General features: G+C 44.2%; 1 protein-coding gene across 1 annotated transcript; it reads right to left on the bottom strand.

The window, feature by feature from the left end:
• Positions 1-38,654: 38,654 nt before the first annotated feature.
• LYZL4 (lysozyme like 4) lies at positions 38,655-49,073 on the bottom strand (the record flags this gene model as incomplete). The annotated part of the gene is made up of 4 exons (XM_080808978.1): positions 38,655-38,724; positions 45,100-45,178; positions 48,672-48,821; positions 48,935-49,073. 4 exons carry the CDS (start codon positions 49,071-49,073, stop codon positions 38,655-38,657), a joined length of 438 nt encoding a protein of 145 aa, XP_080665104.1.
• Between the last annotated feature and the right edge of the window lie 23,016 nt (positions 49,074-72,089).

The raw sequence follows: 72,089 nt of genomic DNA, 5'->3' as shown, positions 1-72,089 counted from the left end.
TGCTCGTGTGCCTCAGAATGCACTCCCTGCATGCTCTCCTACTACATCTGGAGAAGGATGGCTGGATGGCTTGCAGGATCCTGAGGACTCTTCAGGGATAGCCCACCCATCTCTGGAGACTTCCCAAGAGAAGGGAAGCTGGGATTTCCCAAGTCAGAGACTATGAGCCACCCCAATACTTTAGATCCACCTCAGACTATCCCGCAATATGCCATATGGGATTTCTGGAAGGTAGCCATGGTGTTCTGAGGGAAACATAGCATACTGTATTTTCTCCTTAGAGCTTCATGACCCACACTGGAGATGAAAAGTTCTGAGAAGTCCTGACTTATAGACCAAAACTTCCTCACTTTTAAGCAGACCAGCTTTTCCAGCTCTATCTGAGCACAGAGCACATTTTCCCCCCCAGAACACTGGTTAATCCTCCGCTGAAGATGGTTAGTGTTGTTATAGTCTGGCTGTCAGTCTCCTACGTCTGAGTGGTTCCTGTGAGGTAAGGTTTGTGCTCTCCATCCGCTCTAGTAGGTGGGCAGAAAGGGAAGAGGTTGATAGCCTTGAGTCCCCCAGTTGGGTCCTCTGACAACCCAAACCAGGGAGTCAGACAGCCCATCACTAGGGTGACCACATGGCCTGATTTGCCCACAACAGCCAGGTTTACACAATTACTACTGACTCCTTTTGCTCCCCAAAGTGTCCCAGTTTGGATTGTAAATTATATAGTGCCCACTCTCACTGTGAGCATCGGCCCTTCCTAAGCCTGCTGCCTGGTTGAGACCCTCAGACTGGAAGTGATGGAGCCAGTGGCTGGAAGGTCACACTTTTGTAGGAAAAGGAAACGTCTTCAGAGGGCCTCTGGGAGTTCCAAGAAGGCTGAGATATCATCCAGAAGCCATGGACAGATCTAGGCAGGGAGGAAGAGGGCAGGAAGCCAGGATAATACCTTAGATTGCTCCAAGAAGAAGACCCCAGGATCCTAATGCAGCTTTTTGCTGCTTCTACTGGGTTGTTGCACTTGACTATGTCACTAATCTTTCTCATGTTTGTGCTTTGAGAGCTCACCCTCTGTCCTCCCCCCTACTTTTTTTAGTAAAATTCTTCAAAATGTCAGTCTGCACCAGTTGTGCTCGAGAGAAAAACTGTTTCTGTTGACTACAGTGTTTGAAAGCCAGAAAAGCAGCCCTGGGACCTGAGGGGGAAGGAGTTGGGGATTGTGTTGAGATTCCTGTGGGGTGGTTGACCACTGGGGGCAGAGGCAGGAACAAGGGAAGTTCCATGACACCCAGAAAGTAGAGAGCTTGGTGGGGGCGGGATGGGGTGGAAGATGGGTGGGCGTTTGTGCTAGAGGGAAACAGCATAGAGCAAAGATACTGTGTACTAGTTTCTTTCTTTCTGTCTTTTTAAAAAGATTTTATTTATTTATTTATTTGACAGAGAGATAGCAAGGGAGAGAATACAAGCCAGGGGAGAGGGAGAGGGAGAAACAGACTTCCTGCTGAGCTGGGAGCCTGATGTGGGGCTCAATCCCAGGACCCTGGGATCATGAACTGAGCCGAAGGCAGATGCTTAACAACTGAGCCATCCAGGCACCCTGTGTATTAGTCTCTTACTGCTGCTGTAAACTTAGTAGTTTAAAACAACACAAACTTCCTATCTTACAGTTCCAGCCATCAGAGGTCTGAAATGGATCTCATGGGGCTTAAATCCAGGGATCAGAAGGGCTGCATTCCTTTATGGAAGCTCTAGAATCCAGTTTCTTGCCTTTTCTATCTTCTAGAGACTATGTGCATTCCGTGGCTCATGGTCACTCCACCTGCAAAGCCAGAAATGGCATTATTCTGAGCTCTGCTTCTGCCACCACATCTCTGACTTCCCTGCCCTTTCTCTCTTCTCTGTTCTTGCATTTTTAAGGACTCTTGGGATGACAGGGGCCCATCTGAATAATCCAGGATAATCTCCCCAGCTCAGCATCCTTAGTGCAATCACACCTGTAGAATCTCTTTCGCTGTATATGGGTCCCATAGTCATAGGTTCCCAGAACTGAAGAGTGGGCATCTTTGGGGGCCATGATTTTTGCCTAACACAGACACCAGGTAAGAAAGGGTCCCTCAGGGCTCCTGGGTGGTTCAGTTGGTTAAGAATTTGCTTTCAGCTCAGGTCATGATCTCATGGTCCTGGGATCGAGCCTCACATCAGGCTCCCCGTTCAGCAGGAAGTCTACTTTTCCCTCTCCCTCTGCCTGCTGCTCCCTCTGCTTGTGCTCACTCTCGCTCTCCCTCTCTGTAAAAAAAAAATAATAATAATTTTAAAAAAAGAAAAAGAAAAAAGAAATTGTCCCTGAAAATCAGGAAGAGTGAATGGTCCATTTCACTGGATTGGAAGGAGTTTGTATGAGGGAAGACATGGAAGTGTGGGCTAAAGATACAGGAAAGGAGACATGTTCTAGATTTCTTCAGAGGGCGTCAATGACAATGGATCATATTCTTCACCCAGGCAGCAGGAAGTGAGGACAGCTATGTGATTCCAGGGTGGCAGGCCTGGGGCAAGGCAAACAGACCTCGCTCATGGTGACACCCCATACCCAATGGGCTGGCCAAGGTACAGGCTTATAAACTCGAAATCCTAGAGCCTTTAGTTCATGTTGGGGTGAGCACTGGGCTTGCTCAGTGATTGTCCCCTTTCTTCCTTTAGTGGCAGTAGCAGGAGTCTTTTTGCAGATGAAATCCTTAGGTGTAACAGGTGGCTCAGAGTGAGGGGACCCCAGAATTACCTACTCCCTGTCCGTCAAGGTTCCTGAGGCACCTCCAAGGATGCCAAACACCGTGGAAAACCTGAAGCCAAGTTCAGAAGGCCACATGGGCAGCAAGGACTCAGAGGAGCTGGGCTCAATCAAATGGTCAAATGTGATAGTTTCTGGATGGAGCTGCCCACAGCAGGGTATGCGCAGTGGGTCTTGGCTTGAGCTCCCCTAGAAGCAGATCTTGAATTAAGGATTTGAGTGCAAGTTGTTTACATGGAAGGTGAAGAGAGCACGGGAAGGTGAAGGACAAAGGTGTTTGGACAAGGGAGGGTAGCCAGTAAGCGTGTGCTATTCAGCTAGCTACTGCAGTGGGAAACTAGAGCCAGTCCTAAGAAGGAGCTCTGGGATGGGGAGGCCATAGTGCTGGGGTATTCACATCCATCAGTCATTGCTTAAGGGCTAGCTGAAGGACATGTCAATTCCAGGTTCTTCCCACTCCTTCCCAGATACAGGCCTAATGGGCTCTGGGTCAGTAGCCCTCAACAAAGATGGCTGATTGAGTCAGCCTTTCGCTGTGCCCAGAAATGGCAGGGATTTCCAAGGGTGAACACTGACAGGACTGCCTAGAGATGATCTTGTCAGTGGGTGTGGGGATAGCTGAATTGTCCATTTTGCCTATTTCTCCATCACCACCCCCAAGCAGGCCTCTTACCATGGGTTCCAGAGCATTCCGGGTTCACAATGACTGCACCCTGCATTCTTCTCTGCAGTCCTCTCAGGAGAACCATCTGCCTAGCGCCCATGGTGCCCACCATAGCACCATGTTTTTCTATCACAATATGACTTCTCCTCCATTGGGTAGGGAGAGGGATCCCTGTCTCTGTTTCTTGGTGTTCTGAAATGTCCGTCTCTGTGTGATCAGAAAACATCCAAGGAAATCTGAGCACAGAAAGAAACATTCCTAATTTCAGGAGCTCCTACAGGACTGGGCCAACTTTCTGGCAGAACAAGGATGTGAACTCAGTGTCCTCTGGAAAACCAGCTTCACTTCTATACCAAGAGCCTATAATTACAGCAACTGGGCAGGGAGGGATATTTAAAGTGATGATTAGACATGAAAAAAAATTAAAGACCCTTTGTTTCTATGCCCATTATGCCTCTTTATGATGACTATACAAAAAAGTGCCGTTACTCAGACAATAAGCTTCATTAGCAGATTATATAAATTAATGGTTTTCTAGTTTCGTTCCAGATCCCAAGCCAAGTGCCCAGTATTTGATCACAGCTCACTAAGGACGCCCTTGTCCACCCGCCTTCCTTCCCCCACCCACCTCCTTTACTGGGACCGTGGCACCCAGGGCTGTCCACAGCAGACACAGGATGACAGAGAAGTCTCTGCCTTGGGCCATCCCCCAGGGACCTCTGGGCAGAGCTCATCTCAGGACTATGGGACCAAGGCAACCACTAGCCCCTCTGGGTTGTAGTCTGATTGCTTGGGGGAGGGGAGATGGCAAACAGAGCCAATCCCCTCAGTCTGAAAATTCGAAGTCCAATCTAATCTGTCTCCAGTCTCTGTACCAGGTCCTTCCCAGGAGAGCTCCATACTCCCTGGGGCCACCACCACTTCCCACTTGGATGCCTCTGCCCTGCTCCTTCTCCTTCCCCAGTTCTGTCTTCCAGATCCTACCTATTCCTCGGGGCCCCTGCATCAACAACATGGGGCCTTTCTTATATCCTCCCAGGCTCTTTGCCTGCCTCTCTCCTGTGATCCTTGCCACTTAAAATTATTTTAATTTAAAAAGCAACACATTAATTCATTCTTACTATAAAACATTAAACACAGATAAGCATAATTATATAGCACAAAATGCAGAAGTCCCCAACCACTCCCTCTGTCCCTCTCAACCCCTTTCCAGAGGTAATCACAGGGGACAGCTGGCAACCCTCTGTGCGGTTCCAGGCTCACTTTTCTCCTCTTGGAGATTTTCCATGGCGGGACCTAGGGCTCGACTTTACTCTTTCAGTGGTGGGTGAATACCGAATGCATAATCAGCCCTTTATAGGCCATGGGGGTTGCAGGGAATTTGTGACTGATAGAGTCAAAAGGCAGGTATTTGTGAACGGATTCACTCCTTACCACTCCCCCTCCTGCTCCCCTTCCTCCTTTATACAAATCAGAGAGGTTTTAAGTCCATTCCCAGAATTCATTCTCACTCTTTTGCATTTTGACTTTCTCTTCATTCTAAAATATGTATGTACACAAATATTTCAATTCTGGAATATTTAAACTGTATGAAAAAAAATAGAAAGAATACCATAACAAACATCCAGATACATACTTGCTAATATCTGGACATATTTTTTCTCATATCCTTAGAAAAGAGAAAGAAAAAGTAAGTTATAAGCAAAGCCAAATCTTCTTCCCCGTGAATCCTTTCTCTCCCTGCCTGCCATGTGTGTGTCCCCACCATACTAAACGCTGTGTACCTCTCCGTGTTTGTTGCACACTTCACCTTTGTTGGAGGGGAACACATTATCAAGATATTTCCCCCCGATCACAGAGGTAGCCAGCGGAGACCAGCTGGCTCCCCTAGACTTGCCCCCTGCGTACTGTTTCAGTGCGCCTGTCTCCATGAACAACGTAGACTTAGTTACCTGGGTCTTCAAAAGGTAGTATCACACTCTATTCCCTTTTTTTTTGCAACATGTCCTTTCACTCAACTTTTTGCTTTGAGATTGATTCCTGTAAACGCTGATAAGTCTAGCTCATTCACTGTAACACCATGCTTTCCCCAGGGAGAGTGAAGGGACAGAGTTCCATCCGGAGCCCCTAGGCTCATGCAGACACAGCCTGTCTGAGCAGGACAGTAGCCAGGCCTAGGACCTCACGGAGCTGGAGGAGATGTTTCCATGTGGATTGGGGCAAAATAGCTGTAATTCCAGTTGCTTTATTTCCTTGCAGAATTTGCTTTGGGTTTCCTAAATATGGGTATGCTTATGTGGATGTACATGGTATAACTGCCGGGAGGAAAACAAACACAATTGAAAACAGCTGCACTGGGAAGGCTTCTTTGTACATGGATGGAAATGTCCTGTGCTAGGCGTGGGCAGGGCTAAGGGGAGAAGCGTGGTGACTCGGTTAGGGATGAGCGGGTGAGGGTGGAGATGGGAGGTCACGTGTGCTGTCCTCGTGCCAATTCAACAGTCCAAATAAGCTGAGGGTCCCAAAGGGCAGACGTGGTCATAATGCCTTGGGTCAATGAGGGACGAGGGTCTGGGAGTTGAAAGAGAATGGACTTGGAATTGTAGGGCTGGAGTCTGATAGCTCGTCTGAGTTGGGTATCAGGGCATGAGAAACCCAGGCAGAACCAGGGTGCAGGGGAAGTCTGGACTTAGGTCCTCCCCCAAAGATGTCAAAGCATCTTTTCCTCCCTGCCCCTTGTCCTGCCGTCAAACTGTTATCTAGGGAAAAGCTGAGGGCAGCCGTTTATACTCCCGGGAAATAAATCGCAGTCACTTGTTGTCATTCTCAAGGGTATTTGCATGCCTCCTAGCTACGGTGTGAGATGTTCCATCCCTGCTGGGTCAGGTCCAAGTACCAGGGCACAGAACGAGAAGTCAAACAGCACGATTTCTGCTTCCACAAAGCAGAATCTGTCAATATCTAACAAAAGCTCAGATGCGTTTACTTTCTAACCCAGGAATTCCGCTGCCAGGAATCCGCCTTGAAGATGCACATCCACAAATGTAAAACGAACGTGCAAGTGGGGTGTTATCGTCACATTATTTATAATGGCAAAAAAAGGGAAATTATCCAAATGCCTACCTAGAGAGGACTTGATTGAATGACCAACTTGTCCTAGCTTTCAAACTCAAAAGTCCAATGTCCCGAGAGCTCCCTCAGTCCCAGCCAACAGTGTTCCCTGAAGTCTCTAAGCATTTGCTTGTTCTCTAGACCAATAAGATGTTTCAGACTCTGCTCAGAGTTCCCTGCCCCAGCCCTAACCCTGAGGAGCCCTGGTCCGTTTGCGTGGGAACGGTGTTCAGAACTGAAGATCTAGGTGCTTGGGGTGCTCCCTGTTTACTGGGGTGCTATTGTTTCCAGGCCCTTTCAATGCAGAGAACGATCATATATAAGTAGATATATTTTATATATTATGTATAAGATAGGTCTATATTTTTATTTATTCTATTTAAATATAGACATAGTTTATATATACCTGAGACACTTCCCAGGACACAGGTCTTTTGGTTTTAAAACCGAGACAAGTCACTCTGTCAGGACCTTCATGGACTTTATATATATTTATGTACACATGCATAAATCATAAGTTCATATTTACTCCAGTTCAAACTTAACAAAGCAGATTTCCTATTAAATCTATTTTATTTTGTATTTGGATCTCTTTTCTCTTACCCCCAAAACGTTTGGTCCCTAGTAATATTAGAATATGTTTAATTAATTGTTTTATTCTCTAGTAATACATAATACATAAACAGTTTCCGGTATTTACTTCTTTGCTCTATCTTACAACATACCTGAGATTGTCCCCAAATGAAAACAGCACTGTTCCTAATAAAACTATGAAGTGAAGTCGAATATTTTCTCGCAGTTCTTTCTGCTCTTGGAATACATCTCACAAAGGACATGCTGCCAGAGAACCATGTCAAACATGTCTGAAAAACATTTTTCTTGGCATTGCTGTTACTAATTTGTTATGCAGTTAGGATCCTCTAGCCTGAATTGTTTTCAATTTTAAGATTTGCTTTTTTCTTCCTTATTTAATTTTATTTCGTGAATATGCAAAAATTTTGATGTAGTTAAATCCAAATGACATGAAGAGCTATATTCAGAAAAGCCTCGTTTCCATTCCCATCCCTCCATCACTTTTCCCAGCCCACCTCCAAGAGGCAACCATTTTTATTAGTTTCCAGATTATCTTTCCAGTGTTTTCTTCATGTAAAACTAAGCGAGTAAAAGGGCGCCTGGGTGGCTCAGTCTTTAAGCATCTACTTTGGGTTTAGGTCCTGATCTCAGGGTCCTAGGATCGAGCCCCGCAACAGGCTCTCTACTCAGTGGGAAGCCTGCTTCTCTCTCTCTCCCATTCCCCCTGCTTGTGTTCCCTCTCTCCCTATGTCTCTTTCTGTCAAATAAATAAATAAAATCTTAAAAAGCAAAACAAAACTAAGCTAGTAGATATGGATATGTAATTAATGTACATTCTTTTTTCTCCATCTTTCTTTTGCAGAAGCAAACATCTTGAATACACTATTCTGCACCTTGATTTTTCCCCCCATTAATACTATGTCCTGCAATCACTCCACATTGGCACACAGAGAGCTTTTGCATTCTTTTTTACACTCACATAACACACCATGGGTGCGTGTAGCATAGTCCCCTGTTCCTAGTGATTACCTCCAGGAAGGGGCTGGGAAAGAGATGGAGGAAGGAGGAAAGGACAGAAGCAGGGGTGAAATATTTCCTAGTTCATTCTTTCATTCTCTATAACTATTAATTGCTTGCCATTTCATAATAAAAAATTAAAGTATTTCTTAAAAAAAATACTTTTTTAAAAGCAGTTTTAGATTCACAGACAAATTGAGCAGAAGGTCCAGAGAGTTCCCTTGTCTTTCCTGAAGCTCCTACACATGCCCAGTGTCTCCCACTATCAACATCCCACACTCTGGTTTATTACAACTGATGAATCTATACTGATGTGTCGTTATTGCCCAAGGTCCGTAGTTTAGACTGGGATTCGCTCTCAGGGCATTGCTTGATTAATTACAAGCACTGAAGTGATGGGAGTCATGATGAGGTATGCACTAGGATGGGTTATGGGGGTCCATCCGAAGAGCTTCCCACTGGCCACACTTGAGACCACCAGAGCACCAAAAAAAAGAATAATGACTGCAATTTATTATAAAACATTGAATACACAAAGACACGTGAGTCTGTCTAATAATTCTTAAAAGGGGGGGGGAATTTAATTGTCGTCATTGGAGAGAACCAATATACTAAGTACTTGTTCTGAAAATTGATAAAAGGACAAGAAACATACTTACCCTGCTTTTGTGCACGCATGTGTGTATGGGGGGAACTTAAGTTCATCCCTAGTTGATGAGAGAAAGCTCTTCCTTACAGAAAAAAAAAAGTCAGCTAATAAATAGAGAAGAGCAAAGCATCATATTGCAACCGCCTATATAATTACTGATTCATATGTAGCCTTTATTGGTTTACGTACTTCCTGAGAAAACAATGTTCCTTTGTGACACACAGGGAGGTAGTTACCCTATCCCCTTCTCTGAAGGAGGTGTGACAAGTATAGACTCCATTTCATAGAGCGGGAGACAGAGACTCCAAGATGAGCTGCTGGTAAGAATGTTAGACTCCAGGTCTTTGACTCCCAATGCAGCAGTTCTTTCTTCTAGATGACCCTGTTTCCCAGAGCTCTGGAGGCCAAAAGTTGGATATGAAGGTGTCAGCCGGGCCGTTGCTTCCTCTGAAACCCGTAGAGAGCATCAATCCTCCCTTGCTTCTTGCAGTTGCTGGTGGGGGCTGGCAGCCCTCGATGTCCTTGGCCTATAGATGCCTCCCTACAACATCTCCTTTCCTTGTCATATGGCCTGACCATTATTCTTGGCTGCCCCGCCCAACCAGTGAAAGGCTGTTGGAGAACATACATTCCCACTGTGCCAACAGATCACCCCCAAGGTTACCTACTAATCACAAAGGGGAAACATGCTTTAATAATGGCAAAACCTGATCATCGCTAACCTACACAGTCAACCACTAACCTAAAGAGGCATCGCTAACCTAAATGCAGCACCCCTTACAGTGTGACAACCTTTTCTCCTGAAAATACACAGTATGGTGATTACTCATGGATGCCACAGATATTATTTAAGTTGGACCCAACCAAGCATTTGGAAGTAATCTGGATCTGAAAGAAATCCATGGAAGTGGAAATCACGTGGCCCATAAAGAAGCCAGTGACATTAATCCAGAATTTGAGACATTATACGAGACAACTGGCCTAGCCTCTTAAAAAAAACCAATGCCATTGGAGAAAAAAAAGAGGATTATCTAGACTAAAATAGAGTAAACAGACACAGTCAAAGTAATGCATGACATTTGATTGGATTCTTGTTTTGTTTTGTTTGAAAAAATGATATAAAAGTTATTTGGGGGACAATGAGGGAAATTTAAATTTGAGTGTAAGGTTGGGCTATATATATTATATTACGAATACAATTTTGGAGATCAATGTTAATTTTCTTTGGGGTTTTAAGGACTTTGCATTTATGGAGCAAATATGCTTATTCCAAGGAAATGCTTGTTGAAATAATGAGTGAAATATCATGATGTCTGCAATTTACTTTCAATAAAAATAAAAAATCAAATATATACACACAGAGATAAAGCAAATACAGTAAGTTTTGACAGTTTTTCACTCTGAGTGGTGAGTAGAGGAGTGCTCACAGTACTATTCTTTCAACTTTTGTGTATCTTTGAATTTTTTTAATAATAAAAATTAGAATATGCCATTGTAAAAATAAAGCATCAATCCCCCATTTTCAGTAGGAACTTAATTTCGAGGTGCCGGAGAGCCCCAGGGCAGAAGGAAATCTCACTTCCCAGAAGAATGCCAGCCAACAGATGCAGAAGAAAGGGCAGATCATTGCTTTACCAACACTATCACAATTGGACAAGCTTTGCTCCTTGCTGCTGCCATCCTCAGGCGAAAGGTTGACAGGCAACTGAGCATTCGAGAAGTAGCATAGGATCATCACACAGAGCGTTTTAGTGGGGGATTCAGACCTTCATCACCTTCACTCAACAGGCAACCTTAGGATTGTTCAGGAAGGTGTAGGAAGACAGCTTTGCAGAGAGTCACGGTGACCTTGAATGTACCCACACAAGCAAAGGCTTGAGCGGCAGCCAATCTGGTCTTGGCAGAACGTCCTGTGATTTCAGAACACAGGATGCGAGACTTGTAGGGAGCGGCCATGAGGCTATCTCCCACTGGCCTCCCCATCTCCCCTGGGAGGCTGTCGTGCGAGTCTCTCCTCACCTCCCAGATTCTGCTAAGGAATGGGGGTTCTGGTCCACCCCTGCTGCCCTCTGCCCCCAAACATGGGTGCAGCTTGTTCCCCTGCTCAACTTCAGTCTTCACTTGGCTGGTCCACCTACCACACGGTCACCTGCCCCTGTGATTTCAGCGTCATCCCTTTTGCTATGTGGACAAGGATCACGGCAAACTTGCACCTTCAGCATACTTCCTTTCACTGCCTGGGTGAGCCATCCTGTCTAAATCTAAACGGGCTCGTACCTTTACTGATGCAATCAGTCAGGCCTTAGCCTTGGCTTTGACTTATCTGGTATGTGAGAGTGTGCCAAAAGAGTCGTCCAGGCATTAAGGTCTCCCAAAGCTGTCTGAAGCACATGGCATCACCTATGGTGTTCTCTAGCCAAAATCAACTTCCACATGCCACTGTCATCCCAAAGGGGACTGCGAGAGGTTAAAAGAGATTTACGTACATACCAGATGCAATGTCAGAGCCTTGATTTGAAACTGGTTTGGGTATACCAGCTGTAAAGGGTATTTTCTTTGTCAATTGGAGAAATTGGGGTGTGGTTTGAATGTTAGATAAAATAAACATTTATTGGGACGCCTGGGTGGCTCAGTTGGTTAAGCTGCTGCCTTCGGCTCAGGTCATGATCCCAGCATCCTGAGATCGAGTCCCACATCCTGCTCCTTGCTCAACAGGGAGCCTGCTTCTCCCTCTGCCTTTGCCTGCCATTCTGTCTGCCTGTGCGCGCTCTCTCTCTCTCTCTCTCTAACAAATAAATAAATAAAATCTTTTAAAAAAATAAACATTTATCTAAGTATAAGAATAAAAATAAGTGGCCTACAAAACTGTACAGTATGATCTCATTTTGATTAAAAACTATGTGTAGAAAAAGGTCTTGCAGAGAGTATGGGTCATTAGTTGCCACAATAATGCACGAAATAACCCGAACATCTCAGTGGTGTGCTATAATCCTCATTTATTCCTTATTCTTTCATTTGCAAGTCATCTGGAATTATGTGGGTTGGACTTGGTGGGACTTCGGGCTGAGGCTGGGGCTATGCCATGTGTTTCCTCTCCTCCTCAGACCCACGCTTACTCGAGGCACATGCTTCTCTTGGTGAAAGGCAAGAGTATAAATTGGAAAACCCTGCCCCATGAGCAAACCTCAAGGCACTGACTGCATCAGTCTGCTCTCACCCCACTGGCCAAAGCAAGATCTGAAATCAAAAGGCAGGGTAATTTAGGCCACCTGCTATGAGGCCATGACAAGGTGTGGACATTTAATACTACTACAGGGTAGTGGAGAATTGGGACCAGTAATTTAATCCCCCACAAAGAGTACACACTGTACATCAGTACATCAGTAATCTGTAAGTGGTAGAAATGCAGTGTTTTAATTTTTTCATGTTTATGTGTTGGCATTTTCCTAATTTTTTGTAATAAATATCTATTATATATTGAAATAATGAAAAAGTTAATTTAAAGGTTAAGAAGTACACAAGAGGTACTCCGATTCCTTATCCCCCTAATCTCCGTTCCATACAAACTGGGAAGATTTCATTGTGTATAATTAAACGTAACTACTTTTTTGGAGGCTGCTCTGCTGGGGGCGGTTGTTGTGGGATGGGGAGGAAGGAGCAGTGGGGAAGGCCATTTTTCTTTCTGTGAGACACTTGACAAAGGGTCCTATTTGTCTGTGCTGGGAGGGGGATGGGAAGTAAAGATCCCATGTCCCTGCTAGCCTGTCCCTGGAGGCTCGTCTCAGGACCTCCAGGAAGTGCTTCTGGATTAGGGTCTTCTGGACTGTGTCTCCCATATGTCAACACTTTGCCCTTTCCCTCCCTTTGGAATCTAGCTCACAGGATTCCACTTTTGGAAGCCCCTGCCCATTGCCCAGGATTCAGCAGAGCAGTGAGCACTGAGTAAGCCTGGGGCCATCTTTCTTTCGTGGACACGCCTCCAGAGTAGGGGGTGACATGGGGGAACACCAGGCAGAAGCTGCTCTGTTACTGCACTGGGACCCTCCCTCCTCAACATGCCTCGAACTCCCAACTTTGTTCCTGCTCTTCTCAGACCCCGGGACCCCTTGCCTTCCTCTTCCCCTTCTCTCCCACTCCACGTGGAAGACTGTCTGCTATCTTTCTTACCAAACTAGTCCCCTCCTTCCTCTAGACGCTCCCCCCACCCCCATCACTTGCCATAGTCCCCAGCGGGCTTCGTTCATGCCTCTGTCCCAGCAGCCGTGGCCTGATGTCTTAGAGTTGCTGGTGTGTGTGTCTCCCTGTCAAGATTCACATCCCACCTGCCGATCTTCTAGTTCTTGGTATCAGGCGGTGTCTGCGGTAGATGCCCCATCACCGTTTGCTGAGTGAGCGGTTGGCAATGTGCTGCGCACAGCCCGTGAGTGGACATGAAGCCTCATGTCCCAGCGCTCAGCCCCTTCTAGCTAGCTGGTCACTCTCAGAAATAGTGCTTCTCCAGGCCCACGCTGAAGGCTTGACTGCCACAATGACCCCACAAGGTGCCCCCCACATACATACCCCCAGGGGGCAGTCCGCTCCACACACAACCCGGTAGCAGGACCCATAACCTTCTAATAGAATTTGGGTATACTGAGAGTAAACTTGTTCCCAAGGGATGTGATAATAACAAATGTAAATTCCTCCCCTCTTCCACAAAGGAGATGTTCAAATTCAAGCATTTATGAAACACCCACTGAATGCCAAGCAGATGAAACTCATGCAGCTCTTGCCTCAAGGAAGCAGGCAGTGGTGGGGCAAGGGGAGGGAGGTTGCAGCAAGTGGACCCAGACAAGGAAAATTTCAATAAAGTAGAGGTCATCAGAGGATGGCCTCCTAGCTCACCCAGGACTGAGCAGGAAGAACAAGTCTGGATCGGGATGTGGGAACTAGCCAGGCAAAGAAGGGACGAGGGCACTTCCGAGGGGACAGCTGGAGCAGAAGCAAATGCCAAGACACCTGGGGTTGGGGAGACATCTATGCCGTCTACCATTTTATAGTAAATAAGATTCCCAAGGGGCATTCTTTTTTTTTTTTAATTTTTATTTACTTTTTCCTTTTCCTACATTGTTTTTTTTTAAATTTTCCAAGTTTTCTTATTATGTTCAGTTAGCCAACATATAGTACATCATTATTTTTTGATGTACTGTTCAATGATTCATGAATATTCTTTTCTTTTTTTCACTATTATTAACATAGAATGTATTATTTGTCTCAGGGGCACAGGTCTGTCGTTACTATTCTTTTTTTTTTTTTTAAGATTTTATTTATTTTTTTGACAGACAGAGATCACAAGTAGGCAGAGAGGCAGGCAGAGAAAGAGGAGGAAGCAGGCTCCCTGCTGAGCAGAGAGCCCGATGTGGGGCTCTATCCCAGGACCCTGAGATCATGACCTGAGCCAAAGGCAGAGGCTTTAACCCACTGAGCCACCCAGGCACCCCTGTCATTACTATTCTTGATGCATAATGACCAAGGCACCGCTCGTCTGCAGAAGGGGAAATGTCTTGAATGCCTGCAGCCTTGTGACCTGTCCCACCCTCTTTCCTGCCCATGCCCAGAGCTCAGGGCAGGGCGAGCTGACGACGCTACGTTCTCTGGTTTAAAAATAAAGAAAGAAGTTTATTTATTATGAAAGTAATACATGCTTATTGTGTGACATTTTGGAAATGCAAAAACAATATAAAGAAAGAAGTCCAGGGGGCCTGGGTGGCTCAGTTGGTTAAGCGTCTGCCTTCAGCTCAGGTCATGATCCCAGGGTCCTGGGATCAAGCCCCACATTGGCCTCCCTGCTCAGCCAGGACCTTGCTTCTCCCTCTGCCACTTCCCCTGCTGTGCTCTCCTGCTCGCTCTCTCTCTCTGTCAAATAAATAAATAAAATCTTAAAAGAAAAGAAAAGAAAAAAGTCCAAGTCACCTACCGTCCCCTGTGAGGGTTCAAGGGGCCTGATATTTACTAAGTTCTTGCCAAGAGCCAGGCACCCAGCGTTTCACAGAGCTCGCAAGAACCCTGAGAGGAAGGTACTTGTGTTATCTACACCTAACAGAGGAGGAAACTAAGGCCCAGGAAAGTTGATCTGCACAGGGCCTCTCATTAGCAAGTGGGGGAGCCCATGTTCAAACACAGGCAGCCCGGGTTCCAGGACTTAACCACATGGGTAGCCTTCAACTATAGAGCTGCTTCAGTCCCAAAGTGTGTGCTGAAGAACCCTCAGGGTGCAGAAGGAAACTCACAGGGCTGCCAGCAGGTGTTTTAAGTTTCTGATGGAAACCTAGCAATGTCTGTCATACATCGTATGAACTACCACTGTTCAACTGTTTGAACCCAACTACTTAATTCATCAAACTGTCAGATTTTTATTCGGTGGGGGACAGTGTCCAGGGGCTCCATAAAAGAATTCCTGAGGCACAATGGGGCGCCTGGGTGGCTCAGTCATTGAAGCGTCTGCCTTTGGCTCAGTTCATGATCTCAGGGTCCAGGGATCGGGCTCCTTGCTCAGCAGGGATCCTGTTTCTCCCTCTGCCTGCTGCTCCCCCTGCTTTTGCGCGCATGCTCTCTCTCTGACAAATAAATAAAGTCATAAAAAAAAAAAAATTCCTGAGGCACCAACAGTTCCATGAATCAAGAAAGTTTGGGAACCCCCAGCTACTGGCATTCAAGCATAAACAATTTTTCCTTTTCATCTTACAAAAGGAAACCCAGGAAGCGTATCCAACTTTAGAACTTGCTTTTTTTTCCTTTCACCATCTTGAGAATATGTTTGTGTGTAATTAAATGATTTCTTCTTGCTCTGTTGGATACATATTTTTTCAGATTTCTCCCATTTTCTAACTAATGTGTGAACATCTTCGTGAATAAGGATACCGCATAGCGTGGCCGGAAGTTGCGTCTATGTTTAAGACTTTCAATATGTGGCCAAACTGCTTTCCAGAAAGGTCTTCTTTAACTGCATTTTGACCAATAGTGTGTCAAAATAACACATTTACTGTATATCATCCCGTATAGAACCACTTAAAGAATACTTGTCGTTTAATAGACTAAAAATGCTTTATCATGACTGTTTTAATGTATTTTTGCAGTTGCTATTGAGTTTGGAAATTTTTTCATTTGTTTACTGGCCACTCGTGCTTCTTTGGCAAATTATCTATTCACGTTCTTTGCTCATTTTTCACTTGGAATGCTCATCTGTTCCTTATTGATTTGCAAGAGGCTCCATCCAATTTTAATGAAAAGTTTAAATCCCCGATGCAGCTGTCAGAAATGCTGATGGCTGCAGTTCTCTGCAGATCTAATTGTTTTTATAAGTTCCACTAATGATTCAGAGGCTAATGAAGGTGTAGATCTGATTGATGGAGCTTAGAAAAGCGATGTAATTAGAAGTTTCCTCTCCCAATCAAAAGAGCCAGCTATATTTATCAGTTCAACTTCCTACTTTTCTACCTATTTTGAAAAAATACATTTAAATATATCCCACTGGTCCCGGCAGGGTTGTGGGGAGGACACTAGAACCATGGCTGGTGGTTATATAACCCTCCAATTAAGTTAGGGTCGTATCTCCTCTTTTAGGTTTCATATTCTGTCTTCAAAGTGCAAGCTTCAAATCTCTTCAGTTCATTTCTGCCTCGGCAGCCTCCAGAACTAGGAGCCAGGATGTCACCTAGCAACCAGGGCTCTGCTTATAGAAACAGGGGCCTCAGCCTGGCCAAGAGAGGAAAATCACCAGTTGGAGTGAAAAGTTTTAGCTTTGAACTAGAGACCAGCCAGAGGCACAACACGTACTGAGATGTCATGGCCAGATGTCCCAGAAACCCAGGTTCGAAGAGTTGGGGCGAGGCGTGGTTTCAGGGACAACCTCCAGAAGCTTTGCTCCCAGCCTGAGGGGTGACAAGAAGGTGAGTGCTCCTCTCTCTCTCACCCCCTGAGCTTCTGAGATAAGTAGCTTCATCTTTCGGGATCCCTAAAGGTCAGTACTGGGAGGTCAGTCTTGGGAGGCCACAGAGTTCAGTTCATCACTCAAGAAGAGTCAGTTTCCTGGGGAGTCAGTTTCCTCATCTGAGTCTGAGTAAGAATGTGTAAAAACCTCCCAAGGGGTTCCCACACTGTGAGGTTAAGGGTTACATTAACACCCCCAGGGTGTCCTGCATCCGTCGTCCATTGTCAGAGGGAGACGTGTGGCCAGAAGTGGGAAAATGCTGGATTCACTGAGTTTCTGAGGGAAGCAGAAATTTTGAGCCTCCAGTGTTATTATCCTACTGGCAGACTGCCCCTATTTACTAGTTATATCATCTTGTCCACCCCCCTAAAACACACACACACACACACACACACACTCATTTACACACCCATTATAGATTCCCCTTCTTATTTTTCCTTCTCTTTCTCCATGGGACTTGCTCTGGCCAAGGAAATATTACTCAGCATTGCTGGACGGGAGCAGGGGACCTTAAATGTTCTTCGGTGGTTTGACTTGCTCTTCTACTCCCTGTTATGAAAAGCTAAGCCTCAGGTAGCCACTGGTCCAAGGAGAATGAAGAGACAATGTATTGCACACCTGAACTTTCCTGTAGGCTGAAATAGAGCCAACGCTGCCAACCCTCAGGCCCACGAACAAGACAAACAAAAGGTTTCTGGTTGTAAGTCACTGAGCTTTGAGGACTATTTGTTAAGAACAATTCCACTGTTCATGACTCCTTATCACTATTTCCTTCTAGATTTCCTGGTCCCTGGATTTTCCGAGGTCTGGTTGGTCAGCTTTTCCTTTAATTCTAGGAGCTTTATTGTATTCTTCTAATAAAGTCTTCTCTTTGCTAAAGTTAGTTGGAATTGATTCCTGTGGCTTGTAACTCAGAACCCTAACTGGTAGGGCTCATCTATCAACTCCTTACCAAATCTCCCACTCCTTGGTCTGAATTCAGAAGCTTTCTCATATGATCGAGTAGTCTATTTAAGTCTTCCTTCCCCTTATCCTTTTCTTTTCTGACAGCCTTTGTGGCATCCAACTGAAACAATTTGCACCCTGGATCACGCTGGGGGACTTTGCATACATTTGCTTTGCCTGAAACATCCTCTTCCCATCTCCAGCTGCTGAAGTCCTGCACCCCTTTCAAGGCTCCACTCAAACACAATCTCCTCTATGAAGCCTTTCCTCATTCTCTTGGGAGACCTCCTCCCCTCTGCCATACTAGAAGCAATTGCCCCTGGTCCAGATCGAGTTGACCTTCCTTGACAGCGCTGCTATAGTTGATTCCCCACTAGAGGGGAACTCACTGAGGCCATTTCTCAGGGGAAGCAGAGAGAATCCAGGTTGTTTTCCTTCACACTCATTCCTGCTCGTCGTTTTCCAGTATTTCCTGATCCTTGGGGTTACAGCCTGGTGTTATCTATTTTTGAACCCACGGGGCCAAGCTCGGGACCTAGAACACAGGTGTGCTCTAAAGTACTGTTGGTTATTTGAATGCAGGCATGAAGAGATTTCCATCTTTTCTAGAATTTCAGGCCGGAACAAACACATAGTAGAAATCTATTTTTGGGCAAATGTTTCCTTTGAGCCCCAGATGGGACATGATGATCGTCTTATTTACCTATCCAAAGATGAAGTTGGATCTGGCGTGAGCCATAGGCCAAACTTTGTGGTAAAACATCCAAATGAAGCATCCAACACTTGAAATTCACTCGGTCTGCAGCAGTTGATGGGACTCAGACATCCAATACATGCAACCCAAGAAATGAGGTCCAGTGTGGGGAAGCAAGAAGCCAAAACTCACACAGACAGTTGAGATTTAGAAGCCAGGTCTCCAGATCATTCATCCTTTTTTTCTTATAAGCAGTAGCAGACCAGAAAGGGTCCAAGCTGGGTTTTTCCATTTTCTGTCGGTCTTCCTACACAGCCCGTTGATGGGGAGGGCACCACCATCCCTGTACCAACCTCCACAGACACAAAGGCTGCTCTTCTGTGCCCGGGAGGATTCTTAAAATAATAATGCTGCCTGCCTCTGTGGGCTGAAGCCAGCTGTCTTGGTACACTCAGTTCCTGAATTACAATTTCCTGCTCTTTTACTTGTGGTGATAATTAGTGTCACAGTAACTGGTCAGTCATGCCCACTTCTGTCCTTGTAGCCAAGGCTTGATTAGGCAGGAAAGAGATCCAGGATGAAAGGAACCAGGTGAGCATCATGGGATGGAGCAAGCAGAACTTTGGGAACCAGAAAGATATGAGTTCAAATCCTGGCTTTGCCCCTTGCTGGCCCTGTGGTCTCCATTTTCTTATCTGTCTAGTGGGAGTAAAAATGGCGCCCATTTCAGGAAGCTAAGGTGAAGTAACTCTCATGTCTGACACAATCAGGTGGTTAGTGAGTTTTATCTTACTTTGTAGGATAAGGAAGAAAACTGTCTTAGATTGGGCTACCCTAGAAGCAGACCCTGGGTCAAGCTTATTTGGGAGGCCAGCCTAGAAAACATCAGTATGAGGGCAGGGAATGTGTTGAAAAGGGGATGAGAGCAATACTAGGTGCTCTAACAGGTCGGTTACCCATGTTAGCATTTGGAGTTCAGCCCCACCCAGGACCCCTGGGACATAGGTAGAACACACTTCGGAGTTGTCTCTCCTGCAGGGGGCAAGGAAGTTGGAGTATTTATTCACCCCAACTCCCATCTATCATTGATTGAACGTTGCTGAGGGGTGAGGCTTAACCCCCCAGAACGACTTGCACCTGGTGCCAGCTCAGTGGGCTTAAGTAGCCAGAGAGTCCTTCTTCAGGCAGCAAGTTGCAGCTGCTGGAAACTGGACATCATGGGGTCCATGTGCAAGGGAATGTTCAAGGTGGGGCCCCCACAGCATCTGCTACGAGGGCCCAAAGCTCATCAGGAGAAGTAACATCTGTCACATCAGGTCTAAGCTGGGGCTAGAATCAGGACACCAAACCTGAAAGTCAGAAGCTGGTGCAGGTAGCAGTGGGGAGTGAGTCAGAGATGATGTTAGGAGTCCTGGACATTTGCCATCAACTGTCCTGGAAGCCCAAGCCCCACATTCCTGGGTGTTGGTTACACTGTGAGGCAGGTCAGATTTCTCTGTTAGCATGACCTGGGGCAACTCGGGATTGCATTGAGAGCCTTTCTCACTCATTCAAAACATAATGGTCCCTGTTTCCCACATATACTCTCCCCCACTCCCATAGAGGGTTAAAGCTTAAGCTCTGGTACTGAGTGTTGGGGAAAGGTGTGTGTGTGTGTGTGTGTGCGCACGTGAGCGCATGCAGGTCCTGGGGGAACTATGGAAGGGACAACCACTTGGCTCATGAAGTGCAGTGATTTCAGCCTGGGCTGAGCTGAAGAGCACAGTAAGAGATGGGCAGTGCAGGCAGTGCGGAAGGAGTGGAGAACAGAATGAAGGAGCCTGTGCATGAGAAAGGACCTGAATTCTGTGTGAATCCTACCAATAGACAGCCTCCCTTAATGGCCAGCAGAGAGAAGTATTTGGAGATGCCTTATGCTTTGTAAGTCAAGTGTCAGAAATTCCCACCTCGTTTGGGTTTGATTGGATTATTTGAGTTGCCCAAATGCTTTTCTGATAGAATCACAAAAAGGTGCTAAGCTTTGTGACTTCCTATGTAAACGAAATGAGAAAGAAACATCCAAGTGCCTCGCCAACCTCATGGAAAAATCACCCACGAAAAGAACTTTGAGCAGCCAATTTCCATTAGAGCTTTCTTGGAGGTTTATAAATATACGTACTGACAATAATTATCATGATTATTCGTGATAATCATCACTCTGGCTATTTTAGCAAGTACCGTTTCTTGAGAGCCTCCTATCTGCCGCTTATCTAGATTTTCATATCTTACTACATTGAAGCCTCACAGGAATTCAGATAGGAAATAAAGGCACCAAGAGGTTAATTGAGTTGCTCAAGGTTGCATGTCTGCTAGGTGGTGGGGCTGGGATTCAGCACCAGATTTCTGTCTTCAAAGTCGGCTTTTTAAATGCTTCACGACAGGTACCAGGTGATACATTTGAAACTGATTTCCTTTGGTGGTAAAAGGTTGTTCTTGGAAGCATTGAGATCATTTCTTGACTTCTTCATCATAATCAGAATTTACAGATGCCCACAGCCACATGGAATCCATGGTTTTGACTCAGCTTCCAAGTTTGGTGATGGCTCACCTTCGTGGCTGCAAATTTATAGACCAGATCCAGCCTCCAGATTTGCTCAGACTGCATGGTGTCATACAGTAATTCAAAGTTACACTTACAACTTGGGAGATCTGATATCAAAATCAGGATTTCAAGCTCTTTTGGAAAAATCAAAGGATCTGTAACACTGATGGAAGCTCCCTCTTGGGTTCACTACAATCCCCACCTGTCCCTACTATTAGCACCAAGTGATGGGGCCATGTAGCATCAAACTTTGCACTGTTTTGGGTTGGTTGGTTTGTTTGTTTACAGTAAATTAGATTTTTCTAATTCCTTTATCCTGCCAATTCTTTCCTCACTTTTCCTAGCCTTTTTAAGCATTTGCATTTTTGACACTTGAAAATCAATTCCCACCCAATACAGCTCTTTAGAGACACAGGGAAACCATCTGGGGTTTTATCCTGTCCTCTCTTCTGTGCTCTTGTCCTGCTGAATGGCACAAAGACACCAAATCACCTTCAAAAAGCCCTTATTTTATTTTATTTTTTTAAAGATTTTATTTATTTGACAGAGATCACAAGTAGGCAGAGAGGCAGGCAGAGAGAGAGGAAGGGAAGCAGGCTCCCTGCTGAGCAGAGAGCCCGATGCGGGGCTCGATCCCAGGACCCTCGAACCACGACCTGAGTTGAAGGCAGAGGCTTTAACCCACTGAGCCACCCAGGTGCCCCTAGATTTATGTAATTTTAGAGAAAGGGGAGGGGCAGAGGGAGAGAGAATCTAAGCAGACCCCACACTGAGCTCGGAGCCTAATGCGGGGCTCCATCTCATGATCCTGATATCATGACCTGAGCCAAAATCAAGAGTCAGACTCTTAACTGACTGAGCCACCCAGGTGCCCCCAAACAAGCCTTTTTAAATTGTGGATCTAACCCTTGTTATTGCTTCTCCAGCCTCTGCTTCCTCATTTGGGAAATGCCTCCTGGTCACTTCATCTGGAGAGTTAAACCAAAAGCCAAGCCAAATGACCAGGTCACCCAAAACACTGAGACCCAGTCCATCATCAAATGAGCAATCCGCTATATTGTTAGATCCTTTGAAGTATTCTGTTTTCATTGATCAGTTCATCTTGGTTCCATAACAGGAGTTTATGGAATATTGAACAATAGTTCAACTATTGTTGAACAATAGTTCAAACAACTATTGTTCAATATTCCCCAGCTCTCTGCTGCCACAGCTGGAGACCGAGGTACCAGGACAGAGTGGTGGGGGAGGTTGACAGGGAGAAAGGGGACAGAAGAGAGGCAGGCTCGTCAGGGTGGGAGCATAAAGAGAATGCATTCCTAGGACTGTGTTCTTTATTATAAAGACTTATAAATATGTTATCCTTATGAATAAGAAAACATGAGTAAAGAATATGCTCATAAAAATTCTCCTTATTAAAGAATATATTATACTTCTTTCTCTCCCTCTGTTTCCCTTCTCTCTACCCTTAGGCCCCAGGAGCAGCAGAGGAAGTGGGAGCAAGGACACCGTGAAGTCTCTGTGTAAATGTTGTTATGAGCACAAAATGAAAACTGGTCAATTAAAACTAAATAATGAGACAAGCCAAGTAAATTTATCAAAGTTGCCATTCAGCCAATTGGGAAATATACACATATGTTCATTGTAGGTACTTTGGAAGATTAAATGAGCTAATGATTCTCTCATCTGTAGCCCAGCACTCTGACAAACGGTGACTATCATTACGCGGATCCAGATTGTGCCACCCACCAGCCTGTCACCCAGATTACCGCCTGAGTCAACTTTGAGCCCCGCTTCCTGCCCACTCTCAAGTCCAGTCAAAACCAAGATTCCACCTGCATGGTGACTAACAGAGCCACAAGTGTGGAAAGGAAGACATTAAGGATGTCTTGAGAGTAAGCCAGGAATCAGCTCATGATGGAGTGAGCAGAAGGGTAGAAATCCCAGGACAAGCGCCAGGCCCACAGGAGAATCAACCCTTTGTGGAAGAATGGGTCCCTCGATGAAGGCTGATGAACCACAGAAGTACGAACAGGTAGGAGCAGAGGTGGCCCACTGGCAGGGCCTCCCACCCTCTGCCCAGGAGTGGCTGGTATCACAAGAAGTTCACACTCAGGTTTCACGTTCACTAAGCCACCATCGGATAACTTGGCTTCCGGAAGAGTGATGCCCCCAGGGACAGAATGTGCTCTCCCTACTGATGTGAATGTCCCATCTGCTTGAAATTAACAAATTTTCTTTCTGGTCTGTTCTCATCTCGAGTCCTTCATTGGCAATGTTGATTCAAGCATCCAATAACTTTTGGACTTCAAAGATTGAATTTCTGAGCTTACACAGCTAAGGACCAGACCTCAGGGGTGGACGGTGATTCATCCTCCAAGGTCAATATCCCACGGTGGGGGAGTCTCTGTGTGGCCAGTGCCCAGCCCCCCACTAGGGCAGTGGGGTCTTCCCCTGGGCAGCCTCAGCCACGTCAACAAGACACCAGTCCTGGAGCAGAGGGAAGGATACAGCATGGCTGCCACAGAAAGTCAGGTTTCAAGTTCCTTGCAAGGCAGCAGCAAATTGTGTTTTTGAGCAGGACTTATGGCCCTTCCTAATACTGCTGGAGAGGAAGGGGGAAGTTCCTCCCCACATTAGCCTGAAAATCTAATTGAGGCAAATTCTGTTGCCTAGACAATGGCATATTAAATTGTTCCGCAAAAGCAAGAATTTATAAAAAATCGTCCCTGATCTATAGAACTAAGGAATGTAATAAATCTCCCAGCATTTGTAGCAATGCTTAGGATAGATCATGTTCGGAAATTGCATTAGCATGTAGATGAGATGGGCAGAGGGCTGCAGGCTCCTGAAGCAAGAGGACAGGGAACCAGAGAAGTCTGGCCTCTTGCGGTAATGAATGTGTCTCCGGAGCACATCCAAGAGAAGGAAAGGGCTGAAGGGAGAGCGTCCTGATGGCCTACCTGATGCAGGCACAGAGCTGGTAACCTGGACTGTGTATCATCTCTTTGAATCGTCACCGTGTGCCCATAGAGTGCTTCGTTTGCCGTCTTGCTGGTTTTTTAAATCCCCATTACGTTAAGTTTCTTAGGGAGACAAGCAAGAGAGAAGCTTAAATAAAAAGCAGGTGTTACTAGGTAAATCCTGCTGGATCCTATATTATCCAACTAGATAAATCGCTGACTGCCTCTTTGCTGCCCTGACTCAGCAACTGAAGATCTCGGGCCTTCAGTTCAAGGACAGAGAGTGTGGAGGTTGGAGCAAGATTGGGTTTCCTCCTGGATCTGTCGGGGACAGCCAAGGGGATGGGAACATGCAGGGTAGACAAAACTGATGAGGACTTATCCATGATCCCAGAGGTGCAATGATGGTAAAGTCCCCCCAGGACCCAGCAGAGGGAGCATCCCTGTCCTCTTAGTTTTCCTGGGCATCTCTCTCAGGGGCCCGTGTGTTCATCAGGCCACTTGATTAGGGGCAGTGGAGAATGTAGCCTCTGACATTTAACACGGTGTGATTATTTGACCCCCCGCGGCCTCGGAGCACCAGCAGCAAGTGTCTCTGTTCTGTTGTTATCACTTGGTTTTCAGGTGGTCAGTCCAGCTTGTCTGGAGCTTCTCTTTTTTCTGGAGGCGTGAACTGTAGATGATCTCCAACTGCTGAAATAGTCTGATATTCTGCTGGTCTGCCCCCAAGTGCTTCGCCATGGGCCACATGGTTTGGCCCCAGGTCAACAAAGAGAGGTAGTTTGATGAACAGTGTTTGTCCCTGCCATCCCCAAAACCCATTTCTGTAGCAAAAAGAATGAGAGAGGCCAACTTGTGCAGATTCAAAGCTACACCAAATCCTTTGCGTGCATAATCTCACTGAATGCTCACGGCAACTGGGTGATAAGGGGCTATTTCTCAATTTCTCTTCTCATTTGACAAACGAGAAAATTCAAGTGTAGAGAAATGTCACAGCTAGCCCAAACGTCATGCCTAACAAATGACAAAGCAGGATTGGGACCCAGACAACCTGAGTCCAGATCTAAGTGCTTCATTCTATGCTGCTGCTTCTGAAAAGAAAGAAAGGAAAACAAACAAAGTTGTGGCTATGGTTATGGTTATTCCACTAATTTATGGCTGTATAAGTAGCCAGACAGAGGGACTTACACTTTCAACAATCATTTACTTTCTCACAAATCTGCAGTTTGGGTTCAGCAGGGATGGTTTTTCTTTGTTCTGCATGCAATCAACTGGGACAGCTGGACTGAGGCAGGAAGATCTACTTCCCAAGTGGTTCAGTCATACTGCAGGTAAGGTGGTGCTGGTTGTTGGTTTTTCTCCATATAGGCTTTTCCGTGGGCAGCTTGGGCTTCCCCCTCAACCTGTGGGCTTGGGGAATGTCAAAGAATTTGGGGGCCATATTTTAAACCCATCACATTTGCTTAAGCAGAGGGGAATGTTTATGGAAATCGTCATGGATTCCTGAAGAAGGGCAGGAACCAACAAAAAATGCAAACGCTTCAGCACTAAGAGCGATTGATTTCCTTAGATGTCTCTAGAAATGTGCCATCAGAGTGACTCAGCCCAGCTGTCTTCCAACCACTGTGCTTCTCATTGCAAGATCCCAAACTCCTCAAAAAGGTAATCAAAGTATCACACTGGGGTCGGGGGCCAATCCTGGATTTGTCACCTATGGCTGAAGGCCTAAGCCTACGCTGCAGACAGTCTTTCCAGAGGAGGGAAACATTTAATGCCCTGTTTTATAGCTGAGTAAACTGAAACTCAGTGAGTGTAAGTCATTTACCCAAAGTCACACAACTGGTAAGTTGCGAAGCAGAGTTTGTGCTCAGGATCTTTCTGCTTCCCATACAGAGGCTTGGAGTGAATAAAATTCAGAGCTAGGCAGCTGTGGGATTTGTCAAGTTCCTTTGGTGAAAGTGGTTGGTGGTCAGCTGAGCCATGTTACATAAGATTTCTCTCTGTAATGTAAACTTATTCCAACTGTATTGAAGTCAAAGAATCAGAGTGTTCTCTGTGTGTATGGGTACCCCACCCTCAGAGCATCTGATCTAGCAGGTCGAGGGTGGGGTCTAAGAGTTTACCTTTTAACCAATTCCTAGGTGCTCTTGTTGCTGGGCGAGATACCACACGATGAGAACTTCTAGTCTGAAAGAACAGACATCTGGATTATAGAATTTATTTTTCTCAGAGCTTCAGGGGTACATGGGTCAAGGATGACTGTTTAGCAAATACACTCCTCACCACACCTCCATGGGAGGAGTATATTGCCCTGTCCCACTGATGCTGGACTAGGTCATGTGACTTATTTTGGCTTCAGGGTTGGTGTTCACGTTTCTGCCCTTAAACTTTGTGTTTGACCATATTATTACTTTGGCCAATGGGATGTTGGCAGATGTGACATGAACTGAGTGAAATATGCTTGTGCTGTTGGGCTTGCCTTTCTGTGCTGCTGTCATGGAAAGAGCTCCCAAGAGTAGGTCAGTGGTGGCAGAAAAATGAAGAATTAATGCAGCAGTCTTGAACCCAACTGTGAGCTGTAGTGAAGTCCTGCTGAGCCCTGCTGAGCCCTGCAGAACTTAAATTTGGTGACCCCTGAAGATTTGCAGGCATAAGAAAGAAAGAGAAACACCTGCTGTTGGAGCCCTGTTGACATCTGGATCGTTTTTATACAGCATTATGGTGGCAAGAGGTAACTGATACAGTGATCAATGTTGGACCTTCCCAGTTCTTTAAACTTGACCATCTTTCTAAATGCCTACTTCAAGACCTAGATAAAATCGTGAATTTGTATTTGTCAGATTTCAGTATTTCAATCTACATGAATTCGTTTAAAGAAAGCTTTTTTTTTTAATGAGTTAACTAAACCAAGAGATTATTTAAGAATTTCATTTAATGGCTAACAGACACATGAAAAAATGTTCATCATCACTAGCCATCAGGGAGATTCAAATCAAAACCACATTGAGATACCATCTTACACCAGTTAGAATGGCCAAAATTAACAAGACAGTAAACAATGTGTGTTGGAGAGGATATGGAGAAAGGGGAACCCTCTTACACTGTTGGTGAGAATGCAAGTTGGTGCAGCCACTTTGGAAAACAGTGTGGAGATTCCTTAAGAAATTAAAAACAGAGCTTCCCTATGACCCTGCAATTGCACTACTGGGTATTTACCCCAAAGATACAGAGACAGTGAAAAGAAGGGCCATCTGTACCCCAATATTCATAGCAGCAATGGCCACGGTCGCCAAACTGTGGAAAGAACCAAGATGCCCTTCAGCGGACAAATGGATAAGGAAGATGTGGTCCATAAACACACTATGGAGTATTATGCCTCCATCAGAAAGGATGAATACCCAACTTTTGTATTAACATGGACAGGACTGGAAGAGATTATGCTGAGTGAAATAAGTCAAGCAGAGAGAGTCAAGTATCATATGGTTTCACTTATTTGTGGAGCATAAGGAATAACACGGAGGACATGGGAAGATGTAGAGGAGAAGGGAGTTGGGGGAAATTGGAGGGGGAGATGAACCTTGAGAGACTGTGAACTCTGGGAAACAATCTGAGGGTTTTGAAGGGGTGGGGGTGGGAGGTTGTGTGAGCCTGGTGGTGGGTATTATGGAGGGCACGTATTGCATGGAGCACTGGGTGTGGTGCGTAAACAATGAATACTGGTACACTGAAAAGAAATTAAAAAAATAAATAATAATTTAAAAAAGAATTTCATTTAAAAATAATGAGAAAGGGATGAGCTGAAACTTTTTTTTTTTTTTTTTTTTGCTGGCCATGTAGTGCGATCAAAGCCAACTGGCTTAAAGTTGGCATATGATTCTGAATTTTGAAAGAAGCTGGAAAAAATTAAAGCCAACACTGAAATGACAGTGCATCTGGAATAAGCCAGAATTTATTGCTAGGATAATAAATCAGGAATTTCTAGAAAGAAAATCTATGTGAAATGACAAAAAGTGACCCCAAATCACAAGTACTTCAAAGGCCAGAGCTCACGGGAGAGGTTAGGCAATTTACTGACTTCTTTGCCAGTTCCCATTTCATTTTGCAGAGATCACTGTAATAGATAAAATTCTACAGAAATAAATCTGCCTTTGCCAAAAGAAATAGTCATACAAACTGTTATTTACATTTGTCCTTCAAAACACCTCGGAAGCCTGATTCTGGTCACTGACTTTCATTAGAATCCAAATGGATTATAGGCAGACTTGTGCTTCTTATTCTAAAACACATAAAGCTAGAATTTGGGGCTTTCTTCCAGGGAAAAGAAACATCCTCTGCATCACACTGTAGTCTAACAAGCACTTAAAAAGTTTTAAAAATGTCAATTGTAGCAAAACAGAGCTGGCCAGTTACGTTTCAGGAAGCAGAAGGAACAGGAAAACAGATTAAACTCAGAGAGCACATATGGATCACTCATTCTGTGCCAGGAATTGTGCTCAATGTTGCATTTACAAAGTCTTTTACTAATAGCAATAACCAACATTATTGATTGGGTCTATGGATCAGGCTGTTCAATGGCCCAGTGACTGATCTATTTTTCCATTTCGTTGTTCAACACATTTTAGAAAGGTATTCCTTCATTATTGAATGTACTAAATTAGCCCACAGCAGATAATATAGAAATTGTGGGGGGGGGGGTGTAAACTTTATAGACAATTTTAGTGCCATGGAAGAGATAGTCTTAGACAAATCATCCAGGCTTTCACTCTACTCAAAATTATATGTCATACAGACCCCAATTATGATGTTAATTTCCCAACTTCCCTACAGATTTCCCAGTTTTTTTTGCGGGGGGGGAGGAAACAGAGGCTTGGAAAGGTGGTCACTGTTTAGGAGTTCCATGGCTAGTAAGTCAGGGGGCCAGAACTAGAATGCAGATCTAATGAACTCCCAGGTCCCTACTCTAAACCATCATCTCCCTAAACTGCCCCGATTTTAGCTGAAGGGAATTTTTTTTAATACATAAACTGCTCAGGCCAAGCAGAAGAGATAACTTGACAGGATATTAGAAGCGAGAAAGCAGATGGTTATGTGGCAACTGACTTCCAGTGTTCCCAGAAAGCTGACCTTCAGGCATCAGTCAAGCAAATGCAGGCTGGTTGACCCTCAGAATCCTTGAGGCCAGGAATGCCAGCCACTGATTGCTCTGGGAATGTGGAGGAAAGGAGAGCTACATGGCCCAAAGTCTGCTTAAGAATCAGTGAAAGCCCATATCTCCTTTTCTACTCCTTGCAGCTGATACCAGCCCCTACCTCTTCTGGAAAACCGTCATTCTGTTATCTGGGAAGGGCAAGGCGTGGTTTTTCGACTGAGGACATCAGGCACAGTTCAGGGTGGGAGTACCATACTGCTATCAGGGGGTTTCAATAAACACTTATATACTTGACAACTAGGCCATAGCCCACTCCTTGGCTTTCTTCCCAGACTAGCTCCAAGAATGGGCAGTCAGGTCTATCTACCTGATAGGAGGTTCTGTCAGCCTTCTCCGGGAACTATGATCAGCCTAAGAAGGCAGACTCTAAAGAAGGCAGACTTTAAGACCTGACACCAGTATTGCCCATGAAACAGCCCAGCCAGACCATCCTGTGGTGAAGCCCACCTTCTCCAAGAACAGTCTACCCATAGCCTTCAAGCTCCCAATCAGCTCTTTGCTTTTCCACTCTTAAACATTAAACAGCAAGCAGGTATCAATAGAGATTTGAGAAAAAAAACTTTAAATAAATAACTAAAAAAAAAATTTATGGAGAAGATAATCTGCTGCAAATAGTAAGAAAATCTGTCATAAAAAAGGACATATATTACATCTTCAAAACAAGAACAGGGCACTAGAAGGAAAGAAAAAGAGGAAGGAAAAGAGAAAGAAAGAAAGAAAGAAAGAGAATGAATATTCAGAGAACAAATAAAGCCCTTAGAAGTTAAAAAGCATGACAATAGAAATGAAAAATCAATAGAAGTTCTGGACAAGAAGGTGAGGAGATTTTCCAGAAAGTAGAGGAAAAATCAAAGAGAAAAAAATGGAGCGAAACTATTAAATGAATGAATGACAAACACAGGATGCGCAGGATCCATATAGTAGGAAAACCAGAAAAAAAGAACAGAGAAATCAGAAAAGAAGAAATGATCTACAAAATAATCCAAGACAATTGCCCAGAACTCAAGAACATAGATTGTCAGAAGGGTTCCATTATATTGGATCTTTAAGTACTTGAGGCATGTCATCATGAAATTTCAGAATACTAGGGACCATCCTACAACCTTCCAGAAAGAAAATACAGGTCATATACAAAGAACCAGAATAATCAAAAGAAATGTAATCAATATTCTAAAGAAAAATTATTTTTGATCTAGATTTGTACACCCAACCAAAATATCAACCAAGTGTCAGAGTGGAACAAAGACATTTTTAGACATACAAAATCTCAAAAAACTTCAGAAAAGTTCTATGTATTCTTTTTAAGAAAGCTTATGGAGGATGCACTCCAATAAAACAAGGGAATAAACCACGAAAGAGGCAGACATGGGCTTTAGGAAACACAGGAGCTAACCCAGAGAGAGGCAAAAGTGATGGTGGTAAAGAAATATTCCAGAACAATAGGTGTGCCAGATACAAAATACCAGTAAAGACTGAAGCAGTCAGAAGGCACCAGGAGAGAGAGTTCTTTAAGAAGACAAATGGAAAGAAAATCTAGTGAATCTGCCCACTCTGAAAGAAGAATTGGACAACTAGGGGAAAGTTGGGGGCTGAATGAGTGAGAAGTAGTTAGGCAACTAAGCCAACAATGAAGGAAACACAGACAATTCACTAAAGAAGAGAGCATGTTGTTTAGGAAAGAGAAATAATCATAGACTTGACATCTTGGCTCAGCTGTGTAAAACATTTTCACAGCCATAATGGAGACCAAATGTTGAAAGAACCCAAATTATAATTGGACCATAGTGGAAGGATGGGGGTCTTGCAAGCTCCATGCGTGTGGTGAGGACAAAGCAGAGAAAGAGAATTGAACCTCCATCTCCCTAGTTGTAAGGAGACCCCTGATTTCACACTAACCAAGGAGCAAGATAAAAGTATATCCCTCAGAGAATTGGATGTAAATACCAAAGCATCAGCTGAAAGAGTTGAACATGTTTGGGACTTTTTTCCCGAGGAAGGTGAGAAAAATGAGAGAGGACTGATTTTCACAGCCAAACCTATTTTGTTCTTTAAATCATGAGCTTATATAACTTGATATAAAAATGAATAATTAAAAGAAGCAATTAAACTTCACTCACTTAAATGTTTTTCACTGCAGTAAGTACTTAACAAATTTACCCAATTAAGTCAGATCTCTCTTAGGATTTGTACAGTCCTTTTTGTCTCTTTTCAAGGAAATGAATGTCTTACCGAGGAAGAGAGAGTGTGACGAGCAAGACACCCACTTCCATGTTCTGCCCTGGGTTGCAGGAGCCAAGGACCTGGGAGGTACCTGTACCAATGGGATGTGAATCAGTGTAGGTTTCACTGCTGAGCTATACTCATAGAGATCTAGAAAGGACAAAACAGACTCTCCCTCAACTGGAATTGTGCATGTTGAGACTTGGCAGGTCAGAGATCCTGCAGCATGCTACACCTTCCCCTGTCAGCCACCTCCCCCAAGGCTGCAGAGCTGCTAGGAAGTTGGCAGCAAGCAGTTTCCTGCAAGTTCCAGACTTGCTAGTGGAAGTCTCAACTTTCTACCTCCTTGTACCCCAACTGCAGTGGTGAACCTGGAGGTGGCTGGCTTTGCTCCATTAGCTCTTCCAGAAACTAATTCACTGGAGCCTCTGGAAAGCCCTGATAGAATCACAGCTCAGTGCCCTAGGGCTTCAAAGCAAAGCTGTTCTCTCTTCCCGAAGTAACTGCTTCCTTTCCCTTTGAGAAGCAGCTCCTCTGTCACTACTAGGGCTGACTATAGGAGACCAAGTGACCATGCGATCTCAGCTGCTCATTGTGAACTAGATGCTCTCTGTCCAAAGCACAAAGGTGCCTCTATGTGCTCAGCAGTACACCATCATCAAGAAAAAGTGACAAACCTAATATTGGGCTTGGTCAGGTCCTGAAGGCCCAAGAACACTGCTTCAACAGGTGCTCACGCCCAGATTCCTATAGCTCCTCTGCTCCCTCCAGCCTCACCTATGGCTCTGTGGGGAGTCCCTTATGCTCAGGTGCTTGAGGAAGACAAACCTAGTCCCTAGTGTTTATGGATGGATCTACACAGGGCGCTTCTGTAATCATTAGATGTAGACTACTATAGCATCATAAAGAGAGGGATTTCCCTGTGGGCAGAACTTTAAGCAATACACTGAGTCGTCTACTGGAAAGAAGGAAGGATGGTCAGAGGTAGAGCTCTCTGGTGATTCATGGGAAGTACTAAGGGTTTGGCTGGATGATCAGAGATTCAGGAGCAACAAAAATGGAAAGCTGGTAACAAAAAGGTCTGAGAAAGAGATTTGCAGATAGACCTCTTGGAATGGGTACAAAGTGTAAAGATATCTGTGTCCTGTTGAATGCTCATCACAGGACACCCATGGTAGAGGAAACTTTCAATAATCTGGTTAACAGAAGGGGTTGTGAAGGTCAGCAACCTCTTTTCTAGCCACACCTGACGAGCAAATGAAGTGGCTATTGTATCAGGGATGGAGTTCATGCACGTCCTCAATGACGTGGATTTCTCCTTACCAAGACTGACCTGCCCAACCTACGCAGACCAGAGCCCACTGCCTACACCTGTGATAGAACACCATTCCCCAGAGGAACCAGCTGGGCACTCAGTGGGAGGTTAACTATACTGGACCTCTTCCATCATGGTGGGGGCAGCAATTTATAGACCCGCTGGAATATTTTCCTGTCCTACCTGCAGTGTTTCTGTCAGCTCCCCCATCCATAGACTTAGAAAACCTTTCCAGTTGTGCAATTTGCATACAGGCTAATCCCAAATGATCCAGATTGTATCCCTGTCTCTAGACAAAGAGCCCTTTGCCCAGTGATACAAGATGTATTAACTAAAGACAAGTGATTCACTCTGAGAGAGGATGAATCGGCCCGTCAGCATTATTTAGTAAAATAATTAGATTGGTGGTTTGTACCTACTTCGGATAGCAAGGCAGATTTGAATGGTTAGGGCTGCCCACATAGCTACAGCGTGCTTACCAGACCAGCTTACTGTAATATACCCCACCATGAGCAGGCTTCCTGGGACTGAGGGGCTCCACACACCCCTGGAGTCATGTATGTCCTATGTGACCCAGAAATATGAGGATAAGTCAGTCTGTGCCTGAGATCTCAGGGTTTCTTTATGTTCATATTTATTTTCTACTACTGCTGTGATGTGCAAATGTCTATTAGGTGGTAAGTGGAGATGTAGAAGAGGTATTTTTATATATGAATTTGAATTTTTGAAGGACACACCAGGAAGAATATACGTATTTGGAAGTCATAAGCATACTGATGAATACTGATGTTATTTAACATGGGAGTAGAGGGAAACAGAGAAAAGGCCGGAAAACCAAGCCTGGGTCCCTCCAACACAAACCAGGAGGAGGAGAGATACCAACATAAGAGGTGAAGAAGTGACTGGTGAGATGGGAGAAGCACCAGCAGTGCATGATGGCCCAATGACAGTGAACTTAGTGTTTTAAGAATGAGAAATCAACAATATCAAGTGCTGCTGAGAGCAAGATGTGGTCTGAGAATTGATCCTACGATTTGGCAATATGGAGATCATCGACAACCACAACAGATGTGTTTCTAAGGAGTTGGATTGAGAAGAGAATGGGCAGTAAGGCAGAGAAGAGAAGGAACTTGGACAATTCTTCTGAGAAGTGTTTGAGGAAATGGCAGGAAATGAGAGGTCATGAGAGGGATTTTTTTTTTTTAATGGGAGAGATTACAGTATGTTTTTATGAGGATGAAAGCAATCAAGTAGGGAAGACAAAAAAACATGATAGTACAGTATCACTTGCCTCTTGTACTGTCGGAGAGTAAGCAAGAGGGGATGGTATCCAGGACCCAAGTGGAGAGGGTGGCCTTAACTGGGAGCATCAGCAGTTCATCCATGAGCACAGACGGGAGGGAGGAGCATGTGGGGGCAGGTGTGGTGGGAGCCTGCAGATGGTCTTATCTGAAGGCTTCTATTTCCTCCATGGAATAGGAAGCAACATCATCCGTTAAGAGGGTGGATTAGGGAGGAGATGTTGGAGATTTAACGAGACAGGAGAAAGTGTGAAATAGATTGGAAATGCAAAGGCCCACTTGATAATGGTTGGCATGAGTTTAAAGTGAGACCAGTCAACATGGTGTTGTGGGTTTTTTTTTCTTTCTTTCCTTCTTCTCCAAATACGTAGAGCTACGTGGGTGCAAACATGGAGCAGGTGGAGAGTCAGGTTTACCCGAGTTTGAGTAGCCAAGTGGGTATGGGAGAGAGAGGAAAGCTGAGCCAGAGAGAAGTGGATTCATGCTGACAGCACAATGGCAGCCCTGGAATCTAAGCCAGGGCAGGAGACAAGTGAGGATGTGGGGAAGGTGAGGGGCAGAGCAAGGTGGAGAGGGTTGAACATTCGAGATTCCAGCGGAATCAAAGAAATATCAGAGTTAGAGACCCATGGGAGGGAAAGCCATGGAAAGTTATGAGGCAGTGTTCAGAGAGTGTGGTGTTAAGATGGAGGCTCTGGGGGTGGTGGAGTGACCAGGGAAGACAAGGCTCAGGCGTGCATGACCGTGGTGGTGGCTGAAGTGAGGTCGAGAACAAGGTCTTTGCAAGCAATGGCCTAGAGAAACTGAGTGTCAGGATGTGCTTGTGGCTTGTCTACAAAAAGACCAAGGCCACTGAGGATGACAATTTCGGCACTGGTGCTGAGGCAAGAGTCAAAAACTTCAGGGCAGGAGACAGAATGGAGGAACAGACTTGCTTCAAAGGAGCTAGAAGTCTGGGAAAGAAGGAAGAAGGATGAGCAGCAGACGCCATCTGGCCTCTAACCCCAGATATAGGTAGAATTTGAGATTCAAAATGAAATCCAGCCACAGCTTTTCCACACTCAGGAAAGCAGTGTCCTGAGAGTGAGCAAGATAAAAGCTTCTCAACTCCAGTAACTGACTTGGTCAAGCCATGCTGTGGGATACCTACAACACCAGATGGCAGGGGACACCCCCCCCCACACACACACACACCACCTCAGATGCTCCTGATGGCAGATCTTCAACAATATCTTTGCTTTTTCTTGGCGCTGGGAAGTGGGCCAAGCACCCAGGAATAGGACGACCCCATCACTTCATTGCCATCCCTCAGCATTGCCACCTGCCACCGTGTGGCCAGCCCAGCCAAGGTCACTCACTCCAGCCTACAGGTTGGAAAAACAAGGCTCAGAGAGTGACGTGACTCAAAAGTCAGTGCAGAGCTGGGAACGACCCTATGTCTTCTGAGTCTTCCCAATCCATGTTCTTGCCACTAACCAGCTTCTCCTGTGTCCCAAAGATCAGATAGATCTGGAGACTTTAAAAATATATATATACACGTTCCAGGATACATGGAGTTAGGGCTCAGTAGATATGGGTCATGGCCCAGGAATCAGCATTTTAACAGAAGCCCCATGTGATTTGCATTATGACAGAAGTTTGGAAACATGGCAGGTAACGGCACTGCCTTCTCTATTGATTTATTTCGTGTAGCTGAGAGAGTTACTTTGTTTCTTAGGACCTGGATTTCCCAGCCTGTGAATTGTGCACTGTGACAATGACCAGTTGTTCTGTGATAATTGTGCCTAAAACCCCTTCAGGGCAAAGTCTTAATTGAAAAGCTGGAGACCAATTTTCCAGCTAAAGGATAGAGTGGAGAATTCACACCAGTACAGAACTAGGGTGTGGAGTCGGGGGGAGCCACAGGTTTTGGGGAGATACCCATTCCATCTCCAACCCTAACCAGGCCAGAGTAAAGTCAAGTTGTTTAGCCCCTCCGAGCCTCAGTTTTTCAACCCATGTTATGGTTATAATTCATACCTACCTTGGAAGGTTTCGTAAGGTTTGAAAATATTGTAAGGCCTATGTATAACATATGTCAGGTTGGGGTTCGTATGGTAGCTGCTGGTGCTAGAAGTAATGGAAGTCACCATTGAGATTTTTAAATGAAGCATTCGTCATTCATTCCGTATACCAGACAGGGAGATCTGGCCCCCGAGTGGGTGCTCTTGACAATGCCCACTGTCAGTGCGTTTGAGAGTGCCAAGCCAGGAATTGATGGTGGGAAAACCCAGAGACCAGTCCAATCGATCCACTAACATTTGCTTTGTCCTCGAGTCTCACGCCCATGTTGACAGAAAGGCCATTAGAGGCCGATGGTGAGCCATGGCCAAGTAATGGGCTGGAAGGAGGCGGCAGCACGCTGGATTTGGCACTTGAGGAGATAGCGTTTTAATCAATTGCACGTTGTCATTAATGTCTGGGGGAAGGCTGGGTTGAGGTTAGGTGCATTATCACACTTGGGCCCACCCACGGAAAGAGCGTGGGGTTCCCAGCTCCATAAGGAAGTGGCTCTCAGGGTCTCAGAAGCTTATCTTTGCCTCAACAGCAGGTGTAGCCAACGGCGGGGATTTTATTGTAGGATTCCCGCCCTGTGCTTGGGAACAGCGGAATACCCTTTTCTCTACACGGGGTGGGGATGGGGGAATGCCGCGCTAAAATAATTCATTATTTAACTTCAGAGTTCCGCCCCTGATTTTCTAACTTACAGCTATTTCCCCTCCCCTCGGAAAGCAACCAAGAAGCAGACAAAAAGAAAGGTTGATTTGCTTTCTGTCCTGCCTGCCTCTTGGTAGCTAGGATTCCCCGAGGTCGATTACTTTGTGTCTGGATAGAACAGAGTAACAAGGAAAGGTTATATTCGCTACACTTTGTCCACATCCAGGAATGCCCGGAGGTGGTTTAAAACAGTGCCGGGTCTCCTCTCATAAGCTTGGAAATATCAGGCCACAGAATGTTACATGAAAAAGGCAGGATACGGGCTGTATATACAGCAGTGGTCCATTTTGTAAGGTAAAACGCTGTGCACATGTGCACACTGAAGTAGGGAAGGGTACACGTACAAAGACTGACACCGTCCCCACAGCAGGGCTCTCAACCGTGGCTGCAAGAGCAACGATGCAAACTTCTGTTTCCAGCGGGGAGTGATGGGTATTTTTAATTTCCTTCTTTAGGACTATCTGTACTCTCCAAGTTTTCTTCATTAAATATATAGGGCTCATGTAATTTTAAAAGTGTAAAAAACGCAAGAGGGGCAGCCATGCGCGGGCACGACCAGCATTCTTTGTCATGGTTAAAAAAATGGCATTATCAAAAAATATAATAGTAGGGGGGAAGTTAAATCCAATATGGTGCATTCATCCAGTAGAATATTAACCAGGACTAAGATTTCATCTGGAAGAACCTCTGACACCCATGGTGAAGCCCGTGTTGCCGACAGGCTCTCTCCGTGCCGCTCCAGTTCTTTGCCTCCTGTGCAAGGCTGGAAGGTTAGGGACTGTGCTCTCCACGTTGGGGTTCTGGCAGGTGACCTGCCTTCCCAGGGACAGGTTCCTCTGCTGCTGCTGCTGCTCCCATGGCTTGTGCAGGGCTGCTGTGGAAGCCCAGGCCGGCCTCTGCTGCTCCACCCCCTGAAAGGATTTTGTAAGCCTCTAAGCTTCAGAAATAAACCCCTTTCTGTTTAAAATCACAATCCATATAAGGGAAGGATTTACTTCCATGCTTTTCTCTTTCTAAAACACAAGCTACCAAACTCTACCTAGAACATTATCAGAGCATTGTTGGTAAAGAAGAGGGGCGCCTGGGTGGCTCAGTCAGTTGAGAATCTGCCTTTGGCTGGGGTCATGATCCCAGGGTCTTGGGATTGAGCCCCAGGTTGGGCTTCCTGCTCAGCAGGGACCCTGTTTCTCTTTCTCCCTCTGCTTGCCTCTTCCGCTGCTTGTGCCCTCTTTCTCAGTCTCAAATAAATAATAAAATCTTTTTTAAAAAGAAAAAAGAAAAATCCCTCTATAGGAAGAAAAACCCAAAGGGAACGCAACCAAAGCATGACAGCAATTGCCTTTGGGAGCTAAGATCATGGGAGGATTTTTTTTTTTAAACATTTATTTTTCAGTTTCTCTAAAGCAAGTATGTGTTATTGGTAATTTTTAAAAACTTAACTTTTTATTACAAAGAAGAGCAACTGCCACTTGATTCTCTCCATAGAAGTACAAGGAGGATTCTGTAGTGTCACTTCCAACCTGCGTGTCCCAGTGGGGGCACCGCCTGGGACTGGTGGCCCTGCTTGCCTTTGACCCCTCTTTTCTTCCACTGCATCTTTTCTTCCCTTCCCTACTTAATATTGGCAATCATGGACACGTCTTGTTTTCCAGGTAGTTCCCTTCCTTCAGATCCTCCATTGTTATGCTAGTAACGATCCCAGCTTAGTAAGACAAGTGAAGACCTTAGGTCCAAGTTGCATAAGTAGCTGGTTTATTCTGCATTTCGCATCCTCGAATGAAGCAAACTTTTGTCCTTTTCCATCTGGAGCTGTCCAGCGGTGAGGTAATCAACAGGGTTGAGTGAAGGCAGCAAACGGGAAAGCATCTTCATTTGGAAGGTGCCCCTGGAGAGTGTGAAGGTCGCCTCTGCAGCTAGAACCTGCACCCATCCAACCACCTCTCCAAATTGTCCGCGAACCGGCAGTTCAGGGACCAGGAGGGCCTGCAGACAGGAAAGCAGGGAGAGTGAACAGGATGTGGCTCCCCGGTGTCTGAGCTCAGGGTCAGCAGGGTTCCACAACTTCTCCCCCAACCACAGCCACCCTGGCCGATCTACATCCCGGGCCTCGAAGCATTTGAACTCACCACCCCGACCACTGCAGGCATGTTTCTGAAGGCTTTTGTGCATCTTGAGTATGACCCTCTTCCTGACTCCAGCACATCCTATCATGAATGTCGGTGCCCCCTAGATCCTCATGCGCCCACCACCCCCCATTTCTTTCCATAAATCCCATACTGGCGTGAACTGGCAGGCTGTCCCTCAGACCGGCAAGACAAGTACTCTTAACTTCTCTGCAGTGAGCACCAGAGAAGTTCCATGACTTGCTCAGGCTCAGATGGTGAGTCCTAGGCAGATCCTTGATCAGAAATGGGAATCCTTGACCTTAAACCCGCACCCCTTTCACCTTTCCATGTATGTGCTTCACTCCTAGCTCCTCAACCCTGCCTAGCCCAGCTAGACTGAGTTTCTCAAACCTTTTCTCTTCCTGCCCCTAAATGTGATCCCTCTATTCCCGGCCCCTGTGCCGGAGCCCAGACTCCAGGTCTTCCTCTCCCAACCTAGAAGCTGTGGGATTCACCAGCTCAGCTGCAGGCCATTAGACATCCTATTGGGGTGCCTGGGTTGCTCAGTGGGTTAAACCTCTGCCTTTGGCTCAGGTCATGATCTCAGGGTCCTGGGATCGAGCCCCCCATCGGGCTCTCTGCTTGGCAGGGAGCCTGCTTCCTCCTCTCTCTTTCTCTCTGCCTGCCTCTCTGCCCACTTGTGATCTCTCTCTCTCTCTCTCTGTCAAATAAATAAATAAATAAATAAATAAATAAATAAATAGAAAACCTGTTTGGGTAAGCCATCCTTCAGCCAGGCAGGCCTCCATGAGTCTTCCAGGGTAAGGGGTCCCACAGTTAAAGATGGGGCTGTGACCCTCTGGCCCCTCACAGCTATAAAGCAGCAGGGAACACACACACATACATATTTTCAGAAACTGCAGGGCTCTCCACAGCCTGGAGCAGGCACTGCAGAAGGGAATCCTGTGGGCATGCAGGCCCTTGGTCTTCTCCTTTCCTGTCTGTCTCAACTCTGCAGAGCTGCTTGATCTAAGCTTTGAAAAGACGTGGGCGCTTATTAGTTTAATAAGAGCTCACTTGGCTGGGAGTCCTGAACAAGTGAGAAGGCTTTAATCAGCCTGGGCCAGCATATCTCTACTTAATGCTATACAATAAAGATGATTTTAGCTCATTAGTGCTCACCCTAGAGAGCCAGCCATGCTTCCAATTAATTGGAGAGTAGAGACTGTATGAAAGCTATTTTAAATGGGAAGACATATTAATAAGGGGACTCCCACTTTAAAATGCAATCTACTAAATGAGTGAGGAAAATGGATGAATGAATAAGTGGTATAAGAACACTGGTTAACCATTTGAGAAATATAAAGCTGAATCCCTACCTCACTTTTTATACTAAAATAAACTCTAGGGAGACTGTAATTTAAGTATAAAAACATAAAATTGTGAATTCCATTTTCTAATTTATTAACAAAAACTTAACATAGGATTTATTTTGTGCCAGGTCCTGTCTTAATATGGAAGAAAACATGGCTTCATTTCTTTGCAAACTTGGAATGTAGTTTCGTATAAATTCAGGAGCCACAAAACAAAATATTGAGGGATCTGATTGTATGAAAATGTAAAATTCCTATATGATGAAAATACTATAAACAAAGTCAAAATACAAATAGCAAACCTGAAAAAAGTAGTTCACATAGATATCATAGACAAAGTTCTAATAACCTTAATTAATAAAGGATGCAACTGAAATCAATAAAACAAAAGAAAACGTTATCATCTGAATAGAAAATGGGCTAAGAATATGAATAATCACTTCAGAGAAAAATGGCCAACAAACACATGAAAAAATGCTTAACTTCTTTCTAGTTTAAAAATGAAAAAGCTGGGGGCACCTGGGTGGCTCAGTGGGTTAAGCGGCTGCCTTCCGCTCAGGTCATGATCCCAGCATCCTGGGATCGAGTCCCACATAGGGCTCCTTGCTCAGCAGGGAGCCTGCTTCTCCCTCTGCCTCTGCCTGCCATTCTGTCTGCCTGTGCTCTCTCGCTCTGTCTCTCTCTCTGACAAATAAATAAATTAAAAATATTTAAAAATGCAAAGCTGGGACACCTGGGTGGCTCAGTTAAGTGTCTGCCTTCAGCACAGATCATGATCTGGGGGTCCTGGGATCAAGCCCTATGTCAGGTTCCAGGCTCACTGGGGACTGCTTCTCCTCTCCCTCTGCCTCTCCCCTCCCAATCATGTCCTCTCACTTCTCTCAAATAAATAAATGGAAAAAAATGCAAAGCAAAATAGACTAGCATCATTATATAAGTCTCAATTTCCAAAAACTGTACAAATTTGATTGTTCTAGACAATCTAGAACACAGACCCCATCATGTAATGTATCTGGAGGTGCTCCCTCTCTGAATGCCAGCTTAGCAATCTCTCTGCCAACATTTAAATGCACCCAATAGTCCCAGCAAATGAAAACAATCTAAATGTTCATCAATAGCAGACAAGCAGATAATTACCTATAGCACCCAGAGAGCAGAGACCTCTGGGTATGATATGCCAAGATTTGCAAACTTTTTAGTAAGTGAAAAAAGGTTAGGTCCAGGTCAGTGTGTATGTTGAGATTTCATATGCATTTTATTTTAAAGATTTTCTTTCTTTATTTGAAAGAAAGAGAGAGTACACAAGCAAGGGGTGGGGCAGAGGGGGAGGGACAAGCTGACCCCCCGCTGAGCAGAGAGCCTGACTTGGGGCTTGATCCAAGGACCCAGAGACCATGACTGGAGCCGAGGGCAGACACTTAACCAACTGAGCCAACCAGGCACCTCTTACATATGTTTTAAAATATTTTTCTCAGGGCGCCTGGGCGGCTCAGTGGGTTAAAGCCTCTGCCTTCGGCTCAGGTCATGATCCCAGGGTCCTGGAATTGAGCCCGAATCAGGCTCTCTGCTCAGCAGGGAGTCTGCTTCCTTTCCTCTCTCTCTGCCTGCCTCTCTGCTTACTTGTGATCTCTGTCTGTCAAATAAATAAATAAAATCTTAAAAAAAAAAAAAAAAGACTTCCACTGGCAAAATGAATCCACCTGCAGGGCTGTGCCTCCTGCACTCAATGATTCTGTTTGGAAGGCCTGCGTTGGCTTCCCACAGAAGAACTGTACAGAGTCCTTTGGTTGCCCTTCCACACCACCAGAGCCCAGATTTCCCAAGCCAACCGTCCTTGTCTCTTCAAGGAAAGAGAGACCCAGCTGAGACCCAGAAGATCAGAGATCTAGAATTAATTCCAACACTATGGCCATGGGTAACTTGTTGTACCCCTCCCCGTGCCTCCACTTCCTCATTTTATACTCATGGCATAAGGATTTGTGGGGATTAAATGATGATGTTTATGTAAACATACAAAGCCTACATACCAAAGTAGTAAAGAAATGATAGCTATTGTTAAAGGATTTCCTCTATTGCAAGATACCTTCTATTTAAAATGTGTTAATGATTTATTAACAACTTTTATGGGAAGATACATCGCCTATAGGATAAACCCTAATTGCAAAAATATTAAGATATACAATCTGAAACTGAGGAAATATGACATTGTTCCTAGATCTAACTGGTAACGACAATATCCTGCAAAATCCAAGCAGTCAGTTACGAAATGTGGGGCAGGGAGGGGGTGGAAGAGGCAAAAGAAGGTGGAAATTGGTGGTGAGACAGTGTCTACTGGATAGTGGAGACCCACGATGATAAATGGTATCAGTGGAGGTGGCAGAAGTGCATTATGGGAATGAAGGGTTTTCATGTACTCCACTGGCTCAGCCTATGAGAGAGAACTAGACACACATACCAGGAAAATCTCCAAAGAAGAAATTGGGCCAGGAGACTTGCACAACAATCTATGCCCAGATGGACCTTTGTGAAGGGAGTCTGACCATTACCAAAGTAACAATGAGCTGAAACAAGAAAATGTTACATAACCTATCTATTTGCAAATACTAAATATGGGCAAATCTGTCCTTATTCAACATGGTACTTATGGGAAAATATTAGTAGAAGAAAATGGGTATCATCATTAAATTCAGAGGAACATTCTTAGGAGAGTAACATACTACAGAATCCAGACGTAAATTTTATAAAATTGACATTGTCAGGGCACCTGGGTGGCTCAGTGGGTTAAAGCCTCTGCCTTTGGCTCAGGTCATGATCCCAGGGTCCTGGGATCGAGCCCCGCATCGGGCTCTCTGCTTGGCAGGGAGCCTGCTTCCTCCTCTCTCTCTCTCTCTGCCTGCCTCTCTGCCTACTTGTGATCTCTGTTTATCAAATAAATAAATAAATAAATAAAATCTTTAAAAAAATTGACGCTGTCAATAAAATGTAACCAGGCATAACCTCTAGAGAAAGCCATGGAAGAGAAGAGAGGTTAAAAAGGCAACAACTTGAATTAAAAAAAAAAAAAAAAAAGATGGATAGGCTAACACAGAACTGCAGAGATACTAAATATGTAATAACCAAAATTCAACACCCATTCATGATTCAAAAAACCTTCAGCAAACTAGAAATGGAAAAGAACACTCAAAACCCAGTGTGATACAACTGCACAGTCACAAGAATAAACTAGAAAACTAGAAATTACCAAGAACTTACAATAATTTGGAGCCACTGAAAACTACAACTGCTGATGGAAGTGCAAATTGAATCTCTTTAAAAAATGGTTTGGTAGAGGGACGCCTGGGTGGCTCAGTTGGTTAAGCAGCTGCCTTCGGCTCAGGTCATGATCCCAGCATCCTGGGATCAAGTCCCACATCGGGTTCCTTGCTTGGCAGGGAGCCTGCTTCTCCCTCTGCCTGCCACTCTGTCTGCTTGTGCTCACTCTCGCTCCTCTCTCTCTCTCTCTCTCTCTCTCTGACAAATAAATAAATAAATAAATAAATCTTTTTAAAAAAATGGTTTGGTAGAATACACCAAATCTGAAAATATGCATTATCTACGACCAGTGATTTTTTTTCCTTGGTGTGATCAATGAATCCATTTTTATATTCACTAAAAGAAAAGTACAGAATATTCATGGCAACACTTAAAAAGTGAAAACTACCCAAATGTCCACCAGAAGAATAATGGATATATAAACTGATACATCCATATAATGGAATATTATGCAGCAATGAGAACAAATTAAACAATATAAACAAATATTGAAAGAAGTCAAAACAGGCCCAAACACTTGTAAATTTTAGATGGCTTAACAAAGCAAATATCTGCTTAAAGAAGAAATCAGAGTTGCAGTTATTTTTGGTAACAAATATATAACTATCGGGGTGCTTGGGTGGCTCAGTCGGTTAAACATCTGCCTTTGGCTCAGGTCAAGAACCCCAGGGCCTGGGATTGAGCCTCAGGTTCCCTGCTCAGCAGAGAGTCTGCTTCTCCCCCTCCCTCTGCTCCTTCCCCTACTTGTGCTCTCTCTCTCTCTCAATCTCTGTCAGATAAATAAATAAAATCTTAAAAAAAAAAAGAACCAAGAGAATGTCTCAATATAGTGCCAAATAAGTGACCAAGAATATGTAAATAAGGTGGATAATCTAGTTGTGTGTTATTTCAACTTACATGAACGTCAATGAAATAAAAAAAATACAAATATATAACTATCTGTTAATACAATTAACATCTAATATATAAAGTGTTCTTTCAAATGAATATGATGATCTGAATTTCAAAAATAAAGAACAAGGGCAGGGGGAAAAATCACAATATAAATATATAACAAACATAATAGGAAAACACCCTAATAGACTATCACAAAATACAAAAGAAGATAAAATTGTTAGATACCTTTCAAATGGCAAAGATTTATAACTGATGAGAGTGCAGTAAATAAGCGTTTTACTAAATTATTACTATTAGTATAAATTGGTACAGACTTGGAGTAGAGTCATTTCACACCATGCATTAAGAACCTAAGTATTTAGAAGAAAGAAGTAATCAGAAAGATATACAGAGATTTATATTAAGGATGCTTATCCTAGCCTCCTGAATAACCCCAAACAATACTTGAGAAAGAAGAAATACATTCAACTTAAGGCAATTTGCCTGATAATTATGTCCTTCCTCCTGAGATCTTGGGGTTGCAGATCTCAATGGTGTTCTACTGCCTAGCTTGGTAAGATCCTTCTAGTTTGACCCTATAGATGTGCAGAAACCAAGATTAGGCCAAGATTAGGATTAAAGACAAAGGGTGAAGGTCATTAACATAGACTATTCAAAAATGTACCACTTACCATGCTCCCATACCTTCTTTTCCTTTTACAATTCTCTTGGCACATTCAATTGTCTTCTTCAAATTTGGATTCAGTAAAGCTGTGGAGAAAATAAAGTGGAAAAATATGACCCCACAACTTGGCAGCTGAGTCAGAGTGACATCAGGGAAGGTACAGGGTGCCCATATTAGAGAGGGTTCCATGTGATTCCAAGAATAAATCTATCCCTAGATTTTTTTTTCAGACAACACTGGGAGATAGTAGCTTGTGGTCATCTTTTACTAAATCTATCTATTTTTTTTCTTCAATTCTTATAATAATAGTTTCATTAAAAACATGTACAGCGACTATTCTGTGCTAGGCAATATAAGCAGTGGCGGTAGAATGGTGAACCCAGTAAACCTGTCCCTGTCCTCCTAGAGCTTGCAGTCTGAAAGGGGGAGATAAAAGTCATAGACAATTACAATATGGAGGATACCTGGAATGATGGGGAAATGCAGCTTGATGTGGGAGCGGTGAGTAGGGGCACCCAATTCAGACTCGAAGGATCGGGGAAGGGTTATTGGGCCACATGACATCTAGAAGAGTAGGGAAGGAGAAAGGGTGGAGGGATCACAGAAGGAAAAGTGTTCTGGGCAGAAGAAACAGCATTGGCAATGTCCCAGAGGTGCCTCTGAGAGCCCAACACTCCATTCTTTCCTTTGAATGCGGAAGCCTGGGTTGCTGCAATACCTTCCTTCTTGACACTTGAGTCTCCCTTTCCCTAATCCAGTCTGATTGCTTTTCCTTAAAACATTACTTCAGTGCCCCTAGTTCCTGTAAAACAGAACCTCCAACACTTGGCTTAGTCCGTCCATCCTTTTCCCAACATTCCTTTCCATTTCTACAACCTTACCTTCCATTGCCTTCCTCCATGACCCCACCATTAGAGACCTACCAAAGGCCAGGAGACAAAGCTTGCACCCGCCCTGAAGGTGGGTGCTCCACTCCTGGTGCCCACAGCTTGGGAATCATATTCTGGACTTTTTCTAGACTTGGTTCTTGCTCATTTCCCAACCTGGATCTGCTCATCTAAATAGGACAGTCCTTAAAACTCTGTCACTGACCATCTAGCTCACTACACCCTCTCCCCTCTTCTGAATAAAATGTCACTTCAATTCAGTTCTAATCAAATACATATATACAAACATACATACGTAGATACACACATGCATACATGTTCACATGCTCACACACACACATCCTAACCCCCGCTACTTAGAAAAATTTCTGAATGAAGCTGTATTCATCACACACCAGGCAGTATACTCAACACCAGGCTCAGGACTTGATATGCACTGTAGTATATAAAAAACTCACAAAAGCCTTGTGAGGCAAGTGCTATTATTACCTCCACTTTACAGATAGGAAAACTAAGGCTCAGATCATATAACCAGTCAGAGGTTGAGCCAAGATTGTGTCTGGCCTCAGTCTGTGTTCTCTCTGTCCCTCACCCTGCTGGACAAGGACAGTATACAATTTTCCTGAACTGTCCTCAGGACTTAGCACAGGGCTTAGCTAGTACTTCTTGATGGTGCCTTACTTCCCTGTGAGTCCTATTGGCTTGTGGTGACAAATTCCCAAAGAGCCTGTTTTTCCCTCTATTTAGAATGTGTTTGCTTTCACAACTTTCTATCTCATCCTTCAACTGACAATGCAGTTCTCTGGGGTCTTGGGTTTCAGGGGAGTCTCCAATTCACCTCCTGATTTTGCTCAGGCCCTGTCTACACAATGACCTCAGAACTGTGCCTTACGCCACAAGGGATCAGCTGATGTCCCCAGGGTCAGCATCAGCTTCAATCTTCAGTTAGTTGTTTAAATTCTTGTTTCTCATTTTAGCCTTTAGGGATTTTACCTTCTTGCCATCTGAACCCAGTACTATGGAATATTTATTTATTTATTTATTTATTTTTTAAAGTAGGCTCTGTGCCCAACATGGGCCTTCAACTCCCAACCTGAGATCAAGAGTTGCATGCTCTACTGACTGAGCCAGGCAGGTGCCCCAGATTTTTTTTTTTCACATTTTATCTAGTGAGAGGGTTTTTTAGGATATCTAACTCACCCTGTTTCATCACAGCACTTGGTACCACTTCCATTACAGGTAATTATTTGTTTCTTCTGGTACAGGTACTGGCAGTCTATCAATCAATCTTCTTATGAGATATAAATTATGGGCCTACTAGGTTTCTTTTTGCCTTGGCTGCCAGGAACTCAGGACAACATTGAATGTTCTGTCATAGTAATTAAATTATGTTCTTAATGTGTAGGTCTCCACTAGACTTTGATTACATGATTCTTATGGGCCCTGCACAGTGTTTCACATATATTAGCCCATTTAATGCTCAAAGCAACCTTAAGAGGTAGCTAATGTCATCCTCACTTGACAGAGGCGGAAGCTCTGGGAAGGGACCTACCCAAACTCATATAGCTCACTTATAAGGACAAGGGCTGTGATTCTCACTGGGTTCCTGTGTTGTTTTTGGCACCTTTCCCTCCTACTTCGAAATCCTGCCTCTCCTTGACTCTGGAAACCATCTTACTCCTCTCTGGAGTCCCCACACTGAGCATGGGGCCCAACACTAAGCAACTTTTTCCTGGATCACATAAGCTTACAAGTTTTACCATGACCTCTCCACTCTGTCTCCTAAAGAACCAGCTCAGAAGCCACAGGTTCTGGAACATTTCTCATTCATCATGGGGGAGGGAGCTTTGCTCATCAGGGAGACCCTGAGAGTGCCAGGCGATCAGACCCTCCTGCAGCAGCTTCTGGGGGTCAGGGAGAGCTCTGGTGTCGTTGTGCAGCCTATCACTTTGGCCCTGATTCAGAAGTCACCCTGCATGGGTTTGCCCCCTCAACAACACCACCTACAGCTGTGTGGCTTTGGGCATGTACTTACCCTCTCTGGGCCTCAGTTTCCCCATTCATAGAATGGGATAATAACAGTGCCCATGTCATGGGAGTCTTTGTGACGATTAGATGCATTCAGACCTATGAAGAGCTTTGAGGAGTACCCTGCACTTAGCAAGTACTAGACTGTCAGCTCCAGGAGCCTGGCACATTGTGGGTGCTCAGTGAGTTCTGGGACGAGGGAAGCCTGGGCCAGTGCATCCTCTTGAACACAGGTACTTGGGACCCCTGAGAGCAGCAGAGAAACCTCCCTTGGAATGGCCTGCTCTTGTCTCTTCCCAGTGACTCCTTGTGCCTGTCCAAGTGGTCACTGTTCTTGAAGAAGTGTGTGTGTGGGTGAAAGGAGACACAGGCAGAGCCCTCTGCTCTAAACCTTCAGACTCAGGTGGGCCCTGATGCTGACAGCCTCCTCTCTGACGCCTCTCAACCTGCCCATCTGGATGGGGGTCTCCATGACTCTGTCCCCAGCGGCCACCCACCGCCTGGACCCTCCCGTGCGAAGCACTCAGCCTCCCCGGTCCCGCACCTGCCAGGCCCTCTGCCTCCCTGCTCCAAACCTGGAAACTCTGGCCACCCAGAAGACTGGCCTCTGCTCTCTGCGCAGCCCCCAGTGCCCCGGTGTGGGACGGAGGGGGGCGGGACCTACCAGAGCAGGACACGTGGCAGCGGTTCTTGCCCCTGTCGCACCAGTCGTGGCTGCGGATCTGAAAGAGGCCGTAGCCAGTGTAGCCACCGGGCAAGTTCTCGTAGACGGCCGTGGGGTTGAACTTGCTCTCAAAATAAGCCAGGCACACCCCTAAGATGGAACAGGAGGTGGGTGGCTTGGAGGAGGGCAGAGTTGGGGATACCAGGGCAGGGGCCAGAGGAAAAGGAGGTGAGGGAAGAGAGGGTTTAGAGGGGCCTACTCACAATTTTCAAGGCTGTAGCCCTCAAAATTATCCAGGCCTCCTTCATAAAGCTTCTTAGCCACCTTGCAGCGTGCCATGATGGCGGCGCCACTCGGAACCACAAGGTAGCCAATGAGAGAGAGAAACATGGGTGCCTTCATCTTCTTAGGCTCCTGGTAGCTCAGGGCAATAATGGCCAGGGGAGCTGGTAGAGTCACAGAGAAGTCCTGCCAGGATCCCAGGGACACGGTTTCTCTGAAGGAAAAGAAGGGCACCGTGGGGTGCGGGTGTGCGGATTCAGTGTGTTCAGAAAAAGGGGAGCTCTGCCCAGCTTGACGGTGGTTCTTCCCACCCTAACCCTCAGCTTCGTGTCACTGCAAACCCAGAACACCTGAAACCCTGCCTCTCCTCTTCTTCTGGGACCCCCTCCCACCATTTTCTAAGAAAACTGCTCCTGTGAAGGTCACTCCCCACCACACACATTCTCTCCCTCCAGCAAAACCCAATGGCTTCTGCTTCATTTTCTTCTCACTCATTTCTCTTTCATGTTAGACACCGAAGCTCAAATCCTCTCTTCCTCTTTATTGTGAAAGTACAACTTGTCATTTAGGTACATGTTGGAAAACACTGAGAAGAAGAAATGTCCCTGTGGTCCCACTAATCAAGCACAAGCACTATTCTTCTGTTGAATTTTTTTCCACCATTGCCTTTTATCCTAGAATATATTTGGAGCTGTGGTCTCACCCGTGCCACGATCTTATCTTCAGACTGTCTACAAACGAAACTCCACTGAGCTTTTCTCTGGCTGTGCACACAAGGAGACAAACCCCAGTCCAGCCCAGACCTGCCACGTAGTAGGGGGTCACCACTGGCAACAGCAGACAAGGCCCTTAGCCTCATGGTGCCTCTGCTTTCTCGTCTGTGAAAAGGGGCGGAGCTATAATATGCTCAGAGAATTCATTCCTGAGTTTCTCCTCCATTTCTGTTGTGACCACCTAAACTCTGCTCATCGCCACTCCAATAAAACTGCCTCACTGTCATCCCTTAAACCCTCATCATCATCATCCTCTAAACTCCCCTCATCTTTATCCTCTAAACCCCCTTCATCACTGCAAGCTGAGTCACAGTCCAGCCTCTTGGTCTCCACTCCTCCAAGCCAACTCCTCCAGGTAGTATTTTCAATGTCCCCAAAGCATGTATACAATGTCACTTTGGGAATGCTGTTAGTTCCCTATTTCTGATAGCAAACCCAGACTTGGCTTTCTGAGCCTTCCATAATCTGGCCTTAACCTGCCCTCCCTCCATTGGGAGGAATCCATTCAGTTAACTGAATTCCCATGTTGTTCCTTCTCTATTCCTCTCTGCGCCTCCCTACTCCACACCCCACTGCCCATGCGCCTGATAATTCTTACTTTAATATCTCCAAACATAGCTTTTTCCAATCCACAGGGCCCAACCATGCCTTTCCCCACCCAAATGTTGTTCCATCTTCAGGTGTCCACTCCAGGTGCCACCTCTTTGAAGGCTGATGCAATCCTGCATGAACCCCTGAGCCCCTACCGACCTCAGAATCACTTCCAGAACACCTAGCAGGTGATCGTCCTATTCTACGCCATGTTATCTCTCAGACTAGAATGTGCAATTGGAAATTATAACATATCTTCTTCCCAGCATGTCCTACAGCCCCTAACACTGCATAAATATATATCAATTAGACAATTGCACCCTTCTCTTTGTCATCACACACAGGCATATGCTTGTCCGCCAGCCTACATTCACCTGTAAAAGGGGCCCTTGACCTTGGCTCTTGGGCTGGAAAATGCTTTGTCCTGGGGGCTCTTCTGTGCACTGGAATTTATTTAGGGACACACCTGACCCCTAGATGCCAGTAGCTTCTCCCTCTCAGTTGTGACAGACAAAAATGTCTCCACATGTTGCCAAACATCTCCTGGCAGGCTAAACTCTCCCCTGTTGAGAACCAATGACCTAAATGTCTAACTTGGGAAAAAGTTAGAAATAAATAAGTATATTCTTGAATTAGAAGAATTTAACTTTTAAACATTTGTCTAAACTCCTAAGTCACATGATTGCTTACAGACATCACCATTATACCAAATACATTGTCAAGAAGTGCCTAGCATTTAAGTGCTCAGACTTGGGAGTCAGATTGACTGGGTCCAAATTCTGACTTTATCCCATAATAGCTGGGATTTTAGGGATCCCAGGAGTGGTCTAAGACAGTTACTCGGTTGAGACCTCTCGGTTTCCTCATCTAAATAATGATTAAAATAATACTCACCTAATCGTGTTGATTTGAAAAGTAAATGAGTTAAATATGCAAAGTATTCAATCCCCAGCAGACATGTCTTTGAGCCATGGTCACACATCCTTGCCCTTAGCTTAATAACTGAATTCCAATGCATATTGGAAGAGAAGTCCATGTTCACATTTTTTTTAAAAGATTTATTTATTTATTTATTTGACAGACAGAGATCACAAATAGGCAGAGAGGCAGGCAGAGAGAGAGAGAGAGAGAGAGAGAGAGAGAGGAGGAAGCAGGCTCCCCGCCGAGCAGAGAGCCCGATGCGGGGCTCGATCCCAGGACCCTGGGATCATGACCTGAGCCGAAGGCAGAGGCTTTAACCCACTGAGCCACCCAGGCGCCCCCCATGTTCACATTTTTCAGCAGAGCAAAGGATATTTTCAGATGACTTCTGTCTTCCAGACATACTCATAAAACACATGCTGAGTCCTCCCTCTTCCCCTGTAATGAATTCACTGGGAGCCCTGTCCCCTGTCCTTCCAAAACCAATCCACCCCTAGCTCTCCTCTGCCGTCATCCCAGTCCAGATCACCATCATCTATGACTTCTGTAGAAATTCCTAGATATACTCTGATATTCCACAATCCTCTCCTGTCCCCCTCCATCCCTATCATCTATACAGTAACTAAAAAGTTCTCTTTAAAAACATATATCCAGTTACATCACCCATCTCCAATAGATCTCCTGGCACTTCAAATAAGATCCCAACTCCTCAACCTAGCTGACAAGACCCTTCCAGCTCTAGCCCCTGAGCACCTCTCTAGTCTGATTTCACGTCTCTCTCTCCCCCTTGTTCACAATCACACCATCACACTCACCTTGCACATTTCTTTTCCTTGAACATTTCTTATTTCCACCACAGGTTCTTTGGACCTGCTGTTTCTTCTGCCTGGAACATGACTCCCCCGACCACCACAGAGGTTGCTCTTTCTGGCCATGGTCTGAGCTCAAAAATGAGCTCAGCATCTCTAAGAGGACTTTCTGATTACTGCTCCATCCCAGAAAATCATTTCTATTCTCTTCATAATATAAGTCAATTTCAGAAGTTACCTTGTTCATTTGTTTGCCTATCTCTCACACCAGAGTGTAAATACCAGGCATGCTGAACCCTAGTCTGTTTTGTTCTCTGCTTTATCCCCAGATCTTAGAACAGAGCCTGGTGTATAGTAGGCACTCGGTGACTCTCTGTTGAATGAATGAATGAATGAATGAATGAATGAATGAGAAGGAAAAAGTAAACTCTTCCCAACAGAATTGTCATTGTATAAGCACTAAATGGATTTGTTGAGTGTCTCTTGCACCTGGGTATCATCATATCTGTCCCGGTTGCTGCCCATTCTATACCAGCTTACCGTTCACAAGTCCCTCCACAGTCCTTGGTGCCTCCTTGGGGGAGGCGAAGAGCAGCCACTGCAGCAGTTTTGACCTTTTGCAGGAAAGTTGCTCTACCTGCACTCAGTTCCCTGGACTTTTCAGATTCCTCTTCCTTGATAACACACTTACCTTCACCCAAGAGCTTCTAAACCACAAGTGCTTCTCCATAACCCGCTCTTCTAGAATCTTTTCTATGACATCAGTTGCTATGGAGCAGAATATTCTGAAGCATAGAGGGGTCTGTCACCAATGCACTGTATTAGTTTTCTATTGCTGCTGTACCAAGTTACATCAAAGTTTGCATCTTAAGCTACACAAAATTGTTATCTTAAAGTTCTATAGATCAGGGGCACCTGGGTAGCTCAGTGGGTTAAGCCTCTGCCTTCGGCTTGGGTCATGATCTCAGAGTCCTGGGATGGACCTCCACATCGGGCTCCCCACTCATCGGGGAGCCTGCTTCCCCCTCTCTCTGTCTCTGTCTCCCTCTCTGCCTACTTGTGATCTCTGTCTGTCAAATAAATAAATAAAATATTTAATTAAAGTTCTATAGATCAGAATTCTGACATGAGTCTCACCAGGCTAAAATCAAGGTGTTGTCAGGGCTGGACTCCTTTCCGGAGGCTCTAGAGGAGAACCCATTCCCTTGCTCATTCAGGCTGTTAGCAGAATGAAGTTCCTTGTAGCTGTAGGACGGAGATCCCGTTTCCTTGCTAGCTATCACCTAAAGGCCATTCCCAGCTTCTAGGGGCTGTCTTCATTTATTGACTCCACCTCCCCTCCCCTACCTTCAAAACAAGAAATGATAGTTCAAAATCCTCTCATGTTTTGACACCCTCCTGCCTCTTCTTACACTGTTGTATCTCTGATTCACTCTTTTGCCTCCTCTCTCACTTATAAAGACTCATGGGAATAGATTGGCTCACCCACACAATCCAGGATAATCTCTGCATTTCAAAGTCCTTTACCTTTAATTATATCTGTAAAGTCCTTCTTGCAATGTAAATGACATGTTCAGAGGTTTCAGGAGTAAGGGCATGCATCTTTATTGGGGGACCATTATTCTGCCTATCGCAGCATTCCTCTGCCCCCCCTACAGAACTGTCTTCTATTAGAGAGGAGTGGGAGGAGCCATTATTATGCTCTTCTACTCATGATGGGGCCATGGTCAGGGACATCCTCTCTGGATCCTGGGCAACGTCATTTGTGACGTGGATTATTTTTATTATTTTTTTAATAAACATATAATGTATTTTTATCCCCAGGGGTACAGGTCTGTGAATCGCCACGTTTACACATTTCACAGCACTCATCATAGCACATACCCTCCCCAATGTCCATATGCCCACCACCCTCTCCCTTCCCCCCTCCCCCCAGCAACCCTCAGTCTGTTTTTTGAGATTGAGTCTTTTATGGTTTGTCTCCCTCCCGATCCCATCTTCTTTCATTTTTTCTTTTCCTACCCTCCAAACCCCCCACATTGCATCTCCACTTCCTCATATCAGGGAGATCATTTAATAGTTGTCTTTCTCTGATTAACTTATTTCACTAAGCATAATACCCTCTAGTTCCATCCACATCGTCGCAAATGGCAAGATTTCATTTCTTTTGATGCCTGCATAGTATTCCATTGTATATATATACCACCTCTTCTTTATCCATTCATCTGTTGATGGACATCTAGGTTCTTTCCATAGTTTGGTTATTGTGGACATTGCTGCTATAAACATTCGGGTACACGTGCCCCTTCGGAGCACCACGTTTGTATCTTTAGGATATATATCCAGTAGTGCAATTGCTGGGTCATAGGGTAGCTCTATTTTCAGTTTTTTGAGGAACCTCCACACTGTTTTTCAGAGTGGTTGCACCAGCTTGCATTCCCACCAGCAGTGTAGGAGGGTTCCCCTCTCTCCGCATCCTCGCCAGCATCTGTCATTTCTTGACTTGTTAATTTTAGCCATTCTGACTGGTGTGAGGTGGTATCTCGTTGTGGTTTTGATTTGTATTTCCCTGATGCTGAGTGATGTGAAGCATTTTTTCATGTGTCTGTTGGCCATCTGGATCACTTCTTTGCAGAAATGTCTATTCATGTCCTCTGCCCATTTCTTGATTGAATTATTGGTTCTTTGGGTGTTGAGTTTGATAAGCTCTTTATAGATTTTGGATACTAGCCCTTTATCTGATATGTCGTTTGCAAATATCTTCTCCCATTCTGTCAGTTGTCTTTTGGTTTTGTTAACTGTTTCCTTTGTTGTGCAAAAGCTTTTGATCTTGATGAAATCCCAATAGTTCATTTTTGCCCTTGCTTCTGTTGCCTTTGGCGATGTTCCTAGGAAGAAGTTGCTGTGGTTGAGGTCAAAGAGGTTGCTGCCTGTGTTCTCCTCAAGGATTTTGGTGGATTCCTTTCTCACATTGAGGTCCTTCATCCATTTTGAGTCTATTTTCGTGTGTGATGTAGGGAAATAGTCCAATTTCATTTTTCTGCATGTGGCTGTCCAATTTTCCCAGCACCATTTGTTGAAGAGGCTGTCTTTTTTCCATTGGACATTCCTTCCTGCTTTGTCAAAGATTAGTTGACCATAGAGTTGAGGGTCTATTTCTGGGCTCTCTATTCTGTTCCATTGATCTATATGTCTGTTTTTGTGCCAGTACCATACTGTCTTGATGATGGCAGCTTTGTAATAGAGCTTGAAGTCTGGAATTGTGATGCCACCAACTTTGGCTTTCTTTTTCAATATTCCTTTGGCTATTCGAGGTCTTTTCTGGTTCCATATAAATTTTAGGATTATTTGTTCTATTTCTTTGAAAAAAAAAAAGGATGGTATTTTGATAGGGATTGCATTAAATGTGTAGATTGTTTTAGGTAGGATAGACATTTTCACAATACTTGTTCTTCCAATCCATGAACATGGAACATTTTTCCATTTCTTTGTGTCTTCCTCAATTTCTTTCATGAGTACTTTATAGTTTTCTGAGTATAGATTCTTTGCCTCTTTGGTTAGGTTTATTCCTAGGTATCTTATGGTTTTGGGTGCAATTGTAAATGGGATTGACTCCGTAATTTCTCTTTCTTCTGTCTTGTTGTTAGTGTAAAGAAATGCAAATGATTTCTGTGCATTGACTTTATAACCTGACACTTTACTGAATTCCTGTACAAGTTCTAGCAGTTTTGGAGTGAAGTCTTTTGGGTTTTCCACATATAGTATCATATCATCTACAAAGAGTGATAGTTTGACTTCTTCTTTGTCTATTTAGATGCCTTTAATTTCTTTTTGTTGTCTGATTGCTGAGGCTAGGACTTCTAGTACTATGTTGAATAGCAGTGGTGACAGTGGAAATCCCTGCCATGTTCCTGACCTAAGCAGAAAAGCTTTCAGTTTTTCTCCATTGAGAATGATATTTGCAGTGGGTTTTTCATAGATGGCTTTGATAATATTGAGGTATGTGCCCTCTATCCCTACACTTTGAAGAGTTTTAATTAGGAAGGGATGCTGCACTTTGTCAAATGCTTTTTCAGCATCTATTGAGAGTATCATATGGTTCTTGTTCTTTCTTTTGTTAATGTATTGTATCGTATTGATTAATTTGTGGATGTTGAACCAACCTTGCAGCCCTGGAATAAATCCCACTTGGTCGTGGTGAATAATCCTTTTAATGTACTGTTGGATCCTACTGGCCAATATTTTGGTGAGAATTTTCGCATCTGTGTTCATCAAGGATATCGGTCTGTAATTCTCTTTTTTGATGGGATCCTTGTCTGGTTTTGGGATCAAGGTGATGCTGGCCTCATAAAACGAGTTTGGAAGTTTTCCTTCCATTTCTGTTTTTTGGAACAGTTTCAGGAGAATAGGAATTAATTCTTCTTTAAATGTTTGGTAGAATTCCCCTGGGAAGCCGTCTGGCCCTGGACTTTTGTTTGTTTGGAGATTTTTGATGACTGTTTCAATCTCCTTACTGGTTATGGGTCTGTTCAGGTTTTCTCTTTCTTCCTGGTTCAGTTGTGGTAGTTTATGTGTCTCTAGAAATGTATCCATTTCTTCCAGATTGTCGAATTTGTTGGCATAGAGTAGCTCATAGTATGTTCTTATAATTGTTTGTATTTTGGGACGCCTGGGTGGCTCAGTTGGTTAAGCAGTTGCCTTCGGCTCAGGTCATGATCCCAGCGTCCTGGGATTGAGTCCCACATCGGGCTCCTTGCTCGGCAGGGAGCCTGCTTCTCCCTCTGCCTCTGCCTGCCACTCTGTCTACTTGTGCTCACTCTCGCTCCTCTCTCTCTCTCTGACAAATAAATAAAATAAAAAAATAAAAAAAACCTTTAAAAAATAATTGTTTGTATTTCTTTGGTGTTGGTTGTGATCTCTCCTCTTTCATTCATGATTTTATTTATTTGGGTCCTTTCTCTTTTCTTTTTGATAAGTCTGGCCAGGGGTTTGTCAATCTTATTAATTCTTTCAAAGAACCAGCTCCTAGTTTCGTTGATTTGTCCTATTGTTTTTTTTTAGTTTCTATTTCATTGATTTCTGCTCTGATCTTTATGATTTCTCTTCTCCTGCTGGGTTTAGGCTTTCTTTGTTGTTCTTTCTCCAGCTCCTTTAGGTGTAGGGTTAGGTTGTGTATTTAAGACCTTTCTGGTTTCTTGAGAAAGGCTTGTACCGCTATATATTTTCCTCTCAGGACTGCCTTTGTTGTGTCCCACAGATTTTGAGCCATTGTGTTTTCATTATCATTTGTTTTCATGAATTTTTTCAATTCTTCTTTAATTTCCTGGTTGACCCATTCATTTTTTAAAAGGATGCTGTTTAGTCTCCATGTATTTGGGTTCTTTCCAAATTTCCTCTTGTGATTGAGTTCTAGCTTCAGAGCATTGTGGTCTGAAAATATGCAGGGAATGATCCCAATCTTTTGATACCGGTTGAGCCCTGATTTATGACCCAGGATGTGGTCTATTCTGGAGAATGTTCCATGTGCACTAGAGAAGAATGTGTAGTCTGTTATTTTGGGATGGAATGTTCTGAATATATCTGTGATGTCCATCTGGTCCAGTGTGTCATTTAAGGCCTTTGTTTCCTTGTTGATCTTTTGCTTAGATGATCTGTCCATTTCAGTGAGGGGGGTGTTAAAGTCCCCTGCTATTATTGTATTACTGTCGATGTATTTCTTTGATTTTGTTATTAATTGGTTTATATAGTTGGCTGCTCCCATGTTAGGGGCATAGATATTTAAGATTGTTAGATCTTCTTGTTGGACAGACCCTTTGAGTATGATATAGTGTCCTTCGTCATCTCTTATTATAGTCTTTGGCTTAAAATCTAATTGATCTGATATAAGGATTGCCACCCCAGCTTTCTTCTGATGTCCATTAGCATGGTACATTGTTTTCCACCCCCTCACTTTAAATCTGGAGGTGTCTTCGGGTCTAAAATGAGTTTCTTGTAGGCAGCATATTGATGGGTTTTGGTTTTTTATCCATTCTGATACCCTGTGTCTTTTGATTGGGGGCATTTAGCCCATTAACATTCAGGGTAACTATCAAGAGATATGAATTTATTGCCATTGTATTGCCTGTAAGGTGACTGTTACTGTATATTGTCTCTGTTCCTTCCTGGTCTATGCTACTTTTAGGGTTTCTCTTTGCTTAGAGGACCCCTTTCAATATTTCCTGTAGAGCTGGCTTGGTGTTTGCAAATTCTTTCAGTTTTTGTTTGTCCTGGAAGCTTTTTATCTCTCCTTCTATTTTCAATGATAGCCTAGCTGGATATAGTATTCTTGGCTGCATGTTTTTCTCGTTTAGTGCTCTGAATATATCATGCCAGTTCTTTCTGGCCTGCCAGGTCTCTGTGGATAGGTCCGCTGCCAATCTAATGTTTTTACCCTTGTATGTTATAGACTTCTTTTCCCGGGCTGCTTTCAGGATTTTCTCTTTGTCGCTAAGACTTGTAAATTTTACTATCAGGTGACGGGGTGTGGACCTATTCTTACTGATTTTGAGGGGCGTTCTTTGCATCTCCTGGATTTTGATGTTTGTTCCCTTTGCCATATTAGGGAAATTCTCTCCAATAATTCTCTCCAATATACCTTCTGCTCCCCTCCCTCTTTCTTCTTCTGGAATCCCAATTATTCTAATGTTGTGTTGTCTTATGGTGTCGCTTATCTCTCGAATTCTCTTCTCGTAGTCCAGTATTTGTTTGTCTCTCTTTTGCTCAGTTTCTTTATTCTCTGTCATTTGGTCTTCTATGTTACTAATTCTTTCTTCTGCCTCATTTATCCTAGCAGTAAGAGCTTCCATTTTTTATTGCACCTCATTAATAGCTTTTTTGATTTCAACTTGGTTAGATTTTAGTTCTTTTATTTCTCCAGAAAGGGCTTTTATCTCTCTGGAAAGGGTTTCTCTAATATCTTCTATGCCTTTTTCGAGCCTGGCTAGAACCTTGAGAATCGTCACTCTGAACTCTAGATCGGTCATATTACCAATGTCCATATTGATTAGGTCCCCAGCATTCAGTACTGCCTCTTGTTCTTTTTTTTTGTGGCGAGTTTTTCCAACTTGTCATTTTGTCCAGATAAGATTTGCTTTCTCCTCCTCTGGAATTCCATTGTTCTCCTTGGTAAGTGAAGTTGGTCTTGGCTGGGTTTCTTGTTGATCTTCTGGGGGAGGGGTCTGTTGTAGTGATTCTCAAGTGTCTTTGCCAGAGGCAGAATTGCCCCACCCTTATCAGGGGCCAGGCTAAGTAATCCGCTCAGGTTTGCTTTCGGGAGCTTTTGTTCCCTGAACGCTTTCCGTAGAGTTCCGGAGGATGGGAATGATAATGGCGGCCTCCCAATCTCCAGCCCGGAGGAGCCGAGAGCTCGGGTCCCGCTCCTCAGTGCGCCTTCAGAGAAAAGTGCCCAATCGCTCCTGTCCCCCTGGCCTCCATCCACGTGCTTGGAGAAAAGTGCTCAGTCACTCTGTCTCCCTGGCCTCTGGCCACGCTCCGAGCTCACCCAGCCTGTGCCCAGTTCAAGGTAACCCCAAGTTGAGAGCTCACTCCTCAGCTTTGTCGCTATAGCCGGCTTCCCTGCCCTAATACCTGTGAACTCTGTGACACTCAGACACCCCCGGTCCTTCTGTGACCCCGTGGGACCTGGGGTTACACTGACCCTGTGTGGGCTTCCCCCCAGTTTGGCCTCTGGAGCAATGTCCCTCAGTGGAGCAGACTTTTAAAAGTCCTGACTTAGTGCTCCGTTGCTCTGCCGCTTGACGGGAGCTGGCCCCTCCCCCTGCGGTCTATCTTCCCGTCGCTTTGGATTCACTTCTCTGCAGGTCCTACCTTTCAGAAAGTGATTGCTTTTCTGTTTCTAGAACTGTTGCTCTTCTTCTCTTTGATATCCTGTTGGATTTGTAGGTGTTTGCAATGGTTAGATAAGCTATCTAGCTGATCTCCTACTACCTGATGTCATCTCAGCCCGCTACTTCTCTGCCATCTTGACTCCTCCCCCATGGATTATTTTTAAAATCCCTTCTAGCTCCAAAGAGTTAAAAGATGTTGACATGACTAAGGATAACACTAGCCTTTGGAAACACTGAAGTCCTTCTGGCTGACTCAATTACGACTGGTAATTAGTTGATTAATTAAAAGTGATAAGATAGAGAATCATAAAAGAAATGGCCATAAACACTGAAACTTAAACCCATAAATCCACATTGGCTCAACAATCTTTAGTGATGGCCTTTTCTTAGATATGAGTTATAGACTGGAGCACTGCTTAACGTTTTTGTGTAAATCACACTGTGCCATATTCCCAAATTCCTTTTCCAGTTTCCATAACTGTAAAGCAAAGCAAGAACTTAAAGACATAAAGCAGAGCAATGTCTCCTAGATTTCCTTTATAGATTTTCAAGGTTTTTCTAAACTTTCTTAGTTAAATTACCCACAATTATTCCTTCAGTAAAATGCTTTTTAATAATTTACCTTTCCCAAGTCTTTCAAAGGGCTCATCTTAAAGTTTTGATTATTAACTTAGCTGGAATGACCACCTTGTCCTGGTTTGGCTGGACAAAGCCTTATACTCACATAGTTGACAAAATAGTACTAATGGCACATATGTACTTCCTGTTAACTCTTCAACTGTATTTGTAAAAGTCACCATTACTACTCATCACTGCAGAGTATTTTGTAACTTTATGTACTTTTAAGTAGTGTTTCAAAGGTAATCCTGAACTCTTATACTTTCCAGAAAACCTCTAATCAAGAAGGACAATGTCTCTTCTCCTAGAGTTGGTCTTTTATAGGAAGTTTGTTTATTAGCCCTCCTCTGTCCACCCACCCCCCCAACACCTCCACTGCTGTTTATTCAGATTTCCTTTCCTGTACAAGACTTCAGTGAGTTCCTACTGGCTATTTACCCCATAGATACAGATGCAGTGAAAAGAAGGGCCATCTGTACCCCAATTGTTCATAGCAGCAATGGCCACGGTCGCCAAACTGTGGAAAGAACCAAGATGCCCTTCAACGGACAAATGGATAAGGAAGATGTGGTCCATATACACACTATGGAGTATTATGCCTCCATCAGAAAGGATGAATACCCAACTTTTGTATCAACATGGACAGGACTGGAAGAGATTATGCTGAGTGAAATAAGTCAAGCAGAGAGAGTCAATTATCATATGGTTTCACTTATTTGTGGAGCATAAGGAATAATACGGAGGACATGGGAAGATGGAGAGGAGAAGGGAGTTGGGGGAAATTAAAGGGGGGAAATGAACATGAAAGACTATGGACTCTGAAAAACAATCTGAGGGTTTTGAAGGGGTGGGGGTGGGAGGTTGTGTGAGCCTGGTGGTGGGTATTATGGAGGGCACGTATTGCATGGAGCACTGGGTGTAGTGCATAAACAATGAATTCTGGTACACTGAAAAGAAATTTTGAAAAATTTAAAAATTAAAAAAAAAAAAGGATGAATACCCAACTTTTGTATCAACATGAACAGGACTGGAGGAGATTATGCTGAGTGAAATAAGTTAAGCAGAGATAGTCAATTATCATATGGTTTCACTTACTGAGGGTTTTGGAAGGGAGGGGGGTGGGGGAATGGGTGAGCCTGGTGGTGGGTATTAAGCAGGGCACGTGCTGCATGGAGCACTGGGTGTGGTGCATAAACAATGAATGTTGGAACACTGAAAAAATTAAATTAAATTAAAAATAAAAGACTTCATTGCATTCACTAGAGTGCCCTGGAAAGCACAAAGCATGCCATTATTATTATTATCATTATTATTATTATTATTAATTATTGGGGCTGAGCAGAGATGTTTTACTGGAACAGAGCCACCCCCTTTCATTCATATATTAGGTTAAAATAGGAAACGATTAGAAACAACTTACATTTCCATCAAAAGAGGTTGATTACATAAGTTATGAAGTTATCTCATTCAGTGGTATTCTTTTTTTTTTGTAGAACATTAAGTAGGTTTTTTAATGCATGAGCCAGAAGAAAGAGAAATAAAGGAATCAATCTCACATATAATTGTACCCCAAACCATAAGATACCTAGGAAAAAACCTAACCAAAGAGGGAAAGGATCTGCACTCTGAAAACTCTAGAACCCTTATGAAAGAAATTGAGGAAGACAAAGAGAAATGGAAAAACATACCATGCTCATGGATTAGAAGAACAAATATTGTTAAACAGTCTATGCCACCCAAAGCAATCTACGCATTCAATGCAATCCCTATCAAAATGCCACTGACATCTTTCACAGAGCTGGAATAAATAATTCTAAAATTTATAGGAACCAGAAAAGACCCTGAATAGACAAAGGAATGCTGAAAAAGAAAACCAAAGCTGGGCAGCAACCTCTTTGACCTTGGCCGCAGCAACTTCTAGCTAGATATGTCTTCAAAGGCAAGAGAAACAAAAGCAAAAATGAACTATTGGGGCTTCATCAAGATAAAAAACTTTTGCACAGGACAGAAACAGTCGACATAACCAAAGATAACCGACAGAATGGAAGAAGATATTTGCAAATCCCTTATCAGATAAAGGGCTAGTATCCAAAATCTAGAAAAAAATATCAAACTTAAACCCCCAAAACAAAAAATCCAGTCAAGAAATGGGCAGAAGGCTTGAACAGATATTTCTCCAAAGAAGACTTACATATAGACATTTTAACGATGTTTATTCTTCCGATCCAAGAGCATGGAATGGTCTTCCATCTTACACTGTTGGTGGGAATGCAAACTGGTGCAGCCACTTTGGAAAACAGTGTGGAGATTCCTCAGGAAATTAAAAATAGAGCTTCCCTATGACCCTGCAATTGTACTGCTGGGTATTTACCCCAAAGATACAGATGTAGTGAAAAGAAGGGCCATCTGTACCCCAATGTTTATAGCAGCAATGGCCACGGTCGCCAAACTGTGGAAAGAACCAAGATGCCCTTCAACGGACAAATGGGTAAGGAAGATGTGGTCCATATACACTATGGAGTATTATGCCTCCATCAGAAAGGACGAATACCCAACTTTTGTAGCAACATGGACAGGACTGGAAGAGATTATGCTGAGTGAAATAAGTCAAACAGAGAGAGTCAAGTATCATATGGTTTCACTTATTTGTGGAGCATAACAAATAATATAGAGGACAAGGGTAGATGGAGAGGAGAAGGGAGTTGAGGGAAATTGGAAGGGGAGGTGAACCATGAGAGACTATGGACTCTGAAAAACAACCTGAGGGCTTTGAAGGGGCGGGGGGTGGGAGGGTGAGGGAACCCGGTGGTGGGTATTGGGGAGGGCACAGATTGCATGGAACACTGGGTGTGGTGAAAAAACAATGAATACTGTTACGCTGAAAATAAATAAAAATTTTAATTTAAAAAAAAGGCAATATATAAATGCAAAAAAAAAAAGAAGAAGACTTACATATGACCAACAGACACATGAAAAAATGATCAACATCACTTGGCATCAGGGAAGTACAAATCGAAACCACAATGAGATACCACCTCACACCAGTCAAAATGGCTAAAGTGAGTAAGTCAGGCAACAACAGATGTTGGCAAGGATACAGAGAAAAGGGAATCCTCTTACACTGTTGGTGGGAATGCAAGCTGGTGCAGCCAGTCTGGAAAACAGTATGGAGGTTCCTCAAAAGGTTAAAAATAGAACTACCCTGTGACCTAGGAATTGCACTACTACTGGTATTTATCCAAAGGATACAAATATAGTGATTCAAAGAGGCATATGCACCCCAATGTTTATAGCAGCAATGTCCACAATAGCCAAACGATGCAAAGAGCCCAGATGTCCATCAAGTGATGAATGGATAGAGAATATGTGGCATACAGTATTTTTAGAGTAAGGTAAAAAGCCAAACAAGGTGTAATAAGCCAAACACAAAGGGTAAGTATTATATGCTTCGTCTTATATGAAATACCTACAATAAGCAAATTCTCAGAGACAGGAAGATGGAAGGTTACCAGTGGCAGGAAGGAGGCAGGAATGGTGAATTATTGTTTACCATAGCCATCAAAAAGAATGAAATCCTTCCATTTGCAGCAACACAGATGGAACTAGAGGGTATTATGTTAAGCACAATAAGTCAGTCAGAGAAAGACAAATACCATCACTCCTATGTGGAATTTAAGAAACAAAAAAGATGAACATAGAGGAAGGGGAGGAAAAATAAAATAAGATAAAAACAAAGAGGGAGGCAAACCATAAGAGACTCTTAACTATAGAGAACAAACTGAGGGTCACTGGAGGGGAGGTGATGGGGAAGGGATAATTGGGTGATGGGCTTCAAAGAGGGCACTGGGTGTCGTATGCAAACAGATGAAACACTAAATTCTCCCCCGAAACTAATAATACAGTATATGTTGTTGAATTTAAATTAAAAATTTAAAAATAAATAAATAAAAATAAAAATGAGAAAAACAACAGCAAAAAAAGCAACTTCACTGAAATATAATTCATTCTATACAATTAACCCATTTAGAATATACAACTGGATCATTTGGGAATATTATATCAATTTTTTAAGCTGTGGTAAAATACATGTAACATAACTTTTGTGATTTTAACCATTTTCCAGTGTACAGTTCAGTAGCATTTATTATATCCACAGTGTTGTGCAACCATCACCACTATTTCCAAAACTTTTTCATCACCGAAACAGAAACTCTGCACCCATTAAACAATAACTCTCCGTTCCTGCCTCCTTCCTACCACTGGTAACCTTTCATCTTCCTGTCTCTGAGAATTTGCTTATTGTAGGTATCTCATATAAGAGGAAGCATACAATATTTACCCTTTGTGTTTGGCTTATTTCACCTTGTTTGGCTTTTTAACTTACTCTAAAAATAGAAAGTAATTGGATCACTATTGACTTACCTGATGCTCCTCACACACAGAAACCACCCCAAGGCCAAATTGACATTTGCGTCCTTCAGAGTTACCCCCAAACAAGCTTCTTCCAGAGCACCTGGATTGGTGAAGTAAGGGTATATTCATTCTTCTTATGGGACACCCACCTTCCTGCTGCTAGGAGGTCTCTAGTTTTCCAGGGCTGTGGCTCTGGTAGGTTCCTGTTATCCTGGGAAGCTCTGATGTCCTATGCCCCTCGCAGGAATGATGCGGTAGCACACATTCCTAATTGGCATGACGTAAACCAAATGTTTATGAGGAGAGAAATTGGTGGCCTTGGGAACTGGCATTCTATGCACTTCTTGTTATCTGGACCTTCTATGTGTCCTGGGATTAGAAGCGAATATGCTGGTTCTGAAGAATGTGCACTGCTGAGAGACCTTCTCCCTGCTATGTCCCATTCCCAGGCTCTCCAATCTCCCAGGCTCCTCTCCCTCAAACTGGCCTTTGAGAGGCCATACTACACACCACTTGTCTTTCCAGCTCCCTGGGCACCCAGAGAAGGTGCTACTGTGGCTCCAGCCTACACCTCCTAGCTAGGCAACTGTTGGTCGATGCTGACACGGTGAGGATCATCTCCTTGGCTTATTGTGAAAAAGTCCTTCCCCCACCCCCTTTTTCAGAAGCCAGCAAGAGCCTGCGCTGAGGCTCATATCTGACAAGATCCAGCACCCCCGGCCTTGGAGAACTTTCAGAGAACTCAGGTGTAAGTGAAATACAAGAGAAGGGACAGCTCAAGGATGGCTCCAGGGCCTGGAGACTGGTTGGCTAAGAACCAAAGTGTTTTTCACAACTATACGCTAATCAATAAATATCTCATCTGCAAAATTTACCATCTCTGAAAAGGCAGATTATCAGAAAAGAAACTACCCCCTCATCTACTGTAGTAGATTATTTGCCAAAAAAATAAGGTCACAACTCTAGTCTGCTCTGTATCCATGCCTCTTTGTTATGTCAGTTTTAGCTCCTCCCATCAAGGAGGGATCTCTTTCGCCTCCCCTCCAGTCTCAGTTGGCTTGTGTCTTGCTTTGACCAACAAAAGGCAGTGGAAGTGATACAGTGCCAGTGTTGATCCCAGGTCTAAAGAAGTTTTGCACCTTCTGCTCACTCTGAACCCTACCACCACCATGTAAACAAGCCTGGCCTCATCTTCTGACAGATGAGTGGCACCCATCACCCCTGTTGCCCCAGTGGACAGTCAGTTAACTGCTAGGAATGTGAGTAAGGTCACCTAGACTAGCCAGCCTCTAGCTGAACAAAGATGCATGAACAAGGATGGCCAAAATCAACCAAGTCCTTTCAAGGTAGGCAGAACAGTCCAGTTGACCCAGAGACTAGTGAGCAATAATGAATGACTCTTGTTTTAAGCCACTAAGTGGGGAGGGGGGTTGTTTCACAGCAATAGATAACTGACCCATCCCCTCCACCCTGTGCTCTTGACCTGGTTCAAGTCTCTAGGCAACCATCTGTCTGAGCCCTTAGCACATTGGCCATCTGCTCCGGCCCCCTATTGACAAGCCACCCTATTGACTGAGCAGGATACTGCAATCACACAACCTCCAGCTAAGGTATAATTTCCACAGGAAAAAGGATTTCCTTTTCTTCTTTATATGACCACATTTACCTTTGCCAGAAAAATTGACCAAGAAGCCCACCTGATGAGGGGCCACCTCAGGTAAGGACACCAGACTTTGCTGTCCCATTATTTGCCCTTATTGAATTATGGGCATAACTGGATGGAATGGGTTTGGTGTTACCAATGGGATTTAATACACTGGGTAAACTGGTGGGATCAACAGCTTATGGTTCTGTGTAATGTTTATTCACTTAAAATATTTATTAGACCCTAATATGAGATAGAAACTGTGCCAAGTGCTGGGGATGCCAAGATGAGCTCATAGCATAGAGGGGTACTTAAGCAGATTAAAAAAAATTACAGCAGCATTTTAATAAATGCCATAACAGAAGTCCATTCATGGTTCTGTGGGAGCAAAGAGAAGAGAGCCCTAACATGCCTGGGGTAGGCAGGATGGGGGCAAGGAAGGCTGTATTGGGGAAGAGATGTGGAAACTGAGTCTCAGACAATAGGCAAGAAGGTCACCAGCAAGATGACAAAGAGTGTGCATGAGCTCTGCCTCTGCTCCTCTTTCGTTGTCTCCATCCCCTACCCACCAGCACCATCAAGCTCAAGTGCCTTTGGAAAGATTGAGACCTCCAGCTCCCCTAAAACAGTAGCTGGCCTTTCTTGGGTCCTACTAATATATTGGGCACTCAGCTAAGGTGATAATATGAATTAGGTCACTTAATCATTACAACCTCCCCAACAGTTCAATATTATTATGATTATTATGCTCATATTATGCCAATGCTTAGGAATGACTTGTCCATGGTCACCAGCAGGTAAGTGACTGGGTAAGAGCTCCATTCTAGAGTGATGTCCTGCCACTCCATGCAGTACTCTGAGCATGCTACTTCTCTCTCTTTGTCCTTCAGGTTCTTCAGTTTCACTCCACTGTGTCCAAACATAGATTTCTTTTAACTTATTTATCCCACTTAAAATCTGTTGAGCTTCTCGAATCTGTTGACAATGAATAACTTTCATTATTTCCAAAGAGTTTTCAGGTACTATCACTTCATCCCATCCTTATGTTCCTTAATCTCTCCTTTTTTCCATGTCTGTATCTATTTTGGATAACTTCTTTGGGTCCGTCTTTCAGCTCACTATACCTCTCTTCAGATATGTTGAATCTGCTTTTAAATCCAAGATTTGGGTTTTTCATTTCACTAATTCGATTTTCTGTCTTTAGAAGTTCTATTTTATAGGGGCACCTGGGTGGCTCAGTGGGTTAAGCCTCTGCCTTCGGCTCAGGTCATGATCCCAGGATCCTGGGATCGAGCCCCGCATCAGGCTCTCTGCTCAGCAGGGAGCCTGCTTTCTCCTCTCTCTCTGCCTGCTTCTCTGCCTACTTGTGGTCTCTGTCTGTCAAATAAATAAATAAATAAATAAATCTAAAAAAAAAAAAGTTCTATTTTATTTTTTTCAAATCTGCCTTTTCTTTACTCATGTTTTTAACCTCACCTTTATTTTCTTTAAAACTTTTTAAGCACATGTATTTTGTATCTGGTAAAATCCTGGGACTTATTATTCCAAAGAGGTCTGGGAAGTTATGATCCTATTATTTTTGCTTTCCAGCTGGCTAGTGGTGAAGAGTTCTTAGAGAAAATAAAAGTTCTTCACCCCCGCTTCACTCTATGTCCAACTTGAAGACAAGCAGTTTCCCTTGCAGTCTGCTGAACAGGATGTCTAGTTCACTGTGCTGGGTGTGGAGGTCTTTGGAGCTCCAGCCTTATAGGGACTCTTCTGTGAGACTCCACCCCTCCTCCCCACCAAAGGCCCCCAAGGCCATGCCCTCAGGGCAAAAGCCGCCTGTGTGGAATGAGGATCTCACAGACCTAAAACACCTTTACATTTTTTATGTTTACCAAGTGTTACATGTCCACAGTCTCTGGATGCTTACAACAAAGGACCTGAAGAAAAGTACAAGCAGGTGTCTCATTCCCTTTACAGATAAGGAAACGTGGCACAAGTAGAGGCCTCTGGTTATAGGGCCAGATAACTGAGGAGTCAGGCCTTGAACCTCCCAGTTCCAAGCCTTGCCTTCTACAGCTGTAGGATCCATCTCCTCTGTTGTGAAGCCCACCACCTTTGCTGCCACTACACACACATACACCCCATAGGGCCTGGTGACCTAAGCTCCAGGTCAGCAGGTGCCTGTGCCAGCGCTACCCGTGGCAAGGATGACTCAGAGGCAGGGGCCCTCCCTGAGGCTTCTCACGTCAAGATGTCAAGCCATATAGGCAACTATCTTTATTTATACTCCTACTTTCTTCGGGATGGGGCACAGAAAAGACAGAGGAATGAGGCTAGAGGCTAACTGGCTCCAAGGGTGAAAGAAGATGCAGGCTTAGCCAATCAACAACTGATATGGGATAGGACTCCAGCCAGGCCCGTGAGGGTCAGCTCAGGACCTGTAGCTGGAACCATTTGTGAAGGGGCTCTCTCTCTTCTCTCTCTTCCTGGCGAGGCTAGCAAAAAAGGTTTATGAGCCTGCAGCTATGACCACTTTTCCCACCATGGAGGAAGGGCCTGCCCATGGATGAAGTCAAACAAGGAAGAGCAAGAGATGGAAGAAGAAGGTTGACCCCTGAGGACATGACCCCAGCAAACCTAAAGCAAGAAAACCCTGGACTTACTACATGCTGGAGACCATTAATTCCCGTTACATGCTTAAACCAGTGTGAATTGCTTTTCTGTCACGTACAACCAAAGACTCCTGACTAACCATTTCCTTCCCTCCCTGGCCTGTTTTAGTTGCAAAGGGGGAAATGGGCTTTATATGGAAAAATCCAGAGGACACCACTCTCACCAAGGTGTTGGACTTGGCACTGACAGTAGTGGGATGGCTTGACATTTTGTTCCCCTGATGCCATACAGGGGAAGCCACACAACATCGCCTTGGGGGGTTCTTACCAGAAATAAGTTAACATGAAGGATCATGAAGAAACAGACAAATTCCTGAACGTGAATGTTCCGAAGACTAATGGTCCTAACATCTCCAAAAGATCTAGGCTTATGAAGAACAGAAGGAAGAAGGCTATTGCCCTTCACTGGGGGACACTAAAGTTTCATTATCACCAAAGGCAGTTTATAAACCTTGACTGCATTCTGGATTGAAAAACAGTAACTATAGAGGCCCCGTGTGGGACTGTAGCGGCCATTCGAGCATGGACTATGTGTTGGACGGAGTAACTGAAGTAAAATTGATTTCCTTAGAGGTGCAAATGCTGTTGAGCTTAGGAAGGCTGCTGTCCTCGTTCTTAGGAGACTCAAACTGAAATATTTAGGGGCAAAATGTCATTATATCTGCAGTCAACTTCTAGATGATTTGGCATGAGAGAGAGAGAGAGAGAGAATGTGTGTGTGTGTGCGCGGGTGTGTTTTGAGAGAGACATGCAGTGGGAGCAGCAAGGCATTCATAGCCAGAAAACCTGGCGGGGGACACACTAGTGTTTATCACACCTCCCTTCTAACTAGAAAAATAAGTTAATTTTTTAAGAGGCCAAAAAAAAGAACTGTGGCTCTAAAGTCAGACAGTCCTGGCTCTGTGGCTTCCTAGCTATATGACCTTGAGCATGGAATGTATTTTCTTTAGTTTCGATTCTTCACCTGTAAAATGGGGATAATATAAAATCTGCCTCATAGGCTTGTTAGAGAATTAAATGTGACAAATATATGTGAAATGCTTAACACAGCGCCGGACATGTAGTAGGTGACCAATAAGTAGTCTTTTTAATATTAAAATGAGAAGCTGAAGGAGAAGGGGAGGAGGAGGCAATGAAGGGAGAGAAGGAGAAGCAGGAAAAGGTGAGGGGAACAAATTGCTTCCCTTGCCCTTCTCTGAGCAGAGGTATTCCAGCACAGCAATACATGGGACACAATCTGACCAGGAAGGAACAAAAGAAGAGCATGCTTATCACCCAGAGAGGTAGACAGAGTTTCTCCTAGGTAGGACGATTTAGATTAGGGAAAAGGTTTTGCCTCAAAGCTCTTTGGGTAAGTTGGCTGATATCCTAAGTTGTAAAAGCAAAGCATTTAAGAAAGCCATAAATGAATGCTAACTTCCAAACTCAAAGCTCCTCTTTCTTTCTTTCTTTTTTCTTTCTTTCTTTCTTCCTTTCTTTCTAGATTTATTTATTTATTTGAGAGAGAGAGAGAGAGAGCATGAGTGCATTTGCCAGCAGGGCGGGAGGGAGAGGCAGGAGAGGGAGAATCTCAAGCAGACTCCCCATCGAGCATGGAGCCCAACACAGGGCTCGATCCCATGACCCTGAGATCACGATCTGAGCTGAAATCAAGAATTGGACGCTCAATAACTGAGTTCCCCAGGCACCCCTCAACTCCAAACTTTTCTGAAAAATATCAGAGACCAGTATCAGTTGCAGAACCACTGGCTGCTCATCTGCCCCCAGGCCTGGTGACCCAGGGAAAGATATCAGTCATTAACCTCCTTGTTCCTTGTTCTCAAGTCTTCCAGCAAAGCTGCTCAGATCCCTTCTTCCACAAGTAGGGAACACCTGCACATACAGGTAGACTGTCTTTAGCTCCAAAATGCAGAGATGTGTGTGCATGGGTTTTTTAAAGGATCATTGGTCAACTATAATCCAACAGTGAAATCAATTTGGTTGGTTCAAGTCCCAAGTGTCTCATACCAGCCAGGAGCCCTGAATTGGGGGCCTGGCTCAGCCACTTCTCATTGGGAGATGGGGAGCCAACCCTGAATCCCTGAGTCTCACTTGCTTTCTTAGTACTGAGGCCCCTGAGTTTGCCCCAACCCTTGGCCCTGGCCAGACTTCTGAGCCTTCCCTGACAGATGGGTATCCATCTGCTCTGCAGACACCACCAGATAACACAATCTATAATTATATTTGTATCTGTCAATATCTGCATCTATATCTGCAAAAAAAAAAAAAAAAAGTGCCTGGAGACAAGAAAAGATGTTGGCCAGCCAATCCTGCAGACGCACAGAAACATCCGAAGAAGAAGTTCCTTTTGAGATGATCTAGTTTACCTGTTTTCAAGACTATTTCTTGCCACAGAGCCACCGATGAAAAGCAATCTCCTGCAGAAAACCCCACTGTTAGCTTGCCTTCCCTGCCTCCTTTGCAAGTGCTAACAGAACTGCATTGAAGCTTGAAGAAGGTGCACCCAGTTCACCTCATTATTCGCATCTGAACAAGACAGAAACAAAATAAGGGTCAGAGCCCAAGGCTTCAGGGTCCCCAAGAAAGAGGGCTAGGAATACAGTTTTGCTCATCCAGCCAAAGGCACCTCTCCCTAAGAGAACTGCGATAGTGTTTCATGCATTGGACAGAGACCCTTGAACCACAAAGAGGATGGGAGCTGCCCCTATAGACAGTTGGATGTGAGGGGAAGTGTACAGGAGAGAGGAGCTTCTGGGAATGATTTTCCTTCAGGAGACAGAGGTAAGAAAGGAGGGAGTCCCTGTTCTAAGCCACCCCACT

This window comes from Martes martes (assembly GCF_963455335.1).
Source record: "Martes martes genome assembly, chromosome: 1".
NCBI lineage: Eukaryota > Metazoa > Chordata > Mammalia > Carnivora > Mustelidae > Martes > Martes martes.
This window is presented reverse-complemented; position numbering and strand designations above follow the sequence as displayed.